Source organism: Neolamprologus multifasciatus, chromosome 12 (assembly GCF_963576455.1).
Source record: "Neolamprologus multifasciatus chromosome 12, fNeoMul1.2, whole genome shotgun sequence".
Taxonomy (NCBI): domain Eukaryota; kingdom Metazoa; phylum Chordata; class Actinopteri; order Cichliformes; family Cichlidae; genus Neolamprologus; species Neolamprologus multifasciatus.
Window position 1 is genome coordinate 31,114,951 of NC_140450.1, and position 72,089 is coordinate 31,187,039.

At 42.2% G+C, this 72,089-nt stretch overlaps 1 long non-coding RNA gene across 1 annotated transcript; it reads right to left on the minus strand.

Moving 5' to 3' along the window:
• Positions 1 to 44,093: 44,093 nt before the first annotated feature.
• Positions 44,094 to 59,443, minus strand: LOC146507295 (uncharacterized). Its single transcript, XR_014877259.1, has 2 exons — positions 52,702 to 59,443; positions 44,094 to 52,662 (listed from the first exon to the last, which is right to left on the minus strand). It is a non-coding gene; the product is annotated as an uncharacterized LOC146507295 (long non-coding RNA).
• Positions 59,444 to 72,089: the final 12,646 nt, after the last annotated feature.

Genomic DNA, 72,089 nt, shown 5'->3' on the forward strand with positions numbered 1-72,089 from the left:
AAACGAAAACGTATTAGTGTGGACATGGCCAAAGTGTCAGCCAATGAACTCGTGTTTATTTGAATGCTACAGTGCTACCAGGAGCCAATGAAATCACTTCAATCATTCTTGTGCAACTTAACAAAGTGGAAGACAAAGTTAGTGCCTTGCCGTGTAAATGTCTCCCTCCTTGGTCCCACTAGAGGTTTCTTCCTGTTAAAAGGGAGTTTTTCCTTCTCACTGTTGCCAAGTGCTTGCTCATAGGGGATCATCTGATTGATGGGCTTTTCTCTATATTATTGTAGGATCCACAACAATAGCTCATATCTACTACTACATAGGCCAAGATTTATAGAGAAATCTTCCTCTTTCAGCTGCTCCTTTATTCTCAACATGTTGGCAGATTGAATGGATCCACATATTTGATTTGGCATAGATTTTTACACTGATGCCCTTCTTGTGACTCCCGTGGGCTTATCTCTTCTCCTTGTCTTATACTAGGGATCTTCTGGATGTTGGGCAAATGTGTTAATCACTAAACAACATTTCTTCATCACTTTATAGTGAAATACACAGTTTAATTTGAACTGTATATAAAAGATGATGTTAGTGTGACAAATATTAAAATTTCACTCACCAAAACTTAAGCACAGATTTCTAGAATGGGTTGCACCACAAAGAAAGCCAAAATATTAGTTCGAAAATTCCATTAAAAATGTACCAAAAGGCACAAACCGCATAAAGAAAGTGAAGAGGACAGTTCAATGATTCAAATTAGTGAGGCAGGGCCGAGTAGATACATATCGCTGTGTGGGTTCAACAGTTAATCAAAGCAGGCATCACCCTAATATTAAGCCTCACCAACAGAACTCCAGGAGTTAAAAAAAAAAATCATCCACTGTAAAACTGTTATGAAGTGGGAAACTATCCATAGTGGCCAAAACATGTTTTTGTACACGACTGTTGGCACGCTTGTTAATGCTGCGAAGCTGTTCGTGTTAACGCAGGGACTTAACTAACACTTTCAGCCCCGAAAGCTCCTTTAGTCATAAAAAACACCTTTCTGTAAATATGTGTAAATAAAAACTAAGAAACAGCAGTAGCAAAAGAATCTTCAATAATGTCTGCATGTACAGATATGCTAATTATCCATGTGCTCATGTTGCTTATGCTACTTGGCCATGTGGTGGGTAATAGCCCCTTAAAGCTAGTCTGGCAGAAATACATCATATTGGTTGAGTTTATTTTAGATTATGAGCTAGACACGTCTGACTTAATCATAGCAATCAAAACTTCCTCTGCTTGTGTCGGCTCGGGACTTCCAGGCCATACTTGGCGCAGATGTTTCTGTATACTAAGCCAGTCACTTGGCTATGGTGTTACATGTACCTGCCTGCTAGCATCTTGCACTCTGCTGTTGTGTGCTGGATGGCTTCACAGGCATCTCTGCACAGCTTAGTCTCTCCTGGTGTTGTAGACCCCAGACTCTATCAATCTTAGCTTAGTTTATTATTCCAACAGGGAGATGACTGACAGAGGGTAGGTGTTTATAGCCTAGATATTCCCAGGACTTGCCTTATTCTTTGTAGGTATTTGGCAGTTGTGGCTTTACTAATGACCTCTTCATGGTTCACATTTGCGTGTGGGATACTTTTAACCATCTTCAATATCTGCAGTGTTGTCTTCTGGTAGTGCAATCTCCCCAGTTCTGACACCTCCCTCTAATTATTACCATCCAACTACACTTGGATGGACAGCGCATTGTACTTCTTAGACATCCATTTCTTGATCCTAGTTTCCATTAGTTCTGATAGTTAGATGACTTCCCTCCATGCTGCCTTGATCTTTGCCGCTAGTCTTCTTCTCCAGGGACGGTACTGCTCCTTGGGACTCTTGTTAATCTTGTAGCCAAGCATCTGAAGCTTGTTATCGAGCACTTGGTGACAGTAGGAAGGAAAAACTCCATGCATGGATGTGGAAGAGAGCCAGAGATGAATAACTAATTATTAGATGTGAACTGGTGTATAAACACTGAGTGAAAAAAGTTGCGTGAAGAAGAAACGTTCCAAGTATTATATTATTATTATTATTCTGCTACTGGAATTTAGCAGGCACTGGAAAGCACCTGCAGTACATTGTAGAGGTAGATGTACCACAGCAGTAGGCTGCTGCTGGCAAAGCACAAACCTGTAAACACAAAATTCAGAGACAGCAAAAAAGCGAGTGTGAATAAATACTGTATATGTCAGTCAACTAAGATAAGATTCTTCTGCTTTGATTCAAAGGAGGAAAACAATGCGGCTCTCTGTTTTTTGACAGCAAGACTTATTGGTAATGTTTCTTTGTTACCGTCTCCAGGGGGCTTTGCTGTGGCAGGTAAATCTTACCACAGTGTTCCCTCGAAGCCACGTATAGTGCTTGGGTACATTTTTGAAACAGAGAAAACTGTATTTCTGTCTTTACAGCTGTCCTTATGAAAGACCCATACATACACATTTACATATTGTACAAGCTGTAATAGCTCTGAGCTTCTAATCTTCTGTATATCTCAATAAAATCCCTGTGCCATTTAACTGCTGATGAACCCTAAATGCCCCCACAGGAAACACGCTCAGAGAGGCAGACAACTTAATTGGTTTGGCTGCATGTAATTTTAATAGCTCCTGTAATTAGATTGCTTATTATAAAGAATCCAGTCATAAATCATGCGAAACAGACGTACATATACATTTCCTGTCATTAAAATATGTTGTTCTAGTGCTGTGAGTGTGCCAGTAAGAGTCACGTGCTGGCAACCTGAGCCTCCCACTGCCAGTGCGAAACAGGTAGGAAGAAAAAAAAAACTCAAGGTGCTGATGTTAATGATCTCTGACTTTTTTACTATCATTATTAATTAGGGCTTTATTAGTAACAGATTAAATGAAGGAGTGAAAGAAATTTCAGCAACCATTCAGATCAATCGGAGGGAGTTTTATTTTAACTGTATTAATGCTGATAAATTAAACCTGTTTATCAAAGACTGGACTGACTTGTGTTCAGAAGAATATGAACCAACTTTCCATTATTCTTGTTAGATAATTAGTCTAGTCACATTTAAAGTTCATGGATGTCTTTTTTTCTCAGTTACTACAGTCGATGACACTCCTTATCAGTGTAACACTTGTGAGACCTGCTTCCCACCTGCACAAATCCCAAAACACGCAGTAGTAGGTTAACCACAAGACCCAGACACACTACAGTTAAACGTGCTCGTACACTTATCCATGTGTAAATGCACACAAACCCCTGCTGTGTGTGCCCTTTTCTCTACAGGTGCTACCCACGGCACAGCATTGTCATGTGCCCACAACCACCAGAGCCAGTTTGGAAGCTCGGTGCGACCCTCATCTCTGTCCAACGACATTAACTGCTGTGACAACTGTGCCATCCTAAACTCTATAGGGGAAAAAACAGAAAGTGTGTGTGTGAGCGTAAATGAAGTGTGCGGGGTGAGGGGAAGAGACCTAGCCAGCAGCATGCGATATCTGCTTTGTCCTCTACAACAATAGACCAGGGCCATGTTTTTTAGACCGCTGCATACCCCTCATTAATTTTAATATCTGATGATAACTTCATTTATCAAGTATTTTTTCTTTTTTTAATGGAGCATTTAAGGCAAGTGTGCTGGTACGCCTGCTCTGTCACTTCAGCAGGCATGAGGAACAAGAAGAGGAAAGAGCACATCTGAGAGTACACAGTAAATACTCTAGGAAGGGTTTGTGCTTTCCTAGGCTCTTTATCTGGCTCTCTCAGATACCTACAAACCTGAGCTGTAGATTAAGTTGTTATGTTAATATGCTCTAAATCTGTAGCAAGATGTTTTAAGCGAGTAACACTCCAGGTCTATTTGATAACTACATCAAAACCTGTACAGTGAGAGGATAAGCTAACCTACCAACCTTGCAATTAGTGGATCATCCACTCCAGAGTAATCAAAGAAACCCCAATGTGTCCTTTTTCTCCTACAACTCCTCTTGGGAAATCTGAAGGTATTCAAAGCATCACTTTTTTTATTAATTTACTAATGGAGTTAACGATGGCTAGCTCTTAAAAATTCTGACTTTTTACCTTTTTAAACTTTATCTGCGTTATTAAACAGTAACTAGTGGGTGGAATGGGAAGTCTCAGCCCAGATATCTGCAGGCTACAACAGAAACTCAGAAAATGATTTGTTTCTCCACAGAGGCATCGTCAGCAGACTATGGATTCCAAAACTAGTCCATTAATAACTCCTGGTGACAAAACACAAACAAGGATGTCCTACATAAAGTTTCCACAGGTTTTACCACTTCCCCTACATAATTCATTGTGCCTTAAAATGCATACATGCCAAAAATTGTATGTGTTGCAGATTTGTGCATTATTAGTGTCGTTCCTAAGGATAGTGGGCATCGTGATCCAATACCTCGACAGCCTCGAGCTCCATAACGCTGCAGCTTCTCCTTTTTCTCGTGTTACTTAAAAACTCATTGCTTTCATATTTATACCAAAGCCTTTGATTTGAATGGATATTTTGGTTCATCGTCTTGGTCTTTCTCAACGTGTACTGTTTAATTCCAGTTTATCTTAACCGTTAACTTTTACCTTCTATTTTAACTTATTCATTAAAAAGGTTCCTGATCAGTTTCTGTTGCTGCCCCTTTTGTGCCAAAGCAAGTTGCTCAGAAGCTTTAATGTTTTGTTTTGCATCACAGTATATCATGCTCTATTACCACTTGTTGGATAAATGCTTGCTTGACTGGTACATCTGGTACAGCTAACAGAGTTATTCAGCTTTTGTGAGTCACAGCACAGACTTAGACATGGTGTCAGTGAAATCATGTAATTTTCAAAATTTGAAGGCCTGAAAGAAACTAGAATAGTAATTAATCCTTCATGTTTTAGAAATTAGAAATGTATTTAGAAAGTTTAGCTTCCCGAAAGCCTCAATAAATCACATAAAAATGAGGATTCGACTGACATGAGGCTTGAAATAATAGGTTTATGTTTAGCAGCACAGCGATGATAGGCCTGTAGGTGACACACTTCATTTGTATTGTATTACATATAAAGAAGCAACCTGCAGTTCATTTCTTTTCATGAACACCTTCATTCCACTTCTGTCTTCAATCTGTATCCCACTGCTTTGCATTCCTGAGCTGTGGTGTGTTTTAAAAATACAGTGCATGTGCATGCATGTGAGCACAGACTCTGAATTTTCCAAGTGCGTCAGTGTCGACTGTGTATGAATCTGTGTGTGTGTGTGTGTGTGTGTGTGTGTAATGGAGCTTCACAGCCGATCTTTCTGTCCTTGCAGGGTGCAGTGTGATTAGTGTACGTGTATGTATACAGAGCAGTTACGGTTCTCACAGTGTCCGCGGCATGCTGCATTTTGCTTACTGTGGATATTATTTCGTGTTATGGGTGTGGTGCAATTTTATGGAAGAGACGGAATCGGCAGACGTGTTTGAAAAGCAGCGCGTCTCTGTCCCTGTCTGTGTCTGAACAGGCGAAGAATGAGAATGAGAGCAAACAGCAGTGTGCAGCCAAGAGTAGCGGAGCCACTCCATCACCGTGATAGGCCTTGTCATCTCTCTCTCTCTCTCGCACTCCTGCTCTCTCCCTCGTCCTCCCTTCTCCCTCCTCCTCCCAGTGGTAAGGGCGGGTGCTAAAGTTCACCCCTGCTTAATTTATCAACCACCCTCCCTTCACAGCCCTGTACAGTCATTAACTGCTCACACTGACACAGCATCCCGGCCCACACCCAACTCTCATTTATTGTCTTTTTTACAGCAAGGAAGTAGCATCAATTACTTAAAGCCTAAATTGCCCCTTGTCCTGGAGATATGGAAGTTGGGGGGAGACAAGATGGGGCTGGCTGGACTTGGGTGGGGTCAGGAGGCTGTGGGTTCTGGCTGTGGGAAGTTTTTATGGCATCGGTCTTTTTGGGGAAAGGGTAGAATTTATTGTGGGTTATTGGTTTGTTTAATTACATTAGGATATAAAATTTCAAGGGAATTGCATTTTTGGCAGCTTTTAAATGTGCTCGGACTCCAGTGCTGTGACACAGGGCTGTACTCAAGGGTGTCCTAGATTATAGAGCGCTGTGACATCACTGCTGGGTGCTCAACAGAGGGATGAGATGAGATGTTTGCCACGAAAAAGAAAATATATATATATGTTCCAGTAGAAAGACTGGAACATAGAAAGGCTACAATTTTTCTGACTCTTCCACAACATTTCTTTCACTTTCAACTTGGCCGATATGAATACAGAGCACTCCACCAGCACTTTGTGAGATTTTTTTTCTATCATACACAGTGCTTTGGTTGCCATTTTCCATTTACATCCATCTACTGGAAATCAGTAGTGCCTACACAGGAGCATGATGGGTCGGGGAGCAAACTATAGTCTTTCATGTCTGTCACACATTGTGTAGTAGGGCCCCGGCATGAATCATAAATGAAGACCTGTCAAATCAGAGCTGAGAACAGAAAACAACTAGAAGAAAACAGGAGAAATAACTGCTCCTCCTGCACGTGGAGTAAATAGATCTGTGTTTATGCTCTGTGCAGTATTGTAGTATTGCAGACCAGGTGACCACCGCTCCTAACAGGTGCTTCAGGCTCAGCGTCCTTGTAAGGGCAGGCTGTACAGTACACCGCTCGGCTGTTTACTCTCTCAGTCAACCAGCTGCACTGCACATTTATAATGCTCTCATAAGTACGCTACAGAAGGATACGCGTCCCCTCGCCACCGCTCCCTCCTTATGATTAATGAGCAGCACTTGGAGCCGCATTTGTTGCCGCCTCGCAGCTCCGACGTGTCTTTCCGGACTCGACATTTTGTATCCTCTGTGAAAAATGAGCTCCTTGGTGTCGTTCATTACTCTGTTCCACTGCCAGAACTTTCCCATGCATATTCCTGTTTGCTAAGCTTTGTGCCATGCTCGTGCTGCGTGTGGGTGTCCGTGTCAATTTGCATCTAACTCACTTATCGAGACAGCTATCCACTGAAAGACATGCCGAGGGAATGGCTTGACTGTAATTTGGGACCGTTACAAAGGGAGACAAGTCAATAGCAGCAGATCTGACAGCCAGTGGAGGAAAAACTCTGCTCGTTCCTGTTGAGGACATGCTGTATAAGAAGCCCTGGCGCAGCAGGAAAGTAGCCACTTTTCTGCTGCGCAGGCACACTGATATGACAATGGCCTCGCAATCATTGTTCCCCTTCTGAAGTTAAGCTGTAATTTGGTCGGTTGGAGAATGGACTCCATTTGTCTGACAATGCTGGCCACAGTCGACTGAATCGGCGCACTCGTGCGTGGACGTGCTCACACAAAGCAGTACCCCACCCCACACAAATACACAACAAATACTCATATGGCTCCATATAAACACACAACACAGCACTGGTGCACACGCAGATAAACACACTCCTTGCTACTCAGCACTCTCTCAAGGGCACATTCCAATAAAGCGGCATTGGAAAACAGCCATCTGATGGATTGGACCGGGAGACGGCAGCACAGGCAAATCCCCTAATGTGGCATAAATAAGGCTGCCGTGCTCCGATCGCTCTCTACAGACAATGTAAATTATATTGTCAGGCGCAGTCACTTCCCCGCTCGCTGCGCAGCTAACAAGAGTCACCCGCCAGAGCTCGACAAGGAGAGGAGGAGCTTGTAGTGGGAAGGAAAAGTAGAATTAATTAAAGTGGCAACAGTACACACGCAAACAGGTACGTGCAAGCGCACACAAACAGATGCCTCCAAAACAATGAGCTACACACATACATGGGTAGTGCACATGTGACTGATTTATTTCCCCTGCTCCTCAGTGCTCTCCTCTCTCTCCTGTGGCTCTCATTGAAGGTCGATGCGATAGCTCTGATGAGGAACAAAGGTGATGCTGCTCAGCCATTTTGGCGCTAAGCTCCCTCCATGTCTGCCTGAGGCCTGCACATTCTCAGCGGGCTGACAAACTCAACACAGAGGCCTCTGAGTAATGCCGAGTGTGACACATTGGCTTCCATCACTTCAAAACTTCCCACAGCTGTCTTGGAATGATACAAAGTGGAGCAAAAGACGAGAGATTTGGAGACTTCGTCTTCTCCTAATATAAGCTTTTACCAAAATTGTCCTTCCTGTTTTGTTGCTCCCCCTGCAGCTGTTTTTTGTCAGGTTGGTTCCAAGACTTTGTCAGGCCACAGCTGTTTGACGCTCGCCAAATTAGTGTCTTCACAACGAGGCTTTGTTGCTATGGAAGAACTCAGTAAGGCCTGTCAGATTTTCTCTATTCTCCTCGGGTACGTTGCCAGTTCCTGTAAAATGTAATGACACCTTGTAAAGTGCAGTGAAGATGCAGTGATATGCTGATGATGAGGTGCTATAACTTTCAACAAATAGCGTGTCACTGAAGACAAAGCAATAAACTGAATTTAAAGGATTTCTTTGACAGTTAAACAGAGTTGTAGCACATGTGTATGCTTCTTAGAGCCTAAACCTAGAGTACACTGTGCAGTCCTTGTAATTATGGACAGCAAGTGGACACATTTATAAGACGGGAAATACATAAAACAAATGGCATCTTTCTCGCAGCCCTATTCCCGCAAACACTGAAGCTCCTTGCTAGCAATCTACTGTGCATAGAAACAGCTTTGCCCTCTCTCTGTCAAAGATTTCCTCCCATAGCAGGCTAAAAAAGTGTTTCCCAACGCTGACAGGGAGAATGGATGGCCTCCATTACGCCTAGCTACAAACACATTCCGCCAGGATGAAGGGGCCGTAAATTATCCTGCGAGCGAGCAGCCCAGGCCACAGCCGAGCCAACAGCCCCTCCTTCGCTTCTAATGGGGTCGGCCCATCCACAGCTTGCACCACACTGAATCACACACCCCATAGCCAAATATACACTGTCACCAGTGTGTGTATATACAGTATGTACGTGCACGCCACCGGGGCTTGTTGAATCAAGCACCTGGGAAGAAGTCCTTGAACCGTCATCTGAATATTTCGGCTTTAACAAAGACGTGCACTGTAATAAATAGCAGCGCCGTTCCTCTCTTGTGACTGGCCACAACAGACTTCTGTTACATTGCAGCACAATAACTGTGCATTGGGCTGCACACTGACATGTCTAATGATGTGAAGCTGGAGGGCGTAACTGTAGAAACATCAGCAGTATGTCAGGTCAAATTCAGTTCACATGACACAAGTACTGCTGGCAGCCGGTAAACCATCAAATAGGCCGAGACATTGCCCCGTGGCATGGTTAAATGCTAAGTGTGCGTGCGTAAATCATTACATGCGAATAGTAAAATGTCAGACAGCATTGTGTTCCCACTTGGTGAAGCTTGTTCTGCTTGTGTGACAGTCTCCTCCCAGTCTTACCCCACAGCACTGATAGCAATCTAGGTCCTTTCTTTCTGTCAGAAAACTCTCAAAGGAGAAATTTTCCAACTGTAACTACCTCTCTGTCTTCTTTCTTGTGATACGGCATTCACATTTCTCTCTGTTGTTTCTCTTCAGACAGCTAGGAGATTCCTAAGAGGCCTGTTGTTAAATGAAAGGAGTTTCATTCTTGGAACATTCTGTTTGTGGCTTTGAATTTTGAGCTCATAAGGCTTGTTTTTCTATCACCTTTTTGTCCCTTAGGTCAGTGTGTACTTAATCCTCAGGGTAAATGAAGGTTTAAATGAAGCCTAACCCACATGTATACCAGCTGTCACTTCATTAAATTGCTTTCCCTGCTGAACCAGAAATCTTTTTGTTCAGCAGTTGCAGTGCATCTTTGCTGCCAACCACTAGCGCCTACTATTTCAAAAAATTACAGTAGTCTTACTTTTAGCCAGTTACACATTTGAATGTTTCATCATCAACTTAAAGTCTGGTTAAACAAAAATAAATGAAATTCTCAATCAGAGTTGAATGACATTTGTTTCATTTCAATTCAGTTTTATTTATACACCACCAAATTATAAAAACATTCTCTCAAGGCACCTGACATTGTAAGGTAAAGACAAAGAAAACAGAGAAAACCCCAACAATCACATGATCCCCTGTGAGCAAGCGCTTTAGTGACAGTGGGAAGGAAAAACTCCCTTTTAACAGGAAGAAACCTCCAGGACAACCAGGCTCAGGGAGGGGCGGAAGACAGGGCAAAGAAAAGCTCGAGGTTAATAATAGCTAACAATAAAATGCAGAGAGATGTATGAACAAATAGTGAGTGAAAAATGTGACTGAAGAAGAAACACTCAATGCATCATGGGAATCCAATGACGTGAAGCTAGCTACTTGACTCATACTAAATACTTCCACAGTTTTACTAGCCACACTCAGGCATGGTTACTGCAAGGCCTATTAACTTAAACAGAACCTGTCTGACAAAGTGAAGTAGACTAAAATATCTCAAAACTAAGTCACTGATGTCTGTAAGTCTGGAAAGGGCTACAAAACCATTTCTAAGGCTTTCAGACTCCAGTGAACCACTCCACAAATAAAGAAAACTTGGAACAGTGTTGAAACATCGCAGGAGTGGCCAGTCTACCAGAATTACTCCAAGAGCACACCCAAAAAGAACAACATCTAAAGAACTGGAGCCCTCACTTGCCACAGTTAACCTCAGTGTTCATGATTTAACAACAGGGAAGGCGACCATGTGTAGGCACAAAGGCTCATCTCACATTTGATGATCCCCAAGATTTTTGGGAAAATATTTTGTGGACTAATAAGACATAAGTTGAACTTCTTGGAAGGTCTGAGTCCTGTTACATCCAGTGTAAAACTAATAGCATTTTATACACAGAAACACAGAAAATGATACCAATCAGTAAAACTGACCACCAGCTGTCTCTGGCTGTTTTGCTGCTTCCATACCTGGACAACTTATTACTTAAACTTAGTTGATGAAACCGCGGATTCTGCTCTTTACCAAAAAAATCCTGAATGTCCAGCCATATACACGCTTACTTATACAGCAGGAAAATAGAAGCAGATCAGCAAGTCAATCTCTGATTGGTTAAAAATACAAAACTGAAAGATTGAATGAATAAAGGTTATGAAATGGACAAGTCCATAGTCCAGACTCAAATCAGACCTTAAACAGATCATTCATGACCAAAAACCACCCAATATGCCACTGTAAATTAACTGACTAGTATAGAGTTGGGCTATAGCTATCTGGGTATATTCTGTCAATTTGTAGCTTTCATCTAGCCCACACTTTCACAGATTACAGCCAATAAATGATTCCACATATTTTTACTACATGTATATGGGCAGTTTTAGATGTCTTAGCAATAAACTATATAATAATGTTTGAGTTATACCTGGACTATATGTAGTCTCCATGTAGCTGTGCAAATACTAATCATTTTAGTTTAAGAGATCGACTTCACGTTTGCACATTATATGTATCTTTGTCTGTTGTTATCAATAGTGCATTCAATTTTAATTGGAATTTCCAAGTTCCTAGTTGGAGTTTTCAACACCCCCTCAAGTCTGACTTGGAAGTCAGAAAGTAGCCCCACAAACCCTGACTTAACAAACCAACAAGATTGTTAAAACTGTGAAACTTATAATTCAATTCAATTGAATTAAATTGTATTTATATAGCGCCAAATCACAACAACAGTTGCCTCAAGGTGCTTTATATTGTAAGGTAGACCCCACAATAATACATACAGAGAAAAACCCACCAATCATATGAGCCCCTATGAGCAGCACTTTGGCGACAGTGGGAAGGAAAAACTGCCTTTTAACAGGAAGGAACCTCCAGCAGAACCAGGCTCAGGGAGGGGCGGGGCCATCTGCTGTGACCGGTTGGGGTGAGAGAAGGAAAACATCATAATCTGTGCAGACACTGTCATGTACTTGTGACCTCCTAAATACGGCACACATAGGACATAGACCAGGTTCTATCCATGAATCAAGTGCTGCAGAGGTGATTTTTAGTGTGACAGACAGGCACTGTGTGCAATGCCTCTACTTTATTAAGACGCAAAACAAATTCCTTGCTTTACTACTGGAACACAGAAAACACTACAAGTTCCAATCCTTGGGATGGTGGTGCAGTAGCTGGCAGGCTCACCTCCCAGTAAGATGGATCTGGGTTTGAATCCCCCGAATGTCTCAGATCTTTCTTGCTGTACCCTTTTGACATCTGGAAGTGAGCATGCTGACTGATTTGTCTAGCTGTCTGGATTAGCACTGTGATGGACCAACCAAGACTCCATCCTGATAACTGGCGTGATGAAAAAAAATTATGGAATGGATATTTCTGACTATGTCTGGATGTAAAAAGATGTAATTTTTAGGTGTTTTTTGTGCTTTGCGCCTTTCTCTTGTAAACCAGAACTGAATATTGTTTATCTGGAGAAGATGTCCTTTCAATTACTTTTGGGTAGAAATTATGTTCTAAACGTTTTGAGCATCAAAGCACTGAAACTCGTACCTAACTCACAAAGCCGAACAGAATGACCCCTCTCTTCTTCCTGCTAAGGCTCTCACCACCGGCCAGCCAGAAGCAATGCTCCGCCTGAGGCGGAATAGGCCATGGTGACAGGTCACATTTTACCTGGGTGCTGACAGGGGGAAAGAGGTCAGCCATGCTGTCAGGGCTGAGGGAACAGAGGAGGTGATGGGAGTCTGAGGGTGAGGAATGAGGAGGAATGGAACTCCTTTCACCAGGCCTTCTTTTTTGAGTGATGGGCAGCACAGCTGTCATGGTACATACCAGCACATGTGGGCTTAAGTCTGCACAGACAGAGCTGGAAACAGTACCACAGGAATGTGGTGGAAGAGAGATCCAACACCCAGAATACTATTTACCCATCATTTAAATTGCAGAAAAGGTTTCACCACCTTGTAAAAATGACAAATGTTGATGACATTAAATCCATGGTGTGCATAATCATAAGGTAGAGGGGTTATATGATGAAAAATAGGCCCTTTGATGGGAAACCCCCCCCCCCCCCCCCTCATTTATTTAACTGGGGCAGTGCGTGTTAATGGACATCAATATAAAAACAACCCAAGTTATAATCAGGCCTCATTGTATCTTAAAGCCCTCATATTACCATATAACCCCAATAGAGCGCTTGACTGTCAGACTGCTGGTGTACTTGCATTTTTGAGGAGATTTAAAAGTAGAATAGGAGGCAGAGGCTTCAGATTTCAGGCCCCTCTTTTGTTGATTCAGGAGACAAACACCATATCTACTTTTAGGATGAAGCTTTAAACTTTCCTTTTTGATAAAACATACATTTAGAGCTGGATCAGATAAACCTGAACCCTTCCTTGGTTACTCTACAACAGGCTGAGACTGCTAGCTGCTCCCCATGATGCACTGAGTGTTTCTTCTGCATTCACATCTTTGTGGGTGTTTAAACACAGCTCTGTGTCACTCTACATTTAATCATTAGTTATTATTAATCTCTTCCACAGTGTGTATTTTGTCCTGTTTCCTTACCCTTTATAGTTAACTGGTTGTGGCAGATAGTTGCCCCTTCGTGAGCCTGGTTCTGCCAGAGGTTTAGTTAGATATATTTAGAGGCTTCCTCTTTCTCATGGTCATCTGCCTGGTTGTCCGCCTGTTTGCACTCCTTGTGCTTTTCTCCTTGAATTCCTATTTTGTATGACCAACGTTTATAACCACTGAACACAGTGTTTTTGGGAATTGTCTTTAGTTTCATCAGCTTCATTAAAGCTTTTTGTTTGCTATTGTAACCACGAAAAGATGTGGCTGTTATTCAGCGAAGCTATAAACTATGTCTTTTGCACCTTTTAAGCCAAACATTGGTGGTATCAACAGAACTTTCAGCCTTCATTGCTCAGAAAGTGAGCAGCTGGGTTTGGTTACAAACACAGCTGTGTTCAGCATCAACTGTCTTTAGATACTTTAACTGATAAAAATGTTCCCACGTATTCAGTTTAAAAAAAAAAAAAGAGGTCTGAGACACTTCTCTCTGTCAACTCTTTCATCAGCTTGGCCTGATTTGACTCATACACATCCTGTACATATGCGTGTCACTAACAAAACCGATGTGGTTCCAATACTCCAGCCGCTCATGTCAGTTGTTTTTAAAGTTAAATCTAATGAAAAACTCCGGATTTCGGAGGAGGACTTTGGAAAAGACAGATTGCCATCCCAACAAACATTTTGACCATGTGCATCTTTTGTGTTATGTAGAGAGGAAGACAAAAGAGGGAGAGTTCCTGTCTTTGAAGGCTTTGAAGTGTCCGAAGCAGGAAACTCAGTGATAGATCAATAGCAGTCAATATTTTCTGCAATGTGCTTCTGATGATCAGCCTTACATTTGTTTCCTTTTGGAATGTTATCTTTGGGAAAACATTTCCATGAACAGGGTCAGGTTACTCTGACATGTTTCAATTCAGCAATCACATGTAAACCTGCATCTGATGACCAGATAAGAGACATTTGTTCTGCAGTGCTTTGCTCCTAATTTCAGTCCGCATGCGCACATTTCTGTGCATGTGTTTGTCCGTCCTGGGCTGTCTGCCTGAGAGTTAGGACTCTGTGTCCTCTCTTTACTTCCCCTGGCTGTGGCACAGAGACTGTCCACCACAGTCATCCTTCTCCTGTCGGCACCGTCAGCCCTTTTACCCTACACCCATTCATCAGCCTGTAAATGAAGTAGCAGGTTTATTAGGCTGCGGTAAAACAATCCACCCTCCCACTGTCCAGAGCCAGCACACGAAGACAGCCAGCTCCCCGCCGGTTAGAGTCTGCTGATACAGCTAGTGTGCATGTCTGTTGGAGTGTGTGAGTGCATGCCAGGTGGGCGAACCACTATGGCCACTTGGTCAACATCCTACAGAAAAAAACAAACATTTTTTTCTTGATTATGACTCATGATGGTCACATATGTCCTATTCTCACTATGTTACAGAACTGAATAGAACAGAAATGTGAAGGCCAAATAAAATTGATACAGGCATTCAAAGCTAACACAGAAAGGATGTGTCATGATCTGGCATGCCTCCCCGGGATCATCAGCTGGACTGTTGTTTTTGTTGTTGTTACTCTCTTTCTCTCTCGCTCTTCCACTCCTCTCTGTCTGGGTGGAACTCATTATGGGTTCCCACCTTTGGCCGACGCACCTGCAAGTAATCTACTCACCTGCTGCTCTTTATCTCCGTGTTCTTGCCACTTCTTAAGGCGATTCGCGTCAGTGTGGCCCCGGCTCTAACTTACTCTTTCCCTTCATCTGTTCTTTGCCTCTAGTCTACCTTGTGTTTCTCTTTGTAAATAGACCTCCTGGAACCGTCCCTGTTCTTCTCTGGTATTGTGCGTAAGTGATCTGCAGATGGGAGTGTGTGGCTGAAGGGGAGTGTTTGCGATCAACCCTTTTCCCCTAGAATCCATGGATTTGCAAATAAACCCTCTCGTTTCTCTAAAGCTCTCTGAGTCCCGCACTTGAGTCCGTCCACATGACAGGATGTTCTTTTTGTTTCTAGGTTCGTACAAATTTGTTGGTATCCAGTGAATGAGGGGTTCAGGGTTCGCTATCTTGCCCAGCAGGGCAAGCTGGGGATTGGTCCACCAACCGCTGGATTCATGGATGACGTGCTCTATGACCCAAGCCACAGCTTCTCTAACAAGTGGAAATTATTTCTCCATTAAGTCATGTAAAATTATGCATTGCAGCTATGTCTTTACAGTGCATCAGTTGCATCATTAGTACCTCAAATCTAATCAGCAAAGATTTGTATGATTTAAGGTATGATCGGGAATACCGAAAGCTCAGACAGTAACACCAAAGATCAGTCGATCCAGTTTCTGTCACTTATCCAGGTTTGGGTCACAGAGACAGAAGCCTTTCTCCAGCTACTTCCTCCTCATCCACCCATTATACCTTCCGTCTGGTGCCTGATAAAGTTGTTGACAAAGTTGATGTCAAATAGACGTCACATCCACTGCCAGTTGTGCAACTCTCCTTTTTTAAAACTGGGGCATTTTGCTGCAGCCGCTGCCAGGTGCTGTATTGATACAGAAGTTCAGAGATTAACAGACTTTACAGTGGGGGATGTTGCAACAGTTTGAAAAACCCCCAAACAAGACTTAGCAATGTTTTTGCTTCTAGTTTTGACTTCTCCTGCTATCCCAGAACTGATGTTTCAAGCCAACTCAACTGGCTGCTTTCATTATGGCGGAGGAGCAACACAATAAAGTACAGAGAACTCACCGTCACATTCAACTTATGGTTGAGCATCGAGAGCGTGTTTGTTGTCTGCTTAACTCAAGAGTTTGCTCGTCTCCCTGCAGTGAGCTCTGTGTTCAGACGGAGGTGTGTACTAGTATGTGCTATGACCGGTCTATAGGCCACTCGTGTTGTGCTCGTGTTGTTGTTGGTCCATGACCTGAGAATGAGAGCAAAGTTCTAACATACAAAAAGCTAAAGAGAAATGGAGTCTCAAAAACACTGCAGTCATATATATATGTACACAATCATTCCTCTCGTGCCCATGTGAGGCGGTCTTTATCCTTCAAGCTCGGACCCTCCACCTCCACCCTCCAAGTCAAGTGGCTTTTATTGTCATTTCAACCATGTACAGCGGTACGATACAGAGTGAAATGAGACAGCGCTCCACTGAGACGCTGGTTCTACACATGACGTAACGGACAAACACAGGACTATGTAAAAATGCAATGTGCAAAAAATTTCAAAAATAAACAAGACACGACAGTGCAACACTAGACAGAACAGGACGATACAGACACAACACAGTGCAATGGAAATGTGCAACACGCTGAGTATTGTGCAAAAGTAACTTGGTGTCTGTAGGGGTGTCTGCATGTGTGTGTGTGTGTATGAGTGTGAGATACTGCAGATAAGTGCTTGGTAGTGACGTGTATGAAGGTGTGCGTGACAGAGATCCCTGATGTTGTTCCTTGCTGGAGCAACTCGCTTAGCTTGGGGGTCACTGCACCGAGCGCTCCGATTACCACTGGGACCACTGTTACCTTTACCCTCCACATCTGCTCGAGCTATTCTCTTCTTCTTCCTCTTCTTCTATATATAAGTCTTTAATATGCAAATATTGTAACCATAATAAAAAAATACTATTCCATATCTTATGACACAACCTTTTTAGTGACACTTGATCCAGTCTTTTTGGTGGTTACAATGTTCTATATTAACACAGAGTTGATGTTTTAAACTAAGTACTTCAAACTTTTTAATCACACAAATCAACAACAGCACGGAAAGCTTTTGAGAATCTTGACATATTAAGATATTAAGTTCTCATTTTCAATCATGGTTTCAGGTGTTTAGCTTTAAGAGAGAAATTTTAAATAAATCCTTTGAGGCTGGACTAAATTGTTTGGTCTAGGGAGATGTATTTGTATGTGAACCGTCTCTTGTGTCTGTGTTTTTGAGGTATCTTGTAGCAGGGCGTCCAGCAGTTAGGCATTGATGCTGATTCACTGTGAACGGCCCGTCTTAACAGGAGATGTGCTGCTGTTTCTTTGCGGACCTCTTGCCGTCAGTAAGGCCTGAGCTGTGCCCGCTGCATGGATGCTCACAATACACAACTCATTCTGACAGAGAAATCATAACTGAGGCGCAGGTCACCACTGTCCTGTCACCCCTTGAAGGTTCAGAGAAGTTGACCTCCAGCTGTTCTTTCTTTCTGGCTTCCTGACTGTCCCTCTGCTAATGTCTATCTCGCACACACACACGGCCACCATATGACATGTTCACTTCACCATGGTGACAGGCTAGTCAACATCCCCCCTGCACAAATGGCATTTCCACTGTCTCATCTTACCGGTGTTATTGTGCCTTCACTAACGACCACACACACACACACACACACACACACATCCAAGGCGATTGAAGTCACCGAGCTATTTGGGTACGTCAGTCCGATGTGCAGAGCTGTATGCTGGCTCGCCAAACAGGATCACATCAAACAGACGGGCCTCTTCTATGGAGGTCTAACCTCTCTCTCACTGTCTCTCTCTCTCTCTCACACACACACACACACACACACACACACTTTGTCCTGCAGGTAATTAGAAGCTGGAGGCCTTCCATCAGACATAAACTCGCCCTTTTTGACTTCACAAATATTGATAAAATATTCCACAGTGATTCAAGTGCAGCCACGCACATAAAAAGGCATCTCCATCAAGGTGCTGTTTGCCTTATTTGACTTCATAAAAGCACACACCTACAAACGCTCCTTTCTCCCATGCATGTTCAAAGGCAGATAAAACCCTCCAGGTACACTATGTCTGCTCATACACAGAAATACATGTGCACCACACAAACTTATAAAATAAGTTCAGAACAAAGGCAGCCAAGTATTTGGGTGAAGCCAAGCGAGAGTCATGAGTGTCAGTCAGGACAGATTCTCCTGTCTGTGTGTTCACCTGTGTGTTTATGTGTGTGTGTGTGAAAGAGAGAGAGAGTCAGGCTGATTGTTTGCAGCTCAGCCTGGAGTCTATCCAGGCCATCACTCACACTTTACCCAAGGAGAGGGCGTCGGACAGGTTTTATTAAAACTCTGTCAGAGGGTGTGTGTGTGCGTCTCTGTGTGTGTGTGTGTGTGTGTGTGTGTATGCATCTGCCTCAGGCTCAGAAGAGATATTATCTCTCCCTTGACATGTTCTTTCATCTTGCCTTTTTTCTTCTTGACAGACACCATTTTGGTTGCCAGTCATTTTTTTTTTTACTAAGGCCTTTTCGCAAGGTTGACTTAATCCATTGTATTGTGTGCGGCAGCGCCTGAGTTACTGTGTGTAATGCCTTTTCAATCAAATCATCAGCAAAGCGAATATCCGAAGACAAAGACAAATTTCAGACTGTTTTTTGTTAGGTTATTGTAATCTTATCCTCACATGACACACGAGTTAACAAAGTGCTTGGACATTTGGACGGTCAGAAAAGAATAGCCAAACTCCTCTGAGCTGATAGCAGGGCAACAGTAACTCAGATGTAGTTACAACCAAATAATAGTAGTAGAAGGCACTACACATTAAATCAGATGGACCAGCTAAGCAAAGGAGGCTACAATTTTAACAGGCACACAGATATTAGACAACAAAAGATTTTTAAAAAATGGCGATTGGTCTGATGAGTCTTGATGTCTGCTGAGACAACAGGATCTTAGGGCCAGACCAGACTGGTGGTGGTTTAATAGTGTGGCTATTTTCATGGCACAATTTGATCCCATAACTACCAGCTGAGCATTACGTAAACTCCACAGCCAGCCTGACCTTTGCTGCTGAGAATGTCCATCCCTTCATGACCACACTGTGCTCATATTCTAATTGTCCAAACCTCAGATCAGCTCACATTGGTTTCTTGAACATGACGGTGAGTTCTCTGTACTCAAATGGTGTCCAGAGTCACCAGATCTCAAGCCAATAGAGCATACAGAACCACAGGAGTTGTATAACATACAGGAGCAGTCGAATAATTCCACTACAGCCAAATAAAAGTGTAGATGCGACCAGCTTGACGTTGCTCCAACCCATAAAAACACACAAAAAAACAAAAGCATGGTTGCAACCAGTGAAATTTTTAGGAAATAGCCTAATACGATAAACGAAATCTATGAGAATCAACAATTTTCACAGTTTTCATGAAAATATTCAACCTACTATTTTGTCAACCAGACGTGGACAGGTTACTAAAGCCCATTCAAACGATGTACTACCACTATTTCTTACCCATTATATATTATTATTCATTATATTAGGTACATTTATAATTAAGGATGCATCTTACAACTCCTCTAGTGTCCTATTCGAACGAAGCATTAAGAGTTCCATGAGGAAACACAAAAAGCTATCTAAGAAGTTAGCTAACTTATTTCTGACTAGCTAACAAGAAACCCCAGCACAGGGGTCTCGAACTCCAGGACTTGAGGGCCGGTGTCCTGCAGGTTTTAGATCTCATCCTGGGTTAACACACCTGAATCAATTGATTAGTTCATTACAAGGCCTCTGGAGAACTTCAAGACATGTTGAGGAGGTCATTTAGCCATTTAAATCTGCTGTGTTGGATCAAGGACACATCTAAAACCCGCAGGACACCGGCCCTCGAGGCCTGGAGTTCAAGACACCTGCCCTAGCATGTAGATATGTAGATACACAAAACATGTAGCTAGTAAGCTCACGACTGCTAGCTGGATAACACATTCGCAGTCTTAAATTGTGTTCTTACATACTTACCCTTAGCGGATGTGTACTTTTACATGGTAAAATACTGCTACATGAAGTGTACTGTTCATGCTGGTCAAAACTTTGATGGTGGAGCACAATTTAGTTCCTGCCCTCGGTTGCAGCCACCTTGGCTACTAGCAAAAAATAAGATAACAGTCAGAAGTTGGACATATCATCAACGTCCCAACCCAACCTGTACCGGCAACCCAATATCTTGGTTTCATAGGTACCGCACATGCATGCGAAAATGTGCGTACTTCTTCTCATTGCTACAACTGACAAAGAATTGCTTTTCTGCTGTTGCACTAAAATTACTCCTTGTTTCCATATATTGTTCACATCAATATGAGTGTTGTAAAGAAATGCACACTATATGGTTTTGGTTGTTTCTCCAGACACGACTGTTAATGTTGGTTTCTTTCACTGTAGGACAGCTGTTATCACAAAATGCAGCAGCTAGCATGACAATCACAGTCAAACCACTACCCTGTCAAAATTTATGGTGCAGCATTTTACTGCAGTACGGTGTGCTATTAGTGCTTGAATTCAGAAACGCAAACTGAGCTCACAACATAGAAGAGCTTCTTAGTAGGAGCAGATGAAGAATGTAGAAAAGCATCTCTTTTGTTATACATAGGCCTTCCTGTAAGGAATATGATAAGTTAAAAAGATGAGGCTATCCTGTTCTTTAAACAACCTGAACAGCAAAGCAAAGAGTGGTGTTGTGAAGATACATCCATGTTTTTTGTTTCTTCCTTCACAAAGTTAACCACAATTCTCGAAATAAAAGCAGGAGAAAAAACACGTTGAGCTGCCGCAATAGTTGTCACAGATGCACTTTTTCCACAAATGAACTACTTCTTATTCCGACGTGAAGACGAGTCACACACAGCAGGCGCAGTAATTAAAACACTGAAACAAGGCTTTCCCTGTACGATGGGTCCTGTCTCCGCTCCTACCCTCCCTCTCAAGCTGCTCGCTCCCATCAGCAGGCCGTAAGTTTTTAATCATGCTGAAATGATTTATTTAAACGTCAGGCAATGTGTCACCTCACTTCCTTTCATTTTTCAAAATGTTTGTGTTCTTTGCTGGATGATAAATTTATCTTCAGACATCCCCAATATGACTAATTAACTTTGAAATATCAGAACCAGATGTCGAGCTGAAGGAAGTCCTTATCAAGCAGCCAAGAGAGCAACTCACCTCCCTACCTCCCGCCTTCAGCAACAGCCCTCCCCCTGATTTCCCTCTCTCCTCCAACCTGCTCCTGCCCTCCAACAGTTTTTTTCCCCCTCTTTTCAATTACATGCATCTTCCTCACAACTGCAGAGAACCGACACGTCTTACCAGGTCATAAATCTGGCAGTGTGAACTTAACCTGCACATGCCCTCTGTTTACCGCCTCCTCCTTTTTCCCTTCCATGTCACTCAGCACCTCCACCTTTTCTCCTCCCTTCCTCCTGTCTTGACCAACTGGCTTACTTTTCTCATTCAAACTCCAAAACCCCAGGTTATAGTGAGTTGATTGAGCTTGTGCCCAGAAAGAGTAACCAGACTCCAAGTTGGTAGATTTATGATCCATCAAAATGAAAAAAGAAAAAAAGAGGAAAAAAAAGTCCAGACACTACTTTTAAACTTTTTCCTCTGCTTTTCTTTTCTTCTTTTTTTTTTGCAGCTAATCTCAGACAAATGTACTTTTTCATGATTTATGTCACTCTTTATTTCCGCTATATGTCAAAAATGTTTGGATCAGGAGACTTAAGTGGGATATGAATTCTGCTCCCTCCGTATTCTGGCTTGCACAGCGATAATGTTTTGAGTCGGAGCGGTGGTGAAAAATCTTCTGTCCCTGCAGAAATGCCGAGAAAAAGCAAAGGGCCCCTGCAGGAACACTGCAGCGCTGACACTTTGACAGTTTGCCATGAGTGACGTCTGATCTGTACAAATTTCAGGACTAATAAATCTACCTGTCAGAGCTTGGGACTTGAAAGGGCCGCAGCCCTGCGGCACAGCTTTAACACAACTTGTGTTGATGAAATTCTGTAGGCTGGAGAATTATAGCTGTCAAAAAAACGCCCACATCAAACCTGAAGCCTTGGCGTTCCTTCTTTTTTTCCCCCTCTGCTCTCTCAACACTCATATATTGCTCATTCACCTCCTCCCTCCCTGCTGCCTCTCCCTTCCAGACGTCTCTCTTTTCCTTCCTCCTGTTCTTTCTCACTGCTTGGAAAATGAAAAATAGTCGTCCTTTCATGGCTTCGTTGACCATCATTACATCATTTTGACACCCAGCAGCACAACGCATCCACACTTCATCACACATTTTTTTTCTTTTTTAATCAATGGCTGTGCCAATACAAAAACTTTGCTCACAGACAATAAGTTGTCAGCGGTGACAGGTGTGACTCATTGGCTGTCATGCTTTCATCTCCCTCCTGGCTTTCAGCCATGGCGGAGGACAATAAGCTGACGCAGTCCCGTTGGCTTGCCGTGGGTTTAAAAATTCAACCTCGCCAGCTAGAGGTGAACTGGGCTAAAAAGTGGGAATGAAGGCACATGATTTCACAAGAAGAAGTGTTAGAGGATGATTTAAATACCAAAAGGGGCATAAATCAAGCACCCCCCCCACACCCCCATCCCCTCCATTTCCACATTCTTCCAGACCCACCACCTCCCCTTTTCCCTCTGGATTTATTCCTGTTTATCTTTAATCCCGCACTGGTTTGTTCCTCGTGTCCTTTCAACCTGAGCCGATGTATCCTGTGGGTGATAAATCATCTGCAAATGTTTAGATACTCCGCTGCCGCCGCTGATTTTTCCTGTAAACCTTTCAAGAGGGGCGGATCGTATTTGCATTCTTCAAAGCAGCGACGTCTGTGTTAAAAGTTCACCGAGTGTTGGTGGGGACACTCGGTGAACCCCCCCCCCCCCCCACCACCACACCGGCTTATTGATTTAAATGTCAAAAGGTGTGGCTTTTGCATAAGGTTGGGACCTTCCTGGATGCAGCATGATCACTCATTGACAGCTGAGTCAAAGAGGCTGTGAAGGTGCTCTTGCTTTATCATTGAAATGATTCAGGTCAACTGTGTGAGCAAGGTAGCGGCTTGGCTAAAGGCAGGCTGTCGGCGGAAAGTCGAATTAATACAAATTCACAGTTGGAGACAGGGTGTCGTAGCGGTTAGAAAGGCTGTCACATCGCCAGAGGTTCACAGGTTCAGTTCCCGCAACAGCCATTTTGTGCCTGTCATGCATGAGTCACTCCTTTCACTGTGCCGTTTTAAATGCTTAAATTGCAAATCAGATTGCATTCCACGACTGTAATTCACTTTGATCCCAACTAAGCTAGTTTTCATCAGTCATATCAAATAAAAGAGTGACAATGGAAATATCTTTGTTCATTAGCCCCATGCTGGAGCAGCAGCAGTCATTTACACTACACACACACACACAGAGCCACCGCGGCAATCTGTCAATCCGTGTGCTTGTCAATCACTCTGTGTCTCTGCGGGAAGCTGGCTCTGACTGACAGCCCGTGTGATCTCTCCCAAGGGCTGGCAGGAAGGCAACAAAAGGCCCGGCTACAGTAATTGGCAAGATAAAGACATCCCGCCAAAGCGGCGCTGTCACTCATTCAATTCCAAAGCGATGAATCAACATGAAACGCACCACACCAGTTAACCGAAGGGAAAGTATGCTTGTCGGCTAAACGGTAACCAATCACGGGGCCAGCTCAGGGTCACTTCCCCTGACGATTAGCCAAGAGATGACCTGTTTAAACGAAGAGTTCACACCCCCCGCCACCGCAACATCCTCATCCTCTGGATTTACCTCTCTAACCTTCTCACCTCTGTTTTCCACCCCTCCCGTGTACACCCTGACCCCTCACTGACCTGCTGGCCCTTTGCTGAGGTCAGCTTGGAACACCAACGCCCCTCCAGTGTGTCTGCCCAGTCTTACCCCCATCCCTCATACACCTGGTTCTCATTTCTCACATTTCACTTTCCATCCAGGGACGCCATCTGTCCATCTGTAAGTCTGTGTGGAGAATGGAGAAGGTTCAGCTGCCAAGCTGATATAAGCGTTTACTGACCAGGGATATAGGCTACGTCCACACTAATGCGTTTTCGTTTGAAAACACATCGTTTTCTCTCCGTTTTGGCCTCCCGTCCACACTGAGACGGCGTTTTCCCCAAGGAAAAAAAGTTCTCGACAACGCATACATTTCAAAACGGAGCTGTCCCGTTGCAGTGTGGACACTCAAAAACGCAGACTTTCAAAAACGATGTCGCATTTTAGTCATGTGATGCAGTCACGTGACCAATTAAACAAAGATAGCGGAGGGCATTATACAGCAGTTGTTTTGTTTGCTATCAGTTTGTACTTTTGTGTTACTCGCAGCAACAACTCCACCTCATTGTTAGTCCATTAAAAAAATTTTTCCTCAACCTTTTGCCGTGATGTTTCAACGAGCCGGAAAGTAAATAAACGGCAGACAGAAGTGAGGCAGGCCGAATCTTCTTGCGCTTCACGCATGCGCAGTACTGGAACGTAAGTGTTTTCGGCCGTTTCAATGTGGACACACAACTCTGTGAAAACGACTGAAAACGGTAGTGTGGACGCGGAGCGTTTTCAGATGAAAACGCCGTTTTCAAATCTACCTGGGCTAGTGTGGACGTAGCCTTACTGTGAGACTGGGGAGATTTCAGATGTAGATAAGGGATAGAAGGACCCAGATGATGACTCGCGGCTTAGATTACACATTAAAGGCTTTGTTCTGTCATTCTGAGGCAACTGTGTTTGATTTTCCTGATGAAGATGGTCCACTCACAGAGGTCAGATTGGGTGCCTATGTCTCCTGAAGAGGTCTTGTCACAGTGTGTCTGTCAGTGCCCCGTGTCTGACCTCCCTCTCTGTCCTCTTTCAGCCACCCATGTCTCCTCAGACACCTTTCCTCTCCCCTTCACCTCCTCTTCAAACCAGTCATGGGGGAAAGGGGAGTGTGTGTATGGGTGTGAATATGGGAGGGGGGGCTCCCTCTCACTCAAAGGGACCCCCTGTGCAGCATGTAAAAACCCTTTCTACATCCACACTCATACATGGGGATCCTGTGTCTGCCTCCCTGGGTCTTTGCAGGGCAGTCATTAGTCATCAGGCAGATCAAAGGACGACTACAGGAAGTGAAAGGACCCTGACAAGGAGAAGTCCATCTGGCTGGCAGGCAATCGCTCATCCTTTGCTGACATGCAGGCATGCTCTTCATCTGACTGCTGTTTCCGGCGCAGGCCTGTGCCTGCTACAGGCCTGAGGTGCCTACAAGACAAAAGCTGTAGATCTGAAGAACAACTCATTAAAAACCATCAACCAAATGTGAAATACTGTATTATGACTGAATGTAAAAAGATAAAGTGGGATACTTCTGTTCATACACTTTAATGTAGCAACTGTAACTGTGTACATATATGAATTTCTCCTTGGTTGTTTTTTTGCCATCAGATCCAATCGCACATGGCTCTATGGGCAAACAGACAAAGACAAAGACTGTATGTGTGTAACGTCATTTGCAGGCATTCAAAGAAAGGTTAGGTGTATTTTTGATTTGCAAAGCTCATAGCTAGTCATCATATTATCACAAACAGACTGCGTGTAACGACTCCATTCAATCCCGTACTAATTGCACGCTCCATCTTATTGCTATGTTCTCACCTTCTTGTGAGTGGTCACAGACCTGGTCCCTTCTTCGAAACATGTTTATTGCAAATGTTATCGGCACGGTCAAACGCAGCCTCCAACCACCACCTTATGTGGTTGTAGCATAATGCAAAATTATATATCATTATAGCCAATCCATTTCTAAGTGCTTGTGTTGTGCTCCTCCTACTGCAAGTCTCACGTCTCACATACAGTGCTTTTTTCTTGTTTTTTAAATCTCTAGCTAAGCCATTTTAACGCTGACACACACTCATAGACACTGGGGGCAACTCTGAGTTATAGATGCTAACACCCCCCCCCCCCCCCCCCCCAGTCAACTAACCAATCCCACTGTCATTCAAGTAGCATTAGCTAGCTTTTAAACTTTTTAATTTAATTCAGTTTTACAATTCAGTTTTATTCATATAGTGTCAAATCCCAGCAATAGTTGCCTCGAGGTGCTTTATATTGTAAGGTCAAGATCATACAATAGTGCAAAGAAAACAGAGAAAACCCCAACAATAATACGACCCTCTATGAGCAAGTGCTTTAGTGACAGTGGGAACGAAGAACTCCCTTTTAACAGGAATAAACCTCCGACGGAACCAGGCTCAGGGCGGGGCGGCCATCTGCCGCGACTGGTGGGGTGCCGAGAGGAAGACAGGCTGTGGGAGAGAGCCAGAGATTAATAATAACTAATAATTAAATGCAGAGAGGTGTTTAAACACATAGACAGTAGGGGTGGGGGAAAAAAATCGATACTGTGTAGTATCGTGATATTTTGTTTGCTAATAATGTATCGATACAGGGACAGCAGAAATCGATATTTTGTTACAAAAAAGTTTTTGTGGACTCGAACATGCTCTGACTTCAGAGCATGTTGATCCTTTTTCTGAGCAAGAATCCTGACATTCCTTCACTGTCCAAATATGTTTAACTTTTTTTTTTGACAGCAATAAACATGACAGTTTACTTATTTTCATTTAAGACATGTTTTATTTTAATTAAGTTTAAAACTTTTTTATTTAATGTAAAGTTATATTTTGTTTTAATTTACTTTCAAATTCTTCAGTTGCTGAAGGGGCTGCATAGTTTTCATAAATTGGATAGTTCAGAATAGCTATAATTGTACCAGATGGTTGCGTTCAGTTAAGTTGGACTAGACTGTAATACAAACCGTTCAGTTTGTCAACAATAAAACTGAAATGAGAGAAAGACTGAGTGTGAGACTTTGTTATTAGATAAAATGAATATTGATAAAGTTTACCTTTATGTACAGAATCTGAATATTGCAAAATATTTTTTTAAAAATTGCAATAATATCGTATCGTGCATTAAGTATTGTGATAATATCGTATCGTGGGATGTATGGTGATTCCCACCTCTAATAGACAGTGAAAAGGTGATTGAAGAAGAAACACCCAGTGTATCAACAAACAGTTGATAACATAACATATTGCATAAGTTAAAACACTTGAACCACTTACTGATTGTTCCAGAGTTGCCTAGAAACAAAGGCATTTTTTTCTTTTCCCCCAAAGCTAAGACATCATAACAACATGATTGGAACAGAAACAACACCAACACAGGGATAGCAGATATACCCTATGAGCATGTGTTGCTTATTTCTCACTTTATAAACCTATTGTGATCTTTGTGGGTACACTATAGTTGTCAATCTGAGATTATAATTATGTTGTGAACTTTATGATACTAAACAGCAGTGACATGAAACAATGATATGGACAAAACATTTAAAAAAATTGTAGAAAATAAAAGTTGAGTAATCTGATAAAGGAGCTTACAAAGACCAGACTACCAACAACTGCACCCACTGAAATCTGCTCCATGTTAAACTTCGAAATGACTCGTATGAAATACAGTTTACTTGCTTTCAGAGGTGTAATCTAGTTTATTGAAGTGCTTTGGTTCAGTTGTATAATTAAAGTTAGGGGAAACAACAGCATTGAAAAAATGAGCATGGCGGCTTAATAATTAGTGAAAGCCAGTGCAGGAGCTGATGCTCCTTTTTACCTCCATCACCCCTCTGCCCTTCTCACCCGCCGCCACCCACCCCGGGCTGTCTGCAGGGTGACCCTTTCCTTTCGCTACGTGACTGAGTGCCTCTCCTGTCGCACAGGAGGCATCAATTACAGGCCCTGGCCGTCCCCGTGTCGCTGCTCTGTAATTAATGGGCTCTCCGAGCGCTGCGCCATGGGGCCTGGCCTCACCGTGAACTCCACAGGAATTCAGAGACAAACACACACTCAGAGCTGTACACACAGGAGCGAAGCACGCACATGCACATTTGGAATGCTTGCTGCTTTTGAGATACTGCTTAACACCTGTTTGAGGGATTTTACAGTGTACTCTTTAACGTGTGCACGTGAGTACACAAGCGTTAACGCCCAGGAGGGCAATTCCTACTTACTTACGTGCTAAATTCATAAGTACATGTGCACATTCTTCCTTATATATAAGTAAGAGTAACACACACTTGACTGCTCATAGACTCACACACACACACAGAGGCCCAGCCCCCTGCTGTCTGCCCCTTCATTTGTCAATCAGCCAGACAAACAGAAGCACAGGGTCCCCCAGGTCACGGGGTCATGGGATCCTGCGACTCCCCTCCTGCCCTAGACCTCAGCGCACACACACACACACACACACACACGGTCCAGATCCTCCAGTCAAACTCTGTCACTAACTTTCTCTGCAGCACCCTAAACCCTCTTGTCTCAGTTTGAGTTCCTCCATCCTGGTTGCTGATGCTGAGGTTCTTCCTGCGGTGGACACGTTTGCACGCTTCCCGGACCTTTTCCTCTCCCCTTCAGTTCCTGCTTTCATGACCCCTCCTTCCTCTGGCCCTCCCTCTGTCTTTCTTTCCTTCCATCTCACTTTCTTTGCCCTCGCTCCCTCCTGCAAATGTCACGCCTGGAGCTGACACTGAGCGTGACCCGGCTTTTTATTGTTGCAGCAGGGCAGAGGCGCAAACACGGGGCAGGGGCTGTCACCCCGGTGATTAAAGAGCGCATGTTTTCAGTCAAGCGCCTCTGAGGGGAGCGATTCAAAGGAGCGAGAAGAGAGCGGGGGAGAGAGATAAGGAACTTCTAGCATTTTCACAACTGAAAGAATAAAAGCATTTCAGTGAGTCCAACATCGCCAAAAAGTGACACTTTGGTGAAGTGGCTGGGATTGATATGCTGTGCTAATAGTGGCTTTTTTTTTTATAAAAAAGGAAAACAGATTTCAGTCAGTTTCCACACGTAATGTCACTGAGGGATATGCTTTATGGCTGTTGGGGGTGACAGCCTGAAAAACACATGCTGAACTTTCTTTTAAGGAGCTAACCAACTCAAAAGATTCAATTAGGACAAAGTTTTAACATCACGTGATAGTCTAAAGCTGTTTCAGAAGCTTGTTTTGCTCTAAACCTGTCACTTTTGAGGATATTAACTGGGCTCACCCAAAAAATAAAATTAAAAAAACAAACACTGGCATTGTCACATAAGCTCCATAAAGCCTAATTTGGACCACCACGTGAGAGACAGACGGGGCAACCAGCATGCAGCTACGGGGAGAATCGTCCTTGACGGCTCTGGACGAAGCAAATAAAAGAGCAGCTTGTTGAGTTATGGCTGCGGGTGGGGAAAAGAGAGTCATAGATTTGACATTTTGACCATTAGACCTTGATCCACAAAATATTATTTTTATTAATGTGAACAGGAATCGTTTTCTCCTACAACACTCGTGAGGATTAAAACAAATAGGGCCATGAAAGCGCCAGGCAGGGAAAGACATAAATAAATAGCACAGCTGCCTCCATATTTCATCTAACAGTCACCTCCAAGAGCTGTGGGCCTCTGTGTTAGGCGTCCAAGCTAAACACTTGGAAGTTTGCTCAGTCATAAATTAAGGGAATGACAGTCAAAAGTGTTCAAACTAATTTGTCAAATCTCGCTGGCTTTTTCCCCCGTCTGCGCTGTTTAAATACATTACAGCAGTTTTTCTTTCTTTCCATGACGCTTCCAGAAAATGTGTTTCCCACTACACTGCAGTACTTTTATAAGATCATTTTGGATACTAAAAACCTTCAACTGTGCATCACGTGTGCTCAATCCCCTCCCCCCCCCCCAAATCCCCCCCCCCCCCCAAAAAAAACGATTAACTTTTCTCTGCACAGAAATAAGCTTGCATTAATTCCCGCCCAAGTACAATTTATCTCCACGGGTTGCTGTCAAGGGACTGGGTTCTAAGGAACCTCCAGGCATCAGATCAACATTCATAGCTCATCAGCTCAGCAACTTGTGTTTTTGTTAATTCAGCAGTCATGTTCCGCTAAAGTGGGATAATTGCTATTGACAAGTTTTCGCCAAACATGCCAGCGCCGAGTAAACACAGATGATGCCTTTGGCTCAGAGTGTCACACAAACAAATGTCATGCAAGGCAGACGGAGAAATGCTGCCAAACGATGTCTTCGCCGCCATAACGCACTGTATCTTTACCTGCTGCTGATTACCTTTGACAGGAAACGCACCAACAAAGAGCTACTTTCCTTATTGTCTAGTGGCTCCCAAACAGAGGCGAGAAAGTACAGAGTGTGTTTGGTGTTTTGGTGATTTACAGGAGAGTAAAAACACAAAACCAGATGCAACCAGATTTTTAGGATTCTTATCATCACAGCATTTAATAACCTCATCAGTATAAGGAGAAAGGGATTTTCAACATAGCTTTTCTAAACATGCTAGCTTTCTCTAGAAAGCAGACATTATTTCTGTTTCTCTTTGCACACAATAATAGATTATTTCAAAGGCCAAAGGTCAAGGTTACCAGCTGGAAAACTGACCTTTTTACTGAGTCACAGGGCAAATGATCTTTGTGAAATAATTTTAAGCATCTAAATTAAACTAGGATGTTTGGAACAGCACTTGGGAATAAAAAAGAAATTTTCAGAGGTGTGCTAATACCTCTGTCTTCATCTGTGGGTCTACATTAAGGCAGCGTAAACCTAAAATGCTTTTTGTATCCACGTTTTCATCCCTGGACCCTTTCTGTAGAGAGCTCTATCCACACTGGAAACGGCCACGTCTTTTCTTCTCCATCATCCTTTTCAGTTGATAAACAACAAAACTTCGTCCGCGCCAACATCTGGTGAGGAGTGAGCTAAGTAAATTATTATTCCCAGCTGTGCTCTGTCATTAAATATCAGCGTTTAAAATATGTAAACAAAGGCAAAGTCAGAAATGTTATTTTCTCAGATGTTCTTGTTTCAGCTTGATTTAGCCAAATCTATTCTCATTTCCACATTTACTGTTGTCGTTGTCAGACAACAGCAGTTTAACTGTGAAGCTCAAACACTGAAGCACTGTTGCTCTGCAGTGATGTTAAAACATCCAGGTTAATGGCAGCAGCGGTCATAAAGTTTCTGTGAGTATTTGCTAAACAGCAATCCAGCTGAGACGTTTAAACAAAATCTAAACTGTTAAAACTTTGAGTTCTGGCATGTGTACGGCCTAGAAATGAAATCAATATTTCATTCTGAAGTGTGTAGTAAATGCAGATATTGAATACTTTATCATTAGTTGTTAGCACTGACAGGTGTAGTCTTGTGAATCTAATAAAATGTGAACTTTTCTGTTTAAACTTCTTTGAAGGCATAAAGTGGCACACTGATACAGCAGGGCAGAATGACATGCATGGCTTTGTGTGCAGGCTGTTCATCAGTTAGTCTGATAGAAGATCGATGTATTGTAATGCATTGACAGGATGGATTGATCACTGGTGAAATCATACGTTTACCGAACTGGGCAAAACACTGAAAAACCTTACTGTAGGTGCCAGGTGTCTACTTTATATTTGGGATTACGATGTTCATAATTCACAGATGCTTATGGGTTACATAAATGATCTTTTCAGGATTAATACATTTGAACATTTACGTTATGTTTATGTAAGGTAATGATATGTCACTGTTTGTGATTGGAATCTAAAAGAGGTGCCTACCACTTTAAGCATGTAAGTGCAATAGCAGCATGAAAAGCTGGGTGTTTTAGGGGAGAGGTGGGGCATGGGGCGGAGAGGTTAGGAGTCTCACGGTTTACTGAACGTGAACACAGGTTGTTCTGGACAAACGTCTTATTTTTTAGAACGTTCATGCTTAGTTTAGAAGGTCATTGTTACGTCTTTAGTTTGTAATAAATACAACAATCTTCAAGTCATAATTCATAATGTGGAACACACATCAGCCATAGACTCCTTTTTTTAACGTGGTCTATTGGAAATTTTCCTACACTTACTCTATATGAAGTTTGACTGTCTTAGCAAAAGATTTTTGATTTTTGGTTGTGGCCTCATGTCACAAAGAAAAAGATGTCCAAATGTATCTGTTGTAATGATTTTGTGACAAAAAGGTGGACAAAATTCAAATAGTATCAAAAACATAGGACAGCATTTTCACAGTGTAACTTCTGTGATGCCAAATTTACTAAATATAGTAAAATATTTACTAATATATAGTAAAATGTCCAAAATAACATTAAGGGATTCCAGCTTTGGAGGGTTGCTGTTTGACAGAGAGGAATTCGATTTTCTTCCACAGGATTTCAGAGAAAATACGTTCAGAGGGGAAACAGAGGGGGAAGTTATGCTGAGCTACATAATGTTAACAAATTAGCAACACTTTTAATGTCGCGCTATAAACAAGCCACATCGCAGTCTTGCAATTTTAACATCACCACCACTAAGCTCCTGTGTTTATTGAGATGATATTGAACATCCCTGACAACATCTGTAGTGTCTTTTAAGTGGGATTTATACCGACACCACACACCCATCATACCTGCAAAACCCAGCCTTATGTGGATCCCACAAAAAGTTGATTCTGTTCATCTTCAGTGGGAGAAACGTCCAAGTGACTTCTTCAGTGTCAGCTGAATGAAGGTTTCCCAACATTTGCACAATGACTGAAACCAGCCCATCGATGAACAATGGGCTGTGAGGTCAGTTTCTGCATTAATGTGCAAATTGTCATGACCATTGGTCCTTATGTGTACCTCCCTTGAAATTTACCTACATATCAATTTGAATATGCTCTGTATCCTCCTATGCTACTGTTTCTTAGATCAACAGGAAGCGAATGGATCAGTTCTACAGATAAAAACGTCACCACCAGCCAGGCTCATAAGCACAAGTAGAAACGCTGGCAACGACGTCAGCCGCTTGTGTAGGCTTGTTGCTCTACTTGGATTCAACACAGTATGAATCAAACATTAACTGCTGTAGTAGCTTAACAATTGCCACTAGTCAGTGGCATCACTTGCTGGGTACTCGTTTGTGATAGAAAACGACTAAGTCCAGTCGAGTAGGTCTTAATGGCAAAGAGGCAAAAGAGTTTGATAAGCAAGAAGCAGAAGTGCAAAAATGCTAACTCATATCTGAGTTGCAAGACTTTTTTTGTTTCACTCTAACAGCTGTGAGTGCCTGATTCAGATGAAAGGCTAATATCATCACATCATCGACATATATTAAACTTGAGTCCTCGCTAACTTTATTAGACCTGTGGTGTGCAGACTAGTTTGCAATGAACCATTGAGTTGTTTGATCATTTGGAAGAAATGAACATGATTCATCGAGACGGAGAAATTAATTGATATATTTGGTGATTAGACTTTGATGACCCTTCGTGGCAGAACAGAATCCCAGTTGTGATAGGAATTAGGACGGGACCCCAGAGTCTAGACACTGGTGGTGTTGAAGCTGGCTTGGATGGAGCTCTGAGTCACTCGGGACAGATGAGCGTCTGAAAGGGAGAATGACGGAGAGCATAGATGTAAACCATGCAGAGTGCAGGCTGATTGGCTCAAAGAAGGCAGGCAAGAAGATGATTGAACTAGAGTAATGATGTCAGTACTGAGTGTGGGAAAGTGGAAATAAAGAAATCAAAATGAGCAGAGGAACACCTGGGAAAGCAGGCAGAATGATTACAGATTAGGTGGGAATCACCATACATCCCACGATACGATATTATCACAATACTTAACGCACGATACGATATTACTGCAATTTTTTAAAATATTTTGCGATATTCAGATTCTGTACATAAAGGTAAACTTTATCAATATTAATTTTATCTAATATCAAAGTCTCGCATTCAGTCTTTCTCTCATTTCAGTTTTATTGTTGACAAACTGAATTGTATTACAGTCTAGTCCAACTTAACTGAATCAACCATCTGGTACAATTATAGCTATTCTGAACTATGCAATTTATGAAAACTATGCAGCCCCTTCAGCAACTGAAGAATTTGAAAGTAAATTAAAACAAAATATAATTTTACATTAAATAAAAAAGTTTTAAACTTAAATAAAATAAAACATGTCTTAAATTAAAATAAGTAAACTGTCATGTTTATTGCTGCCAAAAAAAAGTTAAACACATTTGGACAGTGAAGGAATGTCAGGATTCTTGCTCAGAAAAAGGATCAACATGCTCTGAAGTCAGAGCACAAAAACCTTTTTTGTAACAAAATATCGATTTCTGCTGTCCCTGTATCGATACATTATTAGCAAACAAAATATCACGATACTACACAGTATCGATTTTTTCCCCCACCCCTATTACAGATCTATCTTATAGAAGTCACAGTGCCTCATCAGCACAGCACATAACCTATTGGAAAAGCATCTTCCTGTTAAAAAGGGAGTTTTTCCTTCCCACTATCACCAAGTGCTAAGGACAAGGGGTCAAGTTTGATTGTTGGGGTTTTCTCTGGACCATTGTAGGGTCTCTACATTCCAACACAAAGTACCTTGAGGCGACTGCTGTTGTTATTTGGCAATGATTTGGTGATTTTGATAAGTAAACCTGAATTGAATTGTTGTTTTGACACTATTAAATCATAAGCAACAAAAACATAGGATGTGTTGAATATTATAAGCTTTACATTGCGGAAGGTAGTTGCCCTAGGTTTTCCACATCTTTATTGGTTAGTATGCCGGTTATCCTCTCGTCTCGAACTTCTCATCTAAGTGACTCCCTGAAATAGAAAACTCATATTTTTTAGCCGCTTTGAGATAAAAACTGAAATACATAATCACCACGAAGCCAGTGACAACCCTTGTGTTTTGCTGTTATGAACACCATGAACAAAGTGATGCTTATCTTACAGGCACACTTCCTGTCATTGTTAATACCGCCTCCTCCTCTGCTGCCAAACCTCTCATCTAGTGCCTGACACATGCCAGCTCCCATCTCTCATCATCACTTCTAGAGACACATACAGATCCATTTTCAGGGCCCACCCCCTCGTGTGTGTGGCCCGTGTGGCTCTGGTTATGTGTGTGTGTGTTTGTGTGTGAGCCCTACCCAAAGAGACAGGCACACGAGCATGAAATCCACCAAACCTCCTCTAATTCCCCCTGTAATTTATGGCTTTCAGATACATGTCATGCTTAGGCTAAACAAACGGTCCTTTGTCACTGACAGCAGCCTTTGATCAGGATGAATCGGATTCACTGTCTAGCTGCTGCACCGGATCTGCCCTGCACCAATGCTGCGAGGAATTCTGCTCACACACACTCACACACGTTTGCCCTAATGGCACTGAAAGTTTTCCACCTCTTTCTAAGAAACACACATACACACACGATTTTTCCGGGAGTCAAAACACAACTCCCCCTCATCAGTTTGCACTGAACTTGTGACCCTCGCTAACAGCCCTCCTGCCGCTCCCCCTGTACACCCAGTCGCCCTGCAGGATGTCTTTACAGCAGGCCCCACTGGGTGATTGACAGCCGTGGGGGAATTATCGAGCCACGGGAGGAGAGGAGCAGAGAAAGAGAGAGACAGGGGAGCCGAGGCTCCGAGGTCAAGGAACAGCAAGCAGAAGCGAGAGTTCAGCATCTGTTAAGTTACACAAGCTGACATGACCCCCCCAACCCACTCTATGCAAACTGCCAGGGCCTTCGCCAGGCCTGTCGCAGACATCCTCACCTGTTGGCAGCCACGGTGAAAGCCACTCGCTGTGGATTTCATCCAAATGAAAGCATAAGGTTTTGGCTGGGATGTTTTTGAAATGTGCAGCGTAGTGGGATTCTATTCACACTGTCAGCCAGTGGGACATGTAAATGTGTGTGTGCGTGCGTTTGTGTGTACCGGCGGTGTAGAGTGATTAAATACGTCGCTGCTGGCCTGTGGGATTGACAGTAACGCTGGCTGACTTGGGCACACAAGGGGGGAAAAGACTGGGGGCACTTGTGTAACAGAGACACACAGGCAGGTACTGTTCTCCCGCCGAGCTCGAAACAAACCGCTGTTGACATCCCTGTCACCAGCACTCATTTCTAGCGCTCAACGAGATTAGACTCAACTGGCGGCGGTGGAGACAGAGGCATCAAATTAAGCGATAGCGGCTGACAGCGAGCATGTTCGGCGTGCTGGCTTTCTGCAGGCTGTTTTCTTCCGCTTTGCCTTGCATGAAATGTTATCTTTCAGCCTGCATTCCAAGAGGAGGGATCAAAGATTAAATTCGGGGTAGATTTGAGGAGCCGTTTGAAGAGGAACGAGCACACCAAAAGGAAAAGTGGGGGTTCAAAAAAAAAAAAAAAAAAAAAAGGAAAAAAGCTGTACTTTGAGGTAGAGATGCATTCAAGACACGCCTGGTAGACAGATTTCATCATTTGGCTTCAACTTGTGCAGACTTTGTTGTGATGACATGGGCATAATTCATTGCTCTGTTGCACACGTGCAGATATCATGTTCCCGCCCATTCACTCACCCACCCACGTACACGTTGACACATCTTATATCACACACACACACACAAACAAATACACTATCCCCACCCGCCTACCTAGCCATGCGCTCATTCGTAGGCTTTTTGACAGAGTGAAGTTGTCAGGGAAATGGAGAGGAAATGACACAGGGCATATTTTCACAAATCTCCCCTGTTGGCATACTCCGCTCTGGCACAGGGCCTGTCAGCAGCCTGTCTCCTCAGTTTAGCCATCAGACACAGTCAGAGTGCCAAACATACTGGGACACGCTGGTCCTCAGACAGGAGGGAAGACAGAGGGAAGTGTCAACAGACAGAGAGAGGTGTGTGTGCGGGCGCGTGTGTGTTTGTGTGTGGAGAGGCTTGAGAAAGAGATGTTGAGGAGGAGCTGGAGAAGAGAAAACACAGCAACACAGAGGCATGCAGAGATTGAAAAAAAAAGATTCACATCCACAGACAGAGGTCCAACTCCACACACCACTGCTTTCACCCCTCAACCCCCCCCCCCCAAACTGAAATATCCAATGCCAGGCCATTAGCCCTTTTACCGGTACTGTAACATAAACCGGGGGGGGGGCTCGGGGTGCCGTGCGTCATCGCTTTCTTTGGGAAAGTGACTTTGACGAGATGGCGGTTGGCTAGAGGTAGTCGGCCCGCACCATCTACCTGCATGACTGGAGGCACCGCATTGGTCTTGATGGCTCTCTCCCACAACCCCCTGCCCAGCCACTGCTGCTTCCCTAAACACACGCACACGCATGCACGCAATCCCCAGCTGTGGACGCTTTCCTCCAGCTGCAACAGACACACCGCTGTTCTGCCGCACAGCTCAGGGCTAGCACAGCCCCCTGTCATGCAGCCCGACTAATTATCTTGGCATAAAGAGGAAAAACACCAACGGGAGCTGTTTCACGTACTTTAAACAAATGCTGAGGCCATATATCCTGGATGACGGGCATAGCGGTGTTCAGCCTATCGCTCTACTTAAGCCTAAGCAGGGTTTCTAAGCTATAACACAATTTTAGATTTATTTCCCCCAACTGTTTCTCCTAGCCTTTTTTTTTGTTTGATCTTCATCATTTTATTCATGAATAATCGCTTCTGGACTGGAACAACTGGACCATATAAACCTTGTTTTTATTTCACCTTCACTAAGAAAGCTACAACTAACTGCGCAGTTTACTCAGCAGTAAGACACTTCAGCTAAAAACAGCACCTTAATGTATCCTGGCTCAACTGACACTAAAATGAATCTCTTTCCAAACCTAGCTGTGGTCTCAGTGTGAACGGACAGTAAACAGTAAACTTTACATTGAGGGGTGGCTGTAGCTCAGGTGGTAGAGCAGGTCATCTACTGATCGGCAGGTTGGTGGTTCCATTCCTGGCTTCCCCTAGTCTGCATGCCAAATATCCTTGGGCACCCCAAATTGCTCTCCGATGCATCCATCGGAGTATGAATGTGTGAACTTAGAAAAATGCACAAGTTGTTTAAAGCGCTTTGAGTGCTCAGATGAGTAGAAAAGCGCTATATAAGAACCAGTCCATTTACCAAAGGCACCTGATCTGCTGCCATTCATTCTCTGCTTAGAAAATGGGAAGCAACTTATACAGACAGCCAGTAGTATGACTTGTCCAATCATCAAGCAGCTTTTTAACATGTGTACCACTAACATCCTGTATATTTGGATGGTGGATTTCAGTTGTTTAAATGAACTTGGAGTCCGAATCTCAGTATTGCTCGATAGATTTGGTGACTATTGCATGTTTTTTGCTTCTAATATCAACAACAAATGTATTCTCCAGCTTAACCTCTTAAGCCCCAACGCCCCCTGATACGGGGGCAAAAGCCAGGAGATCAGGTAGGCTTGGGGCTTAAGAGGTTAACTATGGCCAAACCTTGCACAATGCCAAATGTTGGAGTCCAAGAATGTTAGATCCACTTCAAAGACAATTTTGCTAACAGAGCGTAACAACAGAAAAGATCAGGATATTCTCCACAAGTCACCTCAGCATCGCTGTCATCATGAGCTTCGTTCACTCATGGACTCATATTGGAATCCTTTCACAAAGTTTCACAGCCTTCTGTAGGGCTTGGAAATCCAGCATGCATCGCAAACACCCAAATTCTTAGGTTGAAATGTGACTTACAAAGAGGATTTTTTTAAAAGTAGCACATACTGGAACCTTTGTACCACAGTCCAAAGAGATAACCTTGAAGAGGAAACCAGCCAAATTTAAATGAATAGGTTTCTTTGGAAATGATCATGCCTTATAGTATGAAAATTCTGACCCTGAGTGCAACCCATGGAAAATAAATGCTTCTCAAAAACAAATGCTTAAAATTTCTGCGAGTAACAATAAAGCTGTTGAGTGGGTCGGTGATTAAGAATCCCAGCGTCTCGATTTTTACAAGAAGCTACCATGACTCCTTGCACTTTCACACAAAGTTATAGGTAACTGACATCTCCCTACATTTGTGATGTTTTTTTTTACATCAAAGTTTTCAGAAAAGGTAAGACCAAGTAGTAGTTGGTGACTTTCATCCTGAAGGGTAAATAGCTGACAGAGAATGGAGTTCAACCCGCTGCTGTCGGGCTGCATGGAAGCCTCGTGGGAAAGACCAGGGGCCAGAGCCACCTTTCACCACCACCCTGTCTGCAGCAGGGACAGCGCCAGGAGCACAAACAAGGACACGCATGTCTGCTGCTGTTTCCCTGGTGTGTGTGTGTGTGTCTTTGTGCGTTTGTTTACATCATTCTGCTGGTTTCTGCCGAGGGACTTTTGATTATCCTGTCCTGAGGGAGCCATCTCCCAGGGGAGCGTGGATGATTAGCCTGTGGATATAGCCTGTCACCAATTCCCCCACTACATCACAGCGCACACACTCAGACGTCACAAACAAAGTTACACCGCACACGTATTGTGCACACTGGGAAAGGGAGATACGGTTAACATGTACTCCCTAGGCAGCATGAGGTCACCTAGTTCTCTATTTCAAAGGAGACAGGGTCGCCGTGGAGCCAGCAGAGGCCCTGTGGAAGCAACCAGTCATGTGTGATTTTCCAGTCCACTGCTCTGTGATGAGCAGGTCTGGCCGTGGCTCAGCCCCCAGGGCCCAGCCTGCAGAGGGACTGGTGGGCTTGGAGCTCGTCCACCTTCTGCTCCAGCCTTGTCGTATCGTTGGGAATGAGAGCTCATCATCGCCTGCCAACCAGCGCTGCAGTCATCATTCTCCTCTGCTGCCTCGGCCTCACTGGGGCCCCAGCCCTGGTAAATTATGCTTACCCACGCCATTATTAGACTCATTATAGACCCATTTGAGTGGCTTTTAGCCTGTCACAGGCGCTCAACTATGTCTTCAGCTTGACTTGATTTCCTCTGACAGGCTTTTCTTAAACTAAAAGGCTGGGGAGGAGAGTCAGAGAGATGGGAGTCTGGAGGGAAAGAGGAAAATGCATCTTGAAGGAGTCGAGCATGGGGTTTGGAGGCTCATGCGGAACAGTCATTTGCTTTTATGACGAGGCAGGTTTTGGCACGGCTCTCCGTACCTAAAAAAAATAATTTTTGCATTTCAGTTGGAGGCAGTCGGTTATAAATGGCTGGAGGGGTAAGAAATCTGGCTGGTTCAGTCCATCTTGCTGGTTGTTGACACATTTTTAAACACAGTTGAGAAATGACCCTCATTTTTGGAAACCTAAGGCCTTTCAATTTTACTGTGCTTGGCAAAGCGACGCAGTTCACTTGGATTCCCAATTGCCTGTCAACTGCAAGGTCTGCCACGCATTCATTTCCCAAGTTGTGTCCCCGCTAAGCCCCTCACTGCATCACTCATTCTGTCATCGCTAACATGATAGGGAATTCCTAGGGAAAAAGGGAAACTTCATTGGGAAAGGCTACAGAAAGCAAGTACCAGCGCCCCTCCGTGCTAACCATGAACAGAGCCAAGATCTCTCAATCTGTGACGGCTCATTTGGAAATGTGGCCCTGGGCTCTTGTTCCCTCTCTCCTTTGCCAAATACAATAAGTCCTTTTTTTGTTTCTCCTGCTCAATTTTATAATTTTGTGATTTTTCACTGTCAGCTATGGCCTTTTGAAGTATTTTATAGAATTTCCTGCTGGACTCAGCTCTAAAGTCCATCTTTACGTTTTTGTCCCGGCTTAGCTCCATGCTGCTGTTTCACTTTGCTCTCGCTCACAGCCTTTTGCAACATGGTCAACCTTTAAAAGCCTTTCCAGCCTCTCCAAAGCTCCCCTCCTACTGCATCAGTCGCAATCATTACTTCTTCCTCTGGATTTCTCATTACTTTCACTGATATTTCTTCACCTCTCAACTCTGTCAAGAGTATGTGTGGGTGATATCATTGTCATGTCACCGTTTATTTCCATCACACGGATTGACAGAAGGACCCAGGCCAGCTTTGCTTCTGATAATGGCTGATCTAATCCATACCGCTGTGTACTTTCACCCACTCAGTTCCTCTGTTCTTGGCATCAATGCCTTTAAACCCAGAAAGCTTCTCACCCCCCCCCCCCCCCCCCCCCCCCCCCCCCCCCCCCCCATGTGTTTGCAATTCCCCTCCGGGGGGTTATGATTCAACAGCGGCATCATCTCAATTCGTCTCAAAGCATGAAGCATCGCAAGAGAAACTAAAGTGGGAGACAAGACGGCCCTCTCTGCCCCCCTTTTAGAGGCAAGAGCCTGAGTGTGTTTGGCGGAGTTGGACGTGAGGCTCGCTCTTTGGGATGTGGGAGTTTAAGAAGAGAGTGCCACGCTGGCCTAATCACATTACGGGTGCCATATTATGTGTCAAGCTGTCACTTTCAATTTGAGCCACCGCACTGCAGCAGCGGGCCCTGGCTTTTCTTCATATTTCTGTTTTGATTGTGGCTTGATAGTGACTAGGCTGGAACTGGGTGCGCACAACAAGCAGGGGAGATGCCGTTCCACTGCACGGAAGAGCGTCGATCATATGTTTACAATTAGCATAGGTCGGGATGTGGATGGAGCGAATATGTGCGTGTGCGTGGAGGCTGGAGCAATCATTCCCTCTGACCCCTTCACACTGAATCACATGTCTAATCTCATTCTTGTCTCCCGTTTGAACTAATGTCATGTGCCTCATCGTCCAATCTGTCACACTGGTTGACGGAGAGACCGTGTCGAAATGCCGCAGGACGGAGGGACGGGTGGAGGGCCAGGAAAAGTCTGTGTAGTCGCTCAACTCCGTGAGCGGGATAATTTGAGGAGATACAGACTGACAAGAGGGAAAGAGAGGGTAGGAGGGGTTATAGGATGAAGGGAAGCAGGGCGTGAGTTCAGTCAAACTCAGTTGTCCTCCAATTGAGTGGAATGACTCAGAGGAATTGATGGAAGCTGGGTGTTCTGCGCACAAACAGACATTTGAGCGATCGAGTCAAAATACCGCCTGTCTTTCTACTCTGGACAATCTGTTTTCACAGCAGTTGAGGCTCAGCTTTCTCTGGGCAACAACTGTCCTCCCTTTCTCTCTCTCTCTCTTTACCTCCCTCCATTTATTCATATTTTGCTTCATCTCCGCGGCTGTCTCTGTCCAATAGATCATCGGCTTGGTCACAAAGCCCTTTTAGCTTCTAGCCGCAACCAAGAATTATTCCACAGGAATGGCTGAAGATAATATCCAAAAACACGGGTGAATGAAGGGGAAAGTTGGTCCTCAAACTGGCATCCTTAGCCAACCAGCTGGGTATGTCATTGTAATAGAGTCATCTCTCTCTGTACATACCGACCACTGCCCGCTATCAGAGCCACGAAACAACACCAAGACCGCATCGCACCTTTACCACAGCTATTGGTGCTGTGCTGCTGTTTCCTCCGTTTCCTTAGAAGAATAGGTGACTTGGAGTTTAATACATATACATTTTATATAAAGCTGCAAGAGAGTGCAATGAAAACAAATATTATACATATTATACATTATGTCATAATTATATTTAAGGCATGCTGATCACCTGGTCAACCCATGAAAGCATCCCATCTTTAAAGTAGCTGGTAGGTAGTTTTGAACCTTTTTTCCCCACATCTGTAATTTTGCTCCTGCTGACACGCTGTCGTTGGGTGAAAATGTAAATGGGCTTACATAAGATCAGCTGCAGATCCCTGGATTCATGTTATCAGAGGAAGCGTAACAGAATTTGTCATCTCAGTCTTTAGAATGGTGGTTTTATATTAATATATTACTGTAGGTTTATTGGCTCTCTCTGTAATTTAATACTGTTAGCTATGAAACATTGCCTGTTTGTAAGAGATACGGAGATCAACGTGGCAAATTTGCATCAGCGTGCCAGCATTGAGAGATACTGTATTGCCATTGGGTAGAATGGTAACATGTAGAGTACATTTTATGGTTCTAAATTTGTCATATTGGCAGCATGATAGTGCAGCGGTTAGCACTGTCAATTCCACCGGCCAGCTGGTTCCTTTCTGTGTTGTTTGCTTGTTTCACCTGTACTTTGATATTAGGTTAACTGGTGATTCTAAATTGGCCGTAAGTGTGAATGTTTATTTGTTTATCTCTGTTAGCCCCACAACAGATTAGTGTCCAGTGTACAGGCAGTCCTTCGCCCTATGATAGCTGGACTCTAGGCCCAGCTTGACCCTGAAAGGGTAAGCAGAAGAAATGGATGGAAGGAAATTTGCCATACAACAAGCGGTTCTGCAGGTTCCTTGTCTATTAAACCTTTACACAAATCAACACAATACACAGACAATTACTTAAGCTTAGCTAACAAGCTGCAGTGGTACGACTCTGTTACATATCAATCACAGAGCAAATATGACAACGTAAATGTCTCCAAATAACACACTTGTCAACCTGAATGCGAGAACAGAAAAAAGAATCCAGAGTAATAGGAGACTGATGAGATGCAGAGCAACAAAAAACAACTCCCGACAGCAGAAAACATCAACCACTGGCAGCTGGAGAGTGAAGATCCCGTTTCATGTAAAGATGCTCCAAATGATCAAAGGGTTGGCCCAAAATTAGACCAAAAAATACTCCTGGAAAAAATGTGGATTCAGGTACAGCCTTAATTACTAGCAAATGATGAGGTGTAGCTACCCGCAGTTTGGAAAGAACGCGCACTTTCAGAACGTGTCAAAGCAATGCCGCGTTCCTTACTTATTATAGACTTCAGCCTCTCTTGACGTCTGAGCGTTAGTAAAGACAGTGCAGCAGGGTTCAGGTAGAACTTCCATTTACAGTATAAAACATTTACTAATAATCTGAAAAATGTCTGTATGTCCACGTCCAATTCTCTTCTTCCATCTCGGCAACTATTTGTCACATCAACTTTAAACTTGGAAAGTGTGCTGTTGGGTATCAGAATAAGTGCAGTGTACTTGAATGAGCAGTTCTAGCTAAAAGCAATTTTCTGTTACCGGTTTTGTCCTGGAGTGAGTGCTGCCTGACCCCAGGTATGAGCAGGTTTGAGCACAGATGTGTGGTAACACTAGTTGCTGCTGCAACATTCCTTATGAAAGCACCATTTTTTTTCCTATTCTTGTGACAAATTATGTGTGTCGGTCATATTGTTTGGATGAGCAGATCTCGAGAAAGTTGCAGCCACAATCTGCCCGTTCTACACGAGCATGTTCTCAATCACTGAGTGAGTGTATCCTAATAGCTGTCCTCAAATCAGTAACTGATGTGTTTAGAGGACATCTGTAAATTGTAGCTACAAAACTTTCTCTGAACAGGTTCTGCATAATTATAGGGAAAAAACATGTTTCATTTTCAATGCTGCAGGCTTTGTGCTTTTGTGAGGCACTTTGAACACTTCTGTCACTCTGTTGTTAATCCAAGAGTAGTCCTTTCAAGGGCTTCACATCCATTGGTCGTCAGCGTTATTCATGGTTATTTCCAGTACGATGCTGGCCAAAATTACAAAGGACAAATGATACAGCACAAGGACCTGATTATCCAAATGCAGTTACCAAGGCATCCATATAAATGCAAGCAACTTGTCATGCTCTGAGTGTTCCATCTGACTTGATTTACTATGCCTCATTTACATTCCAGCGTATCATACAGCTAATGGTCCATAAATCCTGTGCAGATAATGCCCATAGATTAAAGTTAAAATAAATGGCAGTATGAATCAATCCTAGAACAGAGTGATCTGTTGTTTCAATAATGTGCACCATTAGTTTGAAAAGCAGACCCCTGACACGTACTCATTTTATTTTTCTGTCTCTTTCTGTCTTTTGTTTTTTTATGTGAAAGATGCCATGTTGCTTGTTACATTTGTTCATAATGCACTGATTTTGGCTTTTAAGAGTCTGTCCCATATGAAACAGCTGGATGCCTGCTCTTACATTATGATGTTTGCAATTTTTAGTTTGCATTTTGAATCTACAGACAGTGAACGCTTAGATCAGTGGTTCTTAACCTGGGTTCGATCGAACCCTAGGGGTTCGGTGAGTCGGTCTCCGGGGTTCGACAGAGCCTCCACCGTGACATGCACGGCTCATTTTGTGCACCAATAAAAAACATATCTATGTCTTGAATTTGAAAAAAATCATATTTTATTTTTCAGTAAAGAAGGGTTCAGTGAATGCGCATATGAAACTGGTGGGATTCGGTACCTCCAACAAGGTTAAGAACCACTGGCTTAGATGGTTAAGTTGTGACTGCTGCGTTCAGATGAGCTACAGAAAGAAGTCGAGTTGAATGGGTGATACCATTTCTTTGGTGACACTAAAGTCTTGCAAAGCATTTATGAGTGAGGGGTTCCACTCTTTTCCTTGACTCTTAATCAGAGTGTGTTGAGCTTGGTTACAACTAGCTAGTGCTTAGGTACTGATGGAGCTTTCCTGGGTTGTGATTTGAATTTCCACAGCAAGTCAAGTTAGTCTGAAGACGCACCATAACTGCAGTGGCTTCAAATTCATTTTGAATGTTGTCCTCTGTGGTATTAGCTAACAGCAAGTGGTAATCTCCATGCTAAAGTAGCCCATAAACTACAGGGAAAACAAAATATTTGCCTTTATTGGGGCTTAGAAATTCACTTGAATTCAGTTTTATTTTATATACAAAATAAAGCCTCGGTCACAGCAACAGTTGCCTTAAGGCACTTTATATTATAAAGATCTTAAAATAGTACAGAAAATCGCAGACAATCATAGCCTTTTTCCACTAGTACCTAGTGGTACTCAATTGTAACAGAAAACGACTGAAGCAAGGTTGAGTGGAGCCGAGCAGGTAGGTAGTGGACAGGAAGAAACCTCTGGCAGAACCAGGCTCAGGGAGGGGCAGGATAGGTAATAATGGAGCAGGAGCACTAGTACACAACATTAAGTGGTTCAAGCCTCATTTAAGAAGTTTCTGGACCGGCATAAGTATAGAGTATGCTGTGAGCATGCAAAAGCAATTCCTCAAAGGGTTGTTGATGCCTGGGGAAGGTTCCTGTGGTGAAAACATAAAATTGCAATTACATACAGTTATTCCATTGTTAGTTACTAGTGGCACGCTTAATGTGTGAATGACATGTAATGAGTGATCACTACTACCACCCTCCTTTCAAAATAGCAGAGATCATTTAATGGCCCGGTGCTATGGCTAACATGTAGTAAATTTACCATCTGATTGCATTTGTTGGGAATTAGAGGCTGAAAGAATTTCCAAGTTGTTGTTGGAAAAAGCTTTCCCACTGTATCTGTCTCTCTTGGTTCATCACTGTCAAACATGAACATGCACGAGCAACACACATGGAACAAGATTTATAATTGAAAACAAAGACAAGTGCATAAACAGTGCCATTCACAAACGTATATAAATTCCAGTATCTGAGGAACGACTGAAAAAACATGTTCTCTGGTTTCTGAACACACTCAGCAGTTCCTGGCACGAGTAGAGGTTTAATATTGTACAAGGGAGCAAAAGTTATGGAGTCTAATAAATATGCACACATGTGCTGCTTGTGCAGAGTTATTGGCACTGGCAGGCTCAATGTGTCATATTAAATTAGACCGCCTGTTGACAAGCAAGCCCCGTTTGACTCAGTCAGTGTTTCCCCTCCACACTCACACACAGACATTTGATCTTCAGTGGGTGAATTTTAAAGAAATGCAGTGCACTTATCCTCAGCGCAGGATATATTACATCTCCTAAGGTTCAAACTAAATAATGCAGAGCAGATAGTGATTTGTGTCAACCACAGAGAAAAGAAAGCCTTTTTTTCTTTACACTTGACCAAAAAGAACAATAACACTGGCTTCTGTCTTCAGTAGAAAACGGCACTATACATTCATTCCTGGGATAAAACGACTTTACAGTAGTTACAAGTATTTAGTATCTTCAGACTCTGTGGCTTGCCTGTTTTCCAGAGCGATGCCATGCACCCTACTGGTAGTGGATCCTGGACTTGAGACTGCAAAAGTTAGTGCAACCCTAAAAAACATGCATCAGCTGACCAAAGGAGTAAAAGAGTAAAGCGACACAGTTTTTATAAATTCTTCATGTAAAATTTGAATTTTATCATCAATTCATTAATTTCCTGCCTGCATAAATGGTGCTAAGCAGTGAGCTGAAAAATCCCCAAAAAGTCACATGAGCCAGTAATGACTTTAGGGTACATCCACACATACACAAGTGTTTTTTATTACAGGGATTTTTCCAAGTTCATTTAAAAAACACATTAAAATACAACAATTTGATTGTGTCAGTTTTCAGTAGAAGTTGAGACAGCGGATATATTACTGTTTTTTAGATTTTTACAGGTTTGAGTTAAAGTTAATGTTTTTATTTCTTTCGGTGAAAAACGTTTTGTCCTTCCTATATCAAAGCTGATATTGCAGTATTGTCTCGGTGTCTCAGTTTACTGCTCGTTAAAGTACTACAGTGACTTCCTGTTCCCTAACAGTGCACATAAAAAAATGACTGTGCGATGAATTTGCGGCAGCTTGCAAAGTGACCAATGCGGAGGGTATGCTGGCACCTTTATGGGCTCGTTATACTCACCACTGTCTCCTTAACACCAAACACAACGTCACATCTACTGGTGCGAGCTGGTCTTTGCTAATCCTGCTAACCTTGTGCTTGTGTGCAATCCAAAGACATATCAGTACAGAAGCTCAGCAATTCCCAGATTATACACAGGGAGACGTTGGAACGGCTAGAAAAGATGAGACTGTCTGGAGAAAACTTGCAAGTTTCTTTGCTTCCGGTTTCAATTTCATCTACTCTTAAACCAGCACTGATGCAGATGTTTTGTCTGAGTGGCGACACCAATGTTCAGGAGAATACTGCAGTGAGTACCCATGCCCCCAGTGCTGGTAACTGGACTGTGGTAATGGGGCCTTTATACTTCATTGTGGACACAGACAGCTGGAGACCTGACAGACGAGTAGTCATTCCTATTGAACTACTTTGAAGTCTGCCACCTGGGGAGTATGTGTACTTGATGCATTGTAATGTAAATTTTCAAACGAGCCCACGTGGCCGTATGCACACACCCCTGTGCTCACTTTCTGATGACGAAATTTACGTGACTTAGACACAAGTGGACTTGCAGATGCAGAAAAAGTACAATCAAGGTGGAATGGCTACTCGGTTGTCATGTCATGTTATATCCATAACAAGATCATCAAGGCTTGAGTCACTTCCAGCTCAGAAATCTAAAAAAAAACAGGACCAATATCAGCAATAAATAAATCAATGCATGGAGTGAAGTGACAGACTAGTTCTTGTAAGAATGAAGCTTGCCCTGAGCGAAACACTGCTAGTCTGTCAGACTAAAGTGTCTCACATGGAGGCTTTGACACACATCTTACAAGCGTGCATGGCAGCTAGCAGCTCATTTCCAGTCCCGCCGAGTGGAGCTGCCCACCTCTGTGGCCATCCTGCCAAAAATAGTCACATGAAGTTGAATGTCACACAAACTACTACACACTCTTCTCTACTGGTCGTGATTGAACAGGTCTGCGCATGTTTAAAAAAAATAAAAACAACACATGCATTAATTTTGGTGCAAAAAAGGAAAGGCTGAAAAGGAATTTATAGAGAGAGAAAGGGAGAGAGACATCAAAGGCCAAGTGTTTTCCATACAAGAGGGTGAGCAGAGCTTTAGATCAGACAAGCTCTTCTTTAAACAGCCTCCTCAGATCATGCCAGCAGGAGGTTCCCCCTCAGCACGCTGCTTTGTCTATCAAAGTGCCTCCATAGCATTGAGAGGGCACTGGAGCAGCGCTCCTTGCCACTTCCCCCCTTCTCCCTCGTCATATGAGAAAGCCGAGCCGCTACACCCCCCGCCACCCCCGACAATGAATCACAAAATAAAGGTGATTATTTCCTTCCACCACCACCACCTCCTCTTCCCCGTTCCTCCCTCCGGCTCCTCATTCTCTGTGTTCTCCTTCATGTGTTTCAAAGCTTTAAAACTTCCTCTCTTTCACCTCATCTCCTCCTCCTCCTCCTGCGCCACCCTTCAAACAGTTGTTTTGTTCTTGGGAAAACACTTCTTACCAAAGGTTTGCTAAATTTTGTCTCTTCAACTCGATGTATTTTCCAGCGTCTCAGACAACTGGAGGAAGGGAACCCAATGGAGAAAAGGGAACCAGGACGGGCCGAGAGAGAACCAAGTCTGTGATGTTCTTGTTAATGAGAAAAGTGCTTCTGCTCTGAGTCGCAGTTGAAGTAACCGTGAGGCTGATTTTCATCTTCTTCTCGCCACTCTTTTCAGTGGGCTTCGGTATCCAGCTTTACAAGCTCTCCCTGCTCTCATCCTCCACTGATCAAAGCCTGCTCACACAGATATATTTCCCCTCACAGACAATGCCTCTTCTCAAGGTGCTGTCAGGTTCCCTTCTTTGCTTTAATTTCATCTCTTAAACTTTTTTTTTTTAATCCCCGTACCCCCTGCCTCCCTTTCCTTTCCTTCTTTTGTGAGCGCTGTCAGCCGTGACAGTTTGTTGCCGGGAGGGACTTATGGGAAGAGGAGGAAGGTGCACTCTTACAAAGAGCCGCCGCCTGGCTGCACCTCACTCACACTGTCACTCAAAACAACCTCACTCGCGCACTCGCACACAGGCAAGGTGACACGCCCGGCTTTCATGCACTGGCAACAACTGCAATGCATTTACACTCACACTGCGAAACATGACAGACACCTTGACCTTGTGTTTGTTGTGTCACGTTAAGTATCAGCAGCGAAGGAAAAAATGGGGCTGAGGAAGAATGAGGTGGCGAGCTTGGTGCCGCAAAGCCAGTTGCACCGCCTGGGTGTCTCAGATCATAAGCCGTGAGGAAACTTGGAGCGACAGAGCCGTGATGGAGCGCCGATAGTCGTTGCTGACGGGGCTTAGATGACAGACAGAGGTTGACAGACGCTGACATCTTCCTGTCGCCTCGGGGAGACATGCGGCCCTGAGTGAAACCTGAGGAGCCCTGCCCGCAGCCATAACCAGCAGCCAGCCCTCACAATCCTAATTCCTCAAAGTTCCTACAAAGACACTCGAGTGACAGAAGGGCAGGAGCAAAGAGAAAGACAACAGGAGTATCATTTAATTTTGTGAAAGAGAGAACTGATGACAAGAGGGTTTGCCTTGAGGGAAGGCACTGAGTTTGTGAAACATTAATTACACCTTTTCTACCCCCCACCCATCATCTTCCCCTGTCTTCTCTGTCTTTATTTTTGTGAAGTCGGGTCAGCTCAAAGCTTAATCTGTTCTTGTGAAGGCAGAATTATTCTGGTGTTTTGTCAAAAGTCAAAAATCTTTCAGGTAGGCTTCAACCGCATTCATGCTAGCAGGGGATGCTCATGGCCGATATTCATCATACTCATTTATGTTCCACTGTGACAGCCTGTGAACCTGCTTTTGATACTCAGTGTTGGGAAGGTTACTTTTAAAATGTATTCCATTACAGAATACATGCCCCAAAATGTATTCTGTAACGTATTCCGTTACGTTACTCAATGAGAGTAACGTATTCTGAATACTTTGGATTACTTAATATATTATCATGCTGTTTACAACTACATGAATGTACTATTGCTGTGATTTATTACTGTTACTGAAGGTCCGCGGCTCTGAACCGTAGTAAAGGGACCTCTGACTAATACGTCGGGTTCCGTGTCGGCTCGTAGCCGAAAACTAGCTTTATCTTGTTGTCTGGGTCAACGTTGCTAGCGAGAGACAGAGAGAGGCGTTGAAAGGCTGCTCCAACAGAACTTATTGTTTCAGAGGAAAACACGAACACGGTGTACTGTCGAGTCTTAATAGCTTACTTACAACTGGGCTCGTCAGACACTCTTCTTGGCTGCAGTGGTTGTTATTATATTTACATGCTTCCAGCTCCCGTTTTTGCTCGATGACAGCTCGTACTTTTCCTTTTTCTCCCTCCTTGCGCTCACAGACACATAACGTGTATGGCAGTCCATTCTCCCTGCAGCACGGACTACACTGCCCATGAGGCTACATTATTTAGGGCTATACCTGTAGCATTCTGCCTATTAGCTTAGCACAACAACAACAACAAAAAGGCGCTCTCTCACCCAGGAAACACACAGTCGCAGAGAGGGCGAGCGTCACCCTGTAACCATGGCAACCGTAACGCTGCCGCCTGGAACAACAGAACGTAGCTGTCAAACAAAACCCAAACAGTCCTGACCCGCCACAATATGAAACAGGGAAGTACCGCCGTGTAATCCATTTATTTCAACAAAGTAACTGTATTCTAAATACCACCTTTTTAAACGGTAACTGTAACGGAATACAGTTACTCATATTTTGAATTTTAAATACGTAACGGCGGTACATGTATTCCGTTACTCCCCAACACTGTTGATACTTGATCCTAAATTTTGGATTTCAAGCTACTAAAAGCTACATTTTAGCTCTTCGTCATAGGCCCTTGCTAACGCTATTAACAGTCCTCTGTAACCCAGGAGGCCTTTCGGCAAGGGTTAAATCCAGCGCCTATGGTTTAGCTGTCACTTGTGATCCTGACCTTCTCCTTTGACTGCCTTGTAACAATGCCTGCTCAGTCTTATTGTGTTTAATAATAGTAGGAAATTGCCGTTACACGCACACACACACAAGATAAATAAAACCAGTTAAAATTCCTCATTCAGAAACATATGCTTTACAGCTGGCTTAACCTTTGTTCTCTTGCCTGTACTCCGACTTGGGTTGTATTTCAATATGATTCTCAGTGACACGTCTTTCTTTTGGACAGTTAAAGGAGCATCAAAGATATGTGATATGACTGCAGCTTGTAAATAATACCTATTAAGAGGTGAAGACTCCACGTTTGAACTGATACGTCAGTCAAATTGAACCTGTCTGAGAACAAACAACTGCTTTCCTGACATGGAAACACACTATCACAGATGTACAACACCTGCTACACAATCCTGAATTAAAAAAATTTAAAATAATCTTCACGAGGAAATGGCTTCATGATGTTGAGTTGGGGGTCTGGCCTTTCTTTGCATGAACTGGATGTGCTCTGATCATGAGTTATTTAAGTACTCTCAGATGACTGGTTGACTGTCAGACACGTTAGAGCACATGTCACAAAGTGCAACCTTCACACTCATGTCACTGAAACCAGTGAATTAGCACATTGGTCATCCTGTAAGAGAGAAAAGTATGCACACTATTTCCACTGCAGATGACTTTGGTATATGAACCGGGAAATTCCTGTCATAGCAAGAAGCATGCATATATATTTAAAAGCCAGTGTGCATTGTTTTAGGATTGGATTACCCCCCAAAAAAGACTTTCTGTCAGGAGTACTTAAGTCAAAATAGGATTGTTATTCCATCTGCAATAATTTATATTTGACTCTGTGCTGAAACCTCCCCACCCTTCCATGTGCAAGCGTGGCGAGTAGGGATGTGCCCAACTAGCTGACTACACGACTAATTGTCATTAGTACTAGGTTCAAGGTTCAAGGTTCTTTATTTGTCACATGCATAGTTATACAAGTATAACACACAGTGAAATGTAGCCTGACACGCTCCTTGCCAAAATGGGGGGGGGGGGGGGGTAGAGGAAGAACATTATATATATATATAGTATATACATTGGGTGAATGTGCAGTAGTAGCAGCAAGCAGGTGTATTCTGTACATTGATATGAATAGACATCTGACTATTTTACAGAATAGACAATATAAACATATTTAAAATTAAAGGAATTTTGAATGTACATTGTGCCTGGGTTTAGAGTGTCTGGAAGAGAGTCCTGTCTCAGTCAATTATAGATGATGTGAGAGGGCGGGTGTGTGTGTTTAGGGCCCGGATGGCTTGGGGATAGAAGCTCTTCTTGAGTCTCTCTGTCCTTGCCGGGATGATGCGGAACCTTCTACCAGATTGCAGAAGTTGGAACAGTTTGTTGCCAGGATGGGACGGGTCCTTCAGTATCTGCGCTGCTCTAGTCCGGCATCTCCTGGTGTAGGTGTCCTGAAGCGGGGGGAGAGCAATCCTGCAGCAGCGTTCTGCTGCATGGATCACTCTCTGGAGAGCTTTTTGGTCCTTCACACAGCTGTTCCCAAACCATGATGTCATGTTCTGTGTGAGGATGCTCTCCACAGCGCCTGTATAGAAAATAGATTAGTACTAATCGGTTAATCTAACTGTTAACATTTAATGCCCAACTCCAGTAAATTATGGTGTCCTAAATATGGCAAGGTGACAATTACCAAGCTGACAATGATGTTCCACATGTCACCGGGTGGAGCATCATTGTTGAGAAACTCCATGAATCTCTGAATCTAGGCCTAATCTTTTTGTTGAAACTATTTCAATGAGGTCGCGGATACAAGCGGTGGACATAAACTTCCTCCAACAGATAGATGGGTTCTCTCGTAGTGATAGGGTGATGAGTTCAGCCAATTAGGAGGGGCTCAGAGTAACACTCCTCCAAATCGAAAGGAGCCAGCTGAGGGTAAGGTGCTTCGGCCAGCCATGTCCTATTAGGAGAAGGTCCCGGAGGAGACCCAGGACATGCTGGAGAGACTACGTCTCTTGGCTGACCTGGGAATGCCTTCATGTTTCTCTGGATAAGATGGAGGAGGTAACGAGAGGTAGGTCTTGGCTTTCCTGCTTCAGCTGCTGCCCCCATGACCTGACTTCAGATAAGCGGAAGAACATGGATGGATTTACTGTTTTGTTATTTTAGATTTAAACTGTTATTGAACTGGTTATCATACATTTTCAAACAACGTGGATGATTCATAATGCACCGCACAATGCGGCACTCGTTTCAGTTGCAATTTATTAGTATTTCCAATGTTATCTTTGGCTGTTATTTGTAATATTTAATTAGATTAGACATTTTTCTCCCTCATTGAGTCGACTAAAAAATTTGCCACCTGGAACATCCCTAATGGCAGGCCAAAAGATAAGGAGATCAACATCGGCAGTTCACAGAACAGAGCGTGCATCAGTGGTTGAGGCATTGCGCCTGCACAAACTGGGTTTTGGCAAAGAAAATTATTGCTGTTGGTATTTACAAAGAGAGCGCAGTAACCTCTTTGGTTGTAGGAGGTAACTGATCCTGTTGCATATGTATTTTTAGAAATCCTTTCTCAAGGTACAAAATATAGGGAGGAGCATATTTGAATCAAGCATGTAAACTGACACACAATTTACTGCTAATCGCGCCAACATTTAATGCAAGTTTTGTAAATCACCCGTAAAACTAACCAAACTTAGGACCGATATATGGGTATTGCACTCATACTTTACCTTGTTTAGAAGCGATCCACAATCAAAATAACGCGTGACAGGCGAGACCTGTCTTGCGTCTTTTAATGAACAGCACTAGCTTTGCATTCACCCAGTATGAACCTTCCAGATCCCTCAGGTCATCCGGATCTGTTTTTTTATCAGTTCCCAGAGTCAGAACCAGACACGGAGAAGCTGCATTAAGCTTTTATGCTCCATATACCTGGAACAAACTCCCAGAAAGCCTCAGATCAGCTGAAACACTCAGTTTATTTAAATCCAGGTTGAAGACTCACCTGTTCTCAGCTGCATTTGAATAAAGCACCAAATCCACACTTTTAAGCTTAAATTTCAAACCTCATATTTTAACTACTGATTTTATCTACTGTTCTGATTTTATCTACTGTTCTGATTTTATCTACTGTTTTTTAAATCAATTTTAAATCATGCTTTTTATTGTTTTTGTTTTTTAATGTCTCTGTAAAGCACTTTTTAGTCACCTTGTTGTTGAATTGTGCTATATAAATAAACTTGCCTTGCCTAGAAAAAAACTTTACATTGTCCCGTTTAGTGAATCTAACCCACGGGCTTTAATTTTGTACAGTGACATGCCTGAAACTGTTTGGTCACAGCTCTCTCGTTTTCAAGTTATGATTATGTCTACTTTCGTTTTGGTGTTGATAGTGGATATATGGGGCAGTTTCTATGCATAAGTGTCATCTGCACATTGAGCCACTTCAGTGTGGATACATTGCTAATCAACATTAGCCCCCTCCTTCTCATGGTTTATGAGGGGAGGACTCCTGACTCACAGTCTTGACCCCCTCTGACAGTCTTGTTGAATAGGCAGCATGCTGAGTTCCATGAAATCAAGCTCAGCGCTCAGTAACCTTTGGTGCTGAGCATCATGGCTTAAGGGATGCTTGATGAACAAAGGTGCCTCATCTCACACCTCCTTTTGAAACATAAAGGGACGTCCACTCTCCTCAAAGGAAAAAGGATATTAGCTTGTCAGGAGGGTGACAAGTTTACAATAGAGGCGTTTGGCTGGAGTGGGTGTGCTGGGAAAGGGTTGGAGAGAGCTGGTCACATGCTACTAGGAAGATTTCAGTTCAATTCAATTTTATGTATACAGCACCAAATCACAACAACAGTTGCCTCAAGGTGCTTTATGTTGTAAGGTAAAGCCCTTCCAAGAATACAGACAAAAAATCAGACGACCCCCCACATGGCCAAGCACTTGGCGACAGTGGGAAAGAAAAACTCCCTTTTAACAGGAAAAAACCTCCTACAAAACCAGACTCATGGAGGAGAAGCTATCTGCTGCAACGGTTGGGGGTGAGCGGAGCCAGACAAGACAAAAGATGTTGTGGAAGAGACTTGCAGATTAATAATAATAACTCATCATTAAATATAAAGTGGTGTATAAATCTGTTTTATTTGGGTTTGTTGTATTTTATTTATTTTTAAAGTATATCGGTGCCCACATTTCTATTTCAACCTTGCCTCTTTTGGTTGTTTATAGTGGGGGTTCAGTTGTTCCAAAAGGTTCACGATTTGCTTGCACGCATCAAAACATTGACAGAAAACAAACTGTGCATGCTTACTGCTTACAGAAAGTCAACATCAAGGGCATTTTTTTCTTCTGCCCATATTCCTCAGAGGCAGAGAAACACAGGCTAAAGCCGAGCTGCAGCTCTTTGCATCATACGTGTGATGCTTCGGTATCGGGAAGGCATGTGCAGCCGCGCATCTATTTTGCCGCCTTCAAAGTTATTGTTGGCAATTTTAGATGCGAAAGTTGAATATCAAAAGTATTCCCCGTGGTTATGACTTCCTCTTCTTTGCTCCTACCTCTGTCTTCCTCCCAGTTGCTCCAGTGACAAACGGCACATTGCTTTGACTGACAGCTCCAATCATTCTGCTGTGTTTGCTTGGCAAGTTCAAACTGTGACTGACACTCAGCTCATTGGATGGAAGGGGTGTCTACAAGGGAGGGAATGGGGCAAGAAATTAAACAGAAAACAAAATCCTCCCTGCATGACAAGTCTCCCCCATCCCCCCACCCCTTTCTTCTATCTTCAGCACCCACGCCCTCCACTCCTTCTTTTTCTCTCCTCCATCCTTTTTCCACCATCTTTCCATTCCTGTCATTGCATTTTTTTTAACCCCGCGAAATCCGTTTTGATAGCAAATCACCACGGGCCTGCCAAATGACAGATAATCCTTCACAGTTTTATCACTAAACCCTCTTCTTCTTATTTTGTCTCGCAGCATGTAGTGTACGTACAGCTGCCGTGTTTGCTGATACAATCTGCCAGCCAACGCACGCCGTGGCAGATCACACAGAAGGACGGAGGATGTTCTCCTTCACAGACGCTGATAAATCCAAACAATATTTCTTATGTGGTTTTTTTTTATATATATATAGAAAGAAGAAGAAACACTTACATGTGTTTATCTGATGTTTGGTCTTCTAGTCTTCTACATTTATTCCTGCTTCATTGTCTTTACCCCTTCAAATACACAGTCCGATGGAAAAGTCTTAAAAATTGTTAGGAAAATGATAAATAGGAGTTCTAACGAGCTTGAAAGTCAACATTTGGTATGACCACCTCGTCTTCGAAGGCTTTCAAAGTTCTTCTTTGGATGTTTCTGTGTTTTGTTCTTTTCTCTGTCAAGATGATCCCACACTGCTTCAGTAATGTTGAGGCCTGGGCTCTGGGGAGGCCAGTCTACAGCTGTTTGATAAAACGATATATATCGGATGACGATATGAAAACGTCTATCGTTTCATTTTACGCTATCCTTTGTTTCGTGGTGCTGCAAAAAAAAAACAACTGTTTACGGCAATATTTTTCATCGTTTTGATGGTCACTTTAGAATTTCTTAAAGTTCTCTCTTCCTCTTATATTTAACATAACTACACTACAGACGGACAAGCGACTGTTTTTATGCGTTGACGTTAGCAACAACGACGGTAAAACCATCACGTGGCTCCGTCGTCCGCTTGTCTATTTTCCACATAAACCTTTCACAATAAGGCTGAGGATGCTGTTGAGATTTTTCAAAATAAACTGAATCACGCGAAAGAGTATGCAGCGTGTTTACAGACGAGAAGCTAAAAAGAGTCAGGCTTTTCCCCGCAGCACGCCGTGTAATAAACACTCACAAAGAAAATTGCGGCCATTTCAACTTATGTAACAGTCGACTCCAGGTACATGATGCCCAGCTGAAAACACTTCAAGCAAGTTCAGTTGCCCAAGATTCACAGAATTGACAGAAAATGTAAAATTCTTGTGATATATATATATCGTCGTCGGGACGATAAATGTCTTATATCGGGATATGAGATTTTGGTCATATGGCACAGCCCTAGGCCAGTCCATGACTGATTTGTTCCTCTGTGTTTTTTTCTATCCAGTTATGCTTTTACTGCATTGGGAGTGTGTTTGTGATCATTGTCATGCTGAAAAATGAAGCGAGTCAGACACTTTCCAGATGGTATTGCATGGTGGACTCAAATCAGATGGTACTGGTTTATTCCATCCATTTTGACAAGCTCCTCAACAGCACTGGCTGAAATCCAGCTCCAGATAGACTGACTGTGCCCGTATCTGTCAAGTCTTATATCAGGTCTTTGTTGGATTCCCCTCCACAGTATTTCTTAAGGACATGACTTCCAGATGCTGTTTGCAGGCCTGCCACTTCTTCTGTTGTCCAGCTACCTCAGATCAAGGACAAACTCAGCATGCTGAGATATTTTACGTAGAATCTGCCTTGTTGTTGTAAAAATCCTATTTATTACCATCAAACTGTGTTATCTTTGGAATTTTTCATAAATTCAACGGAACTACTTTTGTGACAGGCTGCTAGTAACAAAATAACTAAAGATATATTTTTAAAATGATTCTCGTCTAAGTTTGTAATTTGTAAACACAACACTGCTTCTAGTGATGGGTCGTTCGCGAACGAAATGGCTCTTAGAGCCGGCTCTTTGAAGTGAACGACGCGAGCCGGCTCCTTATTGGGAGCCGTGAGTTTTTTTTTTCTTTCTCTCACCCTCTCTCTCGCCCTTTTTTCCGCTAAACTCCGCACGCGCGGCCTGTACTTTCCGCTTGGCAGAGGGGGGAGGGGCGTTAGTTACACTCGCAGTAGCACAGGATCAGAGCCAGCGAGAAAGAGCGCGAGGGACAACAACGTCACATTAGAAAGGTATAGTAATCATCCACTATTTTCAGTTGCAGATGATAAAGGATTCAGAAATCATGCAGGCCCATATGACAGAGAATGTGCATCTTCTTTTTGTTTTAATATTTTAATTTATATTTAATTGTGTTGTGGTGTGCAGTGTTTTGTGTTGTTTCACGTTAAATTTGTTTAAAAGGAAAAATCTGAAAATTTAAATAGTTAAAAGTTTAAAATGTAAATAGTTGTTCTTTGTATTATATGATTTATTTATTACATTTTATGTGGAGTGAATAAATAAAGTATTTTTATGGTGGCCCTTAGAGAAAAAGCACGTACAAACTCCAAAACTCGTAAAAACTCAGACGCACTTACAAAAGACAACAGAACTGCTCCAGGATGCTAGGGTGCAGTGTTGAGCTTTTGTTACCTGGTGGCTACACAAGCCAGGAAGTATCAACAACCGGATTTGGTGTGTGGTAGTAACAGGTAAATGAACTTTTTTTTTTAATTATTTGAATAAATATGAGTGCTTGTCTATAAATACACAAACAATACGCACATGCTTTCAATTGTGTAATTTAAGTGATCTGGGTAGCTCTGTTTTGGAAGTTCAGTTCATGCTAGAAATGTGTTTTAGAGTTTGTACGTGCTTTGTCTCTAGGGGCCATATATAAACATATATAAATAAAACCACTTTTTTACATTAATAATTCCTTTTCTGCATAATTTTATATTATTGTTAATGATTAAATAATTAAAGCAACAAAACAACCTGAAGAGCTGGTTCGGAGCCGAAAGAGCCGGCTCTTTTTAGTGAGCCGAGCCGAAAGAGCCGGATCTCTAAAAAGAGCCGGAAATCCCATCACTAACTGCTTCATCCCTTGAGTTAGGTGTCTTTTTTACGCATGAATGATTCACAGCTCTGCGTTAAATGGGTCTGCAAACAAAAAAACTCTAAAAACTGTCCGGCGCAACAACTGGACTGAAAATAAGTGAAAAAGCAGCAAATGTCCAAAGAAAAATAGTGAAAGCTCTACGTAAAGCCCGGGGAACTCCTGCTCAAGGCCATTTGAAAATTACAACAAAGTTTGGCTCCTTGGAAGCAAAAGATAAAGAAATGTGGGTTGCTAGACATTTAAATTATGTCAGAATTTTCTCCTTTTGACGACTCAAACACAAACTTCACATGTACGAGCAATAACGACGTCTCGTTTCAGTTTGGCCTCAGCTGATTAAACCGCCTTTCAGTCTTTTTTTCCAGCCCACTGGCAGTTTTCTTTCATGTTAACAAAAGTAAGATTAATATATGTCTAAATAAAAGATTTAGTGACTTGCTAAAAGATGGTGCTCAAGTGATTCATGACAAAAGCACAAAAGAAGCTACTGTGAAAACTGCCAAACAACTGCAAACAGGCGATGACAGCTGTGACAGCATGTGAACTGCCCCTATAATTTACCTGTTACAAGTCAATTATTTCTATTAAAAATGGGGAAGATGTTTTGTAGCATCTTCTCCATTTAACTGATCATAAGAAACTGTAATTTATTGTTGTCAGATTTACTGCAATTGGCACGACAAGTCGGCCTGGTTGCTTCATCAAAGAGAGCAACGCCTTCAAAGTGACGATGATAACAAATACGTGCGGTGAGAAACTAAGGCGAGGAATTAACCAGATGATTTACTCCGGAAAGCTCTGCCTCCAATAATGGGTTGGCCTGAGGGATGACTGTGATCCAGCAGAAAGAAAGGCCGAGAATAAGACGGTGGAGAGCCTCAATGGCTCCTCATTGTTTAGAACATTTACCCTGCAATGTTAAAATCCTTGTCTGATGAAGAGGTAAATCCTGCTAGTCTTTTATCCAGCAGCCAGTATAAAGAAGGGTGAGCCTGAGAAATCATTCATACACCTGCACAGGGCGTAATGCTTCCATCCTTTCCCCTTAGGGTCAAACAGGCACTAAATCTCTTTTCAAAATCACTTTCTTTCAGCCAATCCACTTCCATCCCTCTTACACAGATACCGAGGATGTCCTCGGAGATGGAGGTGATGTCAAGAAACCACAAAACAATAAAGGAAGAGAAAGAGAGGCAAAGTGGAGGCACAGGCAGTATGGATGTAGAGAAATGAAAAAGCACAAGAGATTGGAAGCAAAGTTGATGGGATTGGTATTACATAATATGTAAAGCACAAATGATGAAAAGAGATCACCTCGTGGCATTTTTTGTGCTTTTCTGATACACTAAATTCTCGACTTCATAGACATATTAAATAATAAGCTTAAGGTCTGTTTTTTCCCCCAAGCACAGCTAGAGGGATATTTGTGTACACCTTTGTTTGATCTGTCTGGCATTGTGTAAGTACAGTATGTGCGTGCACCTCGTGTGTGTTTGTGAGGGTGTGTGCTGTAGAGAGAAAAAGAGTGAGTGCGCTGTTGGATTTACAGGGAAGCATGATTTATGTTGAGGAACTTTGATCTTCTAAAAAGGCTTCGGGATTTTACACAACAATAATTCTCCTTAGCCTCAGCTTAAATGGTTCGCCTGTGGCGCGAGTCCAGAATAGGTTTTAATAGACTGATGGGTGTTGGACTCAGAGACAGAGGTGGGGGATAGAAAGGCTGAGGCTACAGGATGAAGACATAATTCCAAAGATGGGATGTTATGGGATCATGTCACTTTATGTCAAAACAAGGCCTATAAATGGAGTCTGTAGCTCTTCTGAAGCTCCATTTATGGCAAATAATAATGCAATTTTAAATAAATACATATCACTTGTGCTAATGTCTAACAAGAGTTGATACAATGGTGATGATGCTTTTAAAATTTATACTTTCCATTTGTGACAGCAACGCCATCACAGTCTTTCATCTGTCCGCATATCCAGCTACCTACGAGGGCTGATTCTATATATGTACTTCAGATAGCATTAACGGTTTGGCCCAAATGTAGTCAACAGTTTCAGTGTGCTGTTTATCATGTTTGACGTTGACCAACAGCAAAGACTTTGTGTGAGGCACCTCAGCTCAGCCATAGGTAAATATCTGGGCCAGATGTCATGTGTTCTGAAATTTCTTCCTTGAATTCTAACCTACCAACACTTTCTGTTACCTGTGTCCTTGGGACTTTTGAGCCACATCCAGTCTTTTTATACTTGCCATTACCTATGGCAGCCCACCTCACCACATCTGTGCCCCATTTGGCCCAAACAGTGCTTGCCACATCCACGACTGAGCTATAAGTGCCAAAAACTGCCCAAACTTGTGTCATCTGGGATAAAATCTAAAAGTAGCCCACATAAGGTTAAATGTTGATTAAATGTGGTCTACCCCTTTCTTTCGCCTGCATGTAATTATGGTAGCGAGATTGTGGCGGTGAGTTAATTGTAGCAGAAGGATCAAGTAATAGGGTTAAATTGGTCTAAAAGAACAATGGCTTACTGAGGTCAACCCCTTCTGTTGCTCTTCCTATGCAACACAGATATGTCCGGGCTAGCTTGTTCCTCTAGCTTAAGGTAACTCTAGAGAAGTCTGTTCTGAGAAATTATATTGTCTCATGTTGGCTTTTTTTCCTCCACTTTTTTGTTGTCGCTGTTACAAAGCTGTGTCTTAGTTATTAGCATAGTTACCGAAGTCAGGTGCGTTTTGTACGAGCTTTTCCTCCTTCTGGAACAAAACCTGGCAGTTCCAGTTTGGGTCCTGAAAATTTTCTATTCTTGCACAAGAGGCAGTTTGTCCTGTGAGTTGGTTTTCTGCAATACTGTGGTTATAAAAGTTCAATTCCAAATGGGGAAAAAGATTTAAAAGTATTTGTCAACACTGTGGCTCCTCCCACTTCACAGAAACAAGATCATTGTTGCGCTTGTGAATCTGAGAAGACTGTCTGGGGTTGCATCAATATGGGAATATATCTTATCAGTGAAATTTTCAATCAATCTTGAATCAATCAATCAAAATTTTCAATCTTATCAATTTGAAATTTTCTTATCACAAGAAAATTTTACAGGGGTGGCCAGGCAGACACTGTTACCTACCTGTTTTTCTTCTCTGTGGCCAAACTGTCTTTTTTTAATCATTCAATCTCAGCATTTACTTATTCAGGTATGACTGCCATGTGAAGGTACACCATGAGGAAACAGCTTTTTTAAAAATTCAGCTCACCATTATTTAAAGTTAATCTTTTGCTATTATTATATATAATTACCATTCAGATAATTAATAATTAATAATACCAGAGGGTTAACCCTCTGGTTTCACCGGACTTCACTGTCTTCTTTAGGATTCACCGGCACCTCAAAATCACACGACCAATTTAAGACGACACAGCTACAAGATGCAGCGAGTCAGAGTCTTTCTTGGGTCGAAAGTGCGGACTTCAAACTATATACCAGTTTTTGAATTGTGTCGATGGGCCACGTGAAACCAGAGTTATGATAAAAAATACACGCAATGTTTTTTTCTGAACAAAACAGTGGCGTTTACAGCGGGAAGCACGGTAAAAACTGTGTTTTCTACAGACAGCGCTAGCAAACACTCTCCACTTGTGAGTGAAAAAAGAAAAAGCAAAAGCAGAAGTTTACCATGTCAGCCAATCAAAAAAACATGACATGGTAACATGTGGCATGTTGTTTAGGGAGAGGGGGAAGTTTTTAGGAGTGACACCTACGACGGAAAGCGGGCGAGCGAAAAAAAGAGATAGCGAGTTTTCATATGTGAGACATTAGTGACGTTTAGCTGTTTGGAGGCTATAGTTAGTGTGTTGTGTAGTTATTGTTTTGTATTGTGTGTCAGTTAGACTGCTGAATTTCATATTTTCTCCAAAAAAAGCCGTCAAAAGGAGATTCCAGTGTAAACGCTGTTCCCACATGGAAAACTGAACTGATGCACCTCCTGCTGTCAGACCTGCAGGGTTTAGGCCTTTGGTGTTCTCCTCTGTCTTATACTGAACACTGGCACAAATAATTTGTGTGCCTTCTTATTTGATGCAGCACACCTGATTGTTCTGTAAATAGATTTAAATGGTTATATAAAAAACGCCTGAGGTCTTGGCTGCATTTTTAGGTAAATAGTACCATATAACTTTGTTGTTTGCAAAACCTGTGCATAATTCTTAGAAATATACAATTTCTATTTGCATTTCAAGTTATGAAAATGATTTGTTAAACATGTTTGTGGGTTTTACAGTAAAAAATAAAACTTTTTTTCTACTCGGATTTTGAATTTTTTGTCTGAATTTAGATCAACAAACATATTTTAAAGGTGAAATATAGAGGTAAAATCAAAAGTAGTCAAAAACGGCCAATTATACCCTTGACTCCAGAGGGTTAAAAGGGCGGCTCAGTGTGAGGTGGCCAAGAAGGAAGAACCGCACCTTAGCTCTGCCCATGCATCTTATTAAAGGGAAAAAATTCACAGTATGTCAAACAAATGCTGAGGAAGTCAAAATTAGATCTAATCATGTAAAATATATTCATGTAATGAGGGAAGTTTTCACAGGACTCAGATGTGTGTTAACATTATGACACAATATTCAGAGAAGTCAACATCCCAGGAAATTCATTTCAAGGTCACACTATGTAACGCTCCGAGAAACTGCTGCAAACTGAAGAACTAGATCTTAGATTCTGCATACCTCAGTTAGCATGTTCACTGTTAAAATTCCTAAACGTACAATTAGAAAAAGACTGAACAAGTACAGCTTGTTTGGAAGGGTTGCCACAGCACAAGAGCATGGCTCAATATTGCAAAGTTGCATGTGACCCTTCTGGAACAGTGTCCTGTTAAGTGCCATGTTAAAACCATGCACAGTATACCAGCACAAACACCTCATAGCAACTGTCAAGCATGGTCGTGGAGGGGTGATAATCTGGGCTTGTTATGCAACTACGGGATACAGGCACCTTGCACCATTGTGTCGATCATGAACCCCTACACCAAAGTATTCTAGAGTCAAACGTGAGGTGATAAGTCCAACATCTAAAGCTTAACCATAACTGAGCTCATGCAAGAGGATAGAGGTCGCAAGCACGATAGCAAAGAATCAAGGCGTCTCAATGGCCCAGTCAAAATGTCAACCTCAATCTGAGGCAGGGCCTTAAGAGGACTGTGCAGTAAAAAACTCCCACAAACTTTATTGAATTTAAGCAACACTGTAAAGACGAGTGGGCCTCGACAACTTGTAGGAGACTGATAAAGTTGAACAGGGAACAATTATTTAAAGTTATTGGTGCTAAAGGTGGTTCAAGTTATTTAATTTGTTTTTGCATGACTGTAAAATAATTTTATTGTAAAGTATCATTAATTTAAATATATTTTAAAAGACCTCGTCAACCGACGTGTCTCTTTGTTTCACCTCTGAGCCAAGAAGGTGGTTAGAGGTCATCTGCCATAACGACATTTCCCAGAGCTGTGAGGGCTTCTGTGTCTTTGCTCAGGGACACTAAGAAAGTGTGTTTGCTGACTCCAAGGCTTCAACCTTGGCTGTTCCAGATCAAGGGCAGATTCTTGGTACTCACTACAGATACACTGATACAACACACCAACTCACAGCAACAAAATAAGAAACATAATGTGTTTATAAAGCATTATCTCTGGTGGATAAAAGAACGTTTTTAAAAAGTACCTTAAATCATTTCCAGAGAAATCTTTGCGTGTGTGTGTGTGTGTGTGTGTGTGTGTGTAAGAGAGAGAGAGAGAGAGATTGTGGAGGGGAGAGGTCTGTGTTTCTCATTATGTTTTGTGTAATAAGCAGTGATGAAATTGCCGCTGCAGGCTCTCCAGGTGTGCGCTCACACTTTCACATCTGTGTTACAGGATGAGGTCAACTGAAAATGAGCACAGACTCTCATAAAGTACCTTATAAGGTAATGATTACTGATGAAAATGAGTTGCTCAAAGTCAAATTACTTTTCGTTAAATGTTGTGCTCATATGCAAACATCTATACCGTTTACATACTGTAAACAAAAATACATACATGATGGTGCGAGGTAACAAATTCACCTTGGAATGTAAGATAGGTCAGATTCACGTGACTGTAACTTTGATGAAAACCTTTAAGTTTCCCGTAGTGTTTGCCTCTGCCTCCTGTTTCGCTCAGTTTGTATGTTATCATGTAAAATTACACTACATTACTTTCATGGAAGCATAACCATAAATCACAGGCAAGGACAGGCTGATAAAATATACATGTATGCACTTTAATTTTCTCCTGCCTGCCATTTTCTCCGTTATTGATGGATAGGCGGTTTGTCAGGGGGGAAAATTCCTCCCTGCTGGCCTGCTGAAATAAATGACCTTGGATTTGGCCATGGATTCGGTTTTAATAGCAGCTCGAACAAACACAGTAAATTTACAGCTGGGAACTGCTCACTGAGAAGAACTCGAAATTTGCCAAAGCCATAAGTCCAGTCAGCAGTCTCTCCCTCTAACCATTTCTCTACCCTGTTCTCGTGCACTCCTGAAGTAGATAAGTGGCTCTCTTTCTTTATTTCTTTTGCTCTTGGTTCCAATAGCATTGACGCAGCAGATAATAATCCACACCACGCTGCTCTGTATATTATTGAACTTGAATATATGTGTCTAGAGTGAAAGGTCTGAACTTGTTAAACTGAATTATATTGATGTGCATGGTCTCCAGAGGATGACTGACTTCGTTGTTTGCCTAATTCGCCCTTTTGCATATGTCTCAACATATGCTGCATGTATGGAACGCCAGGACTGCCATAATGAATTAATTAAATACACCATTAAATAATTAATTAAATGTGGCAATAATTAATTAAAATTGGAATTAATTAATTAAATAAATAGTTATGACACATGTAATTAATTAATTATTGACACATTTAATTAATTATTTATGTATTTCACATTTTAATTAATTATTGACACATTTAATTAATTATTGACACATTTAATTAATTATTTATTGACACATTTAATTATTTATGTATTTCACATTTTAATTAATTATTGACACATTTAATTAATTATTTAATGATATATTTATTTATTTCATTTTGGCAGTCCTGGCGCCTGGCTCTCATCATGAAATAATTTTATCTGTCAACCTCACCCATCAAACTCAGGGGGCGGGGTTAACGCTGATCGACTCAAAACCATTGCTTTGGCCTGGTAGCCATTGTTTTTAGCACACAACAACCAGCATGTGGAAACTAACAGAACTGAACTTTGAAAAACCCTGTTTGTGTGTCACCAAATACAGTTTTAATATTTTTTTAGCCGAGAATGTAGTGGTTTAATCTTCATGTGTCTGGTCGGTTTCTCAAGATACAGCCTCTTTGTAAAAGTGCTTCGATGATTTCGGAGATGTCTGCCCAGTCTCACGGCAAAGCGTCGCTCGCCTCGCAAGCAATCGAGCTGTTATTACCGCCGACAAAGCTCAGGCCCCGGTACACAGCTGTAATAACCCCCGCTGACACGGACTTCTTTTACTGAGGTTATATTTATCAGGGTTTTATTTCCTGATGTTCTTATGTGTCCTACGTGTTTCAGTCGCCAATTCTGAATTATAACTAACATTAAAAACATGTTTAAGGAGGAGAGAGAGCAAATAAATTCAATTAACAGCTGATCTTTGGGTTTTTGTTCAGTAATCAGCGTGACCTGTGTATAAACGCATAAAAGAGATAACGTTGGTGTTTCCGTCATGTAGTAACTGCTGGCTTTAACTGTACAAAGGTTGTTCGACACTATGACACACATACAGACTTCATGATGTTCGGCTAATATTTTTATTGTGAATATTAATCATGAGGGTAAACTGACCTGTACACCACAGAGCGAGGTCAGCATGTCCACGATATCTTCAGCTCTATGAGTTAACCCAGAGTTTTCCAGCTGACTAATCTAACGGTCATCTACAAATAATTCACGGGTCATATCAATATGATTTTACAGAAAAGCATCCTTAATACTGCCAACTATTCCAGAGACGTGAACATCTACAGCATAAAGAACACAAAAATATAGCAGTCTAACGCAACACTGTAACAGAGATGAACCGTCAGTTTGTCAAAGCGGAATGAAAGCGATTGGTTGAACAGGTGTTCGTGATCTGTGTTTTCTGCATTTTCATCAGCGTAAGAGACTCAGCAGTTATAACAGTTATACATTTAATAAATTACCAAATGAACGCAAGAAACGATCAAACCTGTTCCGACAATTTGAGTTTGTGTTCCAGCTGCAGACTGTTTAAATGTTTGAGAGGAAGATTAGATATAAAGCAAACGTCAAACATAGACTCAGTCTGCGTTCACATTTGATATGAGGCCAGGACGGATAATGGCTGTGTCCTGTTTTAAGATCATACATGTAAAATTGTTGTCTGACCTCCGTCGATCCAGCCGCTCAGAGTTAACTGAAGTTAACTTGGATAAATGATAGTTAAGGAGTATCACAGATGACCACGTGAGCTGTGTGACTGTTCACCACTACACTGAAATCAGTAGCTATTACTGAAATACACGTGCTATTTCATAAACTATGATATAAATACTAAAGTCCTACTAACATGTTTAGTTTTAAAGGACACCTTCCTGCCTTTAGTCTCATTCATGAGCAGTATTAGTTTTCTTCTAACATCCAGAAGTCTGCACCATGTGTTTCATAGTTTGTAACAAACCTTTGACAGTTAAACATAACTTGACCGAAAAAGCAAAAAAATAAATAAATGAATAAAAAGAGAGAGAGAGAGAATAAATCACACAAATTATATGTTAACCTCATTTATTTTTAGTTAAGTAAACTCTAAAAATTCTAACAGACAGCTGGTGCTTAGAATACAGTTGAATAACTATTAAAAAACAGATGATATAATATTTCTGTCCAGGTTGCAGTCTGCATTATGAACATGCTGTTGCAAACTCTGCTCCTCTCGGTGCAAATGCGCCTTCTCTTTCCTCTTTGTATAAAAACATTTTAAAAGTCAGTTTAATCTCAAAATTTACTGTTAAATCCAAAACACACCAGATAAAGAAAAGCGAATAGTTAAGTCTAACACATGTGCCAGTGAACCATTAAACGTCTGTAAAACTGTGCAGTTATGAAACGTAACTTTAACCTCAGCCAAACCGATTTGCTCAGTTGTAAATAAAACAGCGAAGTAAACGTGACCCGACAGACAGAACCTGAGTGAATTAAGTCCAGCGTTTAACCACTGAGAGCTAAAACTCAGGTGAGGTTTCAAAGCTGTGCCGGTGATTGGACATCAGCCGCTGATGAAGTGGGTTCGCCTATAAAGTGCTGGGAAACAAGCTCCAGCAGCTCTGCGCTCGGGAAAAACTATATTTACTTATCTTGTGCAGAAAAATGTGCTGACGTTGCGTAATATCGAGCACCGGCTGCCCAGTTAAACTGTGACTATCACCAGGTAACGTGGGCGTGTTTCTTGAATTAGCAGCAGGTGTTAAACAGCTGACAGGTGAGGAGGAGGATGCATGCAGGTAAACTGAGGGCCTGTTGAGCTGATCGCTGGTTTCGTGAGAAAAATGTCAGTCGTTCTTTATGTTACAGAAGCACAGAGACACAAGACCAGGTGGAAATAGACGATCGTTCGGTCAAAATGAGAATCTGCGAATGCAACATGTGGAACACGGACAGTGGAATATGTAAACAAACCGGTTAACGTAACCCCCTCGGTGCACTCTGCATGCTGACTGTTAGCAGAGCTACTGAAATCTCTGAAAACATCTGAGCACAAACATGTTCTATGTTGACAACCTGACCGGACATGTGAAGATTACGGCGCGACATTCGCAGCTAAAACACTGTTAAAAGTGTAGTTGGTGACAGAAAAACGGGGTATTTTAAAACTACACCACCAACATTGCTGCCTGTGATTTGAAATCCATTCTGGGATACCTGGCTGCCCCAAGTCTACACAAGCAATCGATTATCTAGGATCGACCTGTTTTGACTTACTTTGCACGGCAACCAATCAAATGTTAGAGAAGCTGCATGGGCAGCGTTAACCCCGCCCCCTGCATTTGATGGGTGAGGTTGACAGATAAAATTAATTCATGATGAGAGCCAGGCGCCAGGACTGCCAAAATGAAATAAATAAATATATCATTAAATAATTAATTAAATGTGTCAATAATTAATTAAAATGTGAAATACATAAATAATTAATTAAATGTGTCAATAATTAATTAATTAAATGTGTCAATAATTAATTAAAATGTGAAATACATAAATAATTAATTAAATGTGTCAATAATTAATTAATTACATGTGTCATAACTATTTATTTAATTAATTAATTCCAATTTTAATTAATTATTGCCACATTTAATTAATTATTTAATGGTGTATTTAATTAATTCATTATGGCAGTCCTGGCGTTCCATATGCATGGACTGTCCTTCTTTAGGATGAATTTGAACAACAAATCAAAATTAGTGGACTTAATTAGAAATTGTTAGCATGCTAACAGCTACATTTTAAGCATGCTAGCATCGTCTTTTTGAGCATGATTGCAGACTGACAATTATACTCATGGATGCTAGTGACATTACTTTCATCAAGCAGCAACCTCTAGGGCTAAACGACAGACAGCACAAAATGTGGACTTAGAGACCATGACATTATCCATCAGTTGATGTCATCCTATTTTAAAGGCTTTAGATGAACATTTCTGCCATCAGATTGGCTGTGAACCCTTTGCTCATTGGCTAATGGCTTGTCAATCACGTGCACACCATTGAAAACACTCCATTCAAATATAATATGACTAATCTTTACAAAGCAAACTTGAGTTTTTATTAAATATAACCCAAAACAAATGACCGAGGCCATAAATTCATCAACAAACTGTCTACTGAGGTTAAGTCAGAATGCATTAGACCTCTAAAGGAAACTATTTAGTGGTCTTCAGATTGACTGCAGTTTTACGTTGTTTTCATGCTGGCCTCACTTTTCCAAAATAGAAGCTACAGTAGTGTTTTTGTGATGGTCTAAATAGATGATGCCAGTGCAGAAGTCCCAAAAACGGCACTTCCTCTAAAGGACACCGGAGTCTGGCTTGAGAATTAAGGAAATCAACACTTTTAAAATGCTGCACTTTACAGCAATTAAAAACATGCTTGGTACAAGAACAGTTTTGGTTTCTGTTGATAGGCTCCTTCTTTGTGAAGGAGCCTATCAACAGAAAATTACAAGAATTGCAAGACAACAATTACAGTGGGTGGAATTTCCAATGACTCACCCATCTGAAACCATTATGGCCTAAAAATGTGGGTGTGACTGCTGTGACAGACAGATGTACCAATCTCCTCTGACTCCACCCATTGATTTATGAAGTCCTGGTTTGAATCCTGGAGATGAGATTACAGATCTGATTACAAAACTTTAAGCTTATTGGTTAATGACATTAGCCAATAAGGTTGTCATTTTATACTACAGATAATTGTCATTTTGAAAAAACATATGACTGAGATTTACAAAACAGACTTTAATTAATTTTTTATACAAAATGATTCAAATAAGTGACTGAGACAATAAATTTACGAGAACAATGGCCAAGTCAGAAAGTTGTTTTTGAGACATTTCTACAGGACTGGAAGTCCACACCCGTTACCATCTGGTGTCCTTCAAGAAAGCAAGTTTAAGGCACCTCTGCATTGGCTCAATTTCTCTGACCTACATGTAATGTCCATGTTTTATACCATCTATCGTCTAAAAACTAAAGTCGGTTTCCTTCTTGTATTTGTGGTGTTGACGCCTTTTGAAACAATGTCATGGATTTATCTTACTGCTAATATGACCTTCTGTGTGATGCAGATGTTTATGAGACAGTTTGTTCAATTGTAGTTTTATGAGTCAGCTTTAGTTAGCGAGCAGCTGTGTCTGTATGTCACATTTTCAGAGTTTATTGATGAAGCTAGCTACTCAAACTTGCTAGGGTTAAATGAATTAGCACCTTCTTGTCCAAATGCGGTCACTGGCTCCAAAAACTCAACATGCTAGCAGACAGAATGCTAACTTTAGGACACATCACAGTGGCTACATCTATCTCTTACAGTCTTTCTTATACACGCTCTTGTAACAGCCAATGTTACCTTTTATTATAAAACACGAGCCTTCCAGCACTGTCAGCCCACCACCACCCACTGGAGTCATGACAGGAAAAACATCTTTACTATCAAGCTAACTAACAACTCCAATAAAATGTCATCCGACTGCTAAATAGATTTTAAATACATCATTTTAGCAGCCACTTTGAGAGCTGTGAATTTTCCTTTTTTCCTTTCCCCCCAACTTGTCACTGTTTTCCAACATTATGACCACCCGTAGTGGATAGAAAAACACCTAATCCTTCTTAAACACTTATCTTTCGTGATTGAAATGTTTTGTAAAGACTCGTGGCAGTTTTTCCATATTAAAAAAGCCTATGTGAAAACCACAAAACATTTTGGTCTTCATGCGTTAAAGTCACTGGCAGCTGGAGATACTCAGCACTCACTGACTCTAACGCGGAGCTTTGAAATAGCAATCAATGCCTTCATACT